This window comes from Panicum virgatum, chromosome 9K (genome assembly GCF_016808335.1).
Source record: "Panicum virgatum strain AP13 chromosome 9K, P.virgatum_v5, whole genome shotgun sequence".
Classification (NCBI taxonomy): domain Eukaryota; kingdom Viridiplantae; phylum Streptophyta; class Magnoliopsida; order Poales; family Poaceae; genus Panicum; species Panicum virgatum.
The window spans coordinates 9,164,739-9,222,064 of record NC_053144.1 but is presented as its reverse complement, the minus strand read 5'-3'; the positions used below and the strand labels follow the sequence as shown (position 1 = coordinate 9,222,064).

At 50.3% G+C, this 57,326-nt stretch overlaps 5 protein-coding genes across 9 annotated transcripts; 3 read left to right on the top strand and 2 right to left on the bottom strand.

Annotated features, from left to right (window-relative positions):
* Nucleotides 1–1,426: 1,426 nt before the first annotated feature.
* Nucleotides 1,427–7,683, top strand: LOC120649937 (SWI/SNF complex subunit SWI3D-like). Of its 3 annotated transcripts, none has more exons than XM_039926873.1 (8): nucleotides 1,427–2,030; nucleotides 3,191–3,732; nucleotides 4,239–4,937; nucleotides 5,017–5,183; nucleotides 5,258–5,532; nucleotides 5,617–5,802; nucleotides 6,836–7,032; nucleotides 7,133–7,680. In XM_039926873.1, the coding sequence occupies exons 1-8, from the start codon at nucleotides 1,616–1,618 to the stop codon at nucleotides 7,376–7,378; spliced, it is 2,727 nt and encodes a 908-aa protein (XP_039782807.1). In that variant the 5' UTR covers nucleotides 1,427–1,615; the 3' UTR covers nucleotides 7,379–7,680. The 3 variants fall into 3 exon arrangements, with proteins under 3 accessions (XP_039782807.1, XP_039782806.1, XP_039782805.1); XM_039926872.1 differs by having other exon boundaries at nucleotides 5,605–5,802; nucleotides 7,133–7,601; XM_039926871.1 differs by having other exon boundaries at nucleotides 1,461–2,030; nucleotides 5,258–5,802; nucleotides 7,133–7,683.
* A 3,538-nt stretch (nucleotides 7,684–11,221) lies between these two features.
* On the bottom strand, nucleotides 11,222–12,942 carry LOC120647688. The gene is made up of 2 exons (XM_039924553.1): nucleotides 12,844–12,942; nucleotides 11,222–11,893 (listed from the first exon to the last, which is right to left on the bottom strand). Exons 1-2 carry the CDS (start codon nucleotides 12,940–12,942, stop codon nucleotides 11,222–11,224), a joined length of 771 nt encoding a protein of 256 aa, XP_039780487.1.
* Nucleotides 12,943–12,979: 37 nt separating this feature from the next.
* On the top strand, nucleotides 12,980–19,696 carry LOC120649936 (ATP-dependent DNA helicase DDM1-like). 3 transcript variants are annotated; one of them, XM_039926870.1, is made up of 15 exons: nucleotides 12,980–13,140; nucleotides 13,425–13,548; nucleotides 13,661–14,122; nucleotides 14,223–14,321; nucleotides 14,834–15,180; nucleotides 15,249–15,444; nucleotides 15,537–15,712; nucleotides 16,474–16,724; nucleotides 16,826–16,930; nucleotides 17,010–17,104; nucleotides 17,250–17,369; nucleotides 18,079–18,198; nucleotides 18,354–18,452; nucleotides 18,531–18,632; nucleotides 19,487–19,696. In XM_039926870.1, exons 2-15 carry the CDS (start codon nucleotides 13,447–13,449, stop codon nucleotides 19,679–19,681), a joined length of 2,469 nt encoding a protein of 822 aa, XP_039782804.1. In that variant the 5' UTR covers nucleotides 12,980–13,140; nucleotides 13,425–13,446; the 3' UTR covers nucleotides 19,682–19,696. The 3 variants fall into 3 exon arrangements, with proteins under 3 accessions (XP_039782804.1, XP_039782803.1, XP_039782802.1); XM_039926869.1 differs by lacking the exon at nucleotides 19,487–19,696 and adding an exon at nucleotides 18,793–19,367; XM_039926868.1 differs by lacking the exon at nucleotides 19,487–19,696 and adding an exon at nucleotides 18,793–19,367 and having other exon boundaries at nucleotides 18,354–18,632.
* Nucleotides 19,697–44,877: 25,181 nt separating this feature from the next.
* Nucleotides 44,878–47,807, top strand: LOC120649935 (glucan endo-1,3-beta-glucosidase 7-like). Its single transcript, XM_039926867.1, has 3 exons — nucleotides 44,878–45,406; nucleotides 46,330–47,393; nucleotides 47,498–47,807. Exons 1-3 carry the CDS (start codon nucleotides 45,337–45,339, stop codon nucleotides 47,684–47,686), a joined length of 1,323 nt encoding a protein of 440 aa, XP_039782801.1. The 5' UTR covers nucleotides 44,878–45,336; the 3' UTR covers nucleotides 47,687–47,807.
* Nucleotides 47,808–47,847: 40 nt separating this feature from the next.
* LOC120649934 (cyclase-associated protein 1-like) lies at nucleotides 47,848–53,293 on the bottom strand. The gene is made up of 10 exons (XM_039926865.1): nucleotides 52,860–53,293; nucleotides 52,359–52,530; nucleotides 52,207–52,271; nucleotides 50,888–51,209; nucleotides 50,631–50,796; nucleotides 49,660–49,769; nucleotides 49,530–49,585; nucleotides 49,383–49,439; nucleotides 48,762–48,905; nucleotides 47,848–48,236 (listed from the first exon to the last, which is right to left on the bottom strand). The coding sequence occupies exons 1-10, from the start codon at nucleotides 53,139–53,141 to the stop codon at nucleotides 48,150–48,152; spliced, it is 1,461 nt and encodes a 486-aa protein (XP_039782799.1). The 5' UTR covers nucleotides 53,142–53,293; the 3' UTR covers nucleotides 47,848–48,149.
* Nucleotides 53,294–57,326: the final 4,033 nt, after the last annotated feature.

The window sequence follows — 57,326 nt, the reverse complement described above, 5'->3', positions numbered from 1 at the left end:
GCCTCTCCGATGGCTACTGTTCATGAAGGCATCCCGCCAAACAGATCACGCAAACGCGGAAGGCAAATTGCATTCGAGGAGAGAGGCGATGCAAAATTCATTCCCTCTCTCCTCGAATGCATCTGCTCCGCCCCGCCGCATCGCCACCTCCCCCCGTCCTCGTCCTCCTCGCACTCTCGCTCCTCACGGCGGAGTACCAGAGGAGGACCAAAGGAGGCGGCGGCGGAGGACCAGAGGAGGAGGAGGCGGCGGAGGAACAAAGGAGGAGGCGGCGGCGTTGAGGGAGCTCCACCCTCGGACGGCGCCGGCTCCACCTTGGCCTCCTGCTGCAGGCCTCCATGAGGAGAGGGAGAGGGAGGGGCCAGGGAGCTCCGGCCGGGGGAGGAGGGAGGCGAGCGTGGCGGAGGAGCGCCGGCAGGAGTCGAGCGCCGCGCGGCGGATCTCGAGGAAGATGCAGAGCACCGGGAGGACGCCAAAGCAGCTCGATTCGGCTCAACGGCGGTGGAAGTCGATTCGGCTCCTGCGAAGGTCGAATCGACGACGGTGAAGCTTGAATCCGCATCTTGTCCAGACAGAGGGGAGATCGCTGGGTTTTCCTTCCCTCAGAGATCGCATCTCTGGCCTGCGGGATCCGATGAGATGCGGGAACGGCCTCGCGCTCCGAGCTCCTAGCAGGCATGGCTGAAGCAGCGGCGGCGTCCTTGTCCTCGCCCGGATCCTCCGCCCAGCGCCGCCTCCATGGCGTCGGCCTCGTCAGGGACGTGCTCCTGTACGGTGGCCTCGCCGCCCCGCCCCCCGCTGCCACTGCCGTTGCAGCAGCCGCCGCCGCCGCCGGTGGCACAGCAGGCGCAGGGCGCGGGTGGCGGAGGCGGAGGCGGGGGCGGGGGCGGAGGGAAGATTAGCCCCGCGGTGCTCTTCATCATCGTGATTCTCACCGTGGTGTTCTTCATCTCCGGCCTGCTCCACCTCCTCGTCCGTGTCCTCATGAAGAAGCAGCACCGCCTCGGCAGTGGCCGAGGGGGCCCCGCGTCGGCGGCGGCGGCGGTGCGGGGGGACGTCGGCGGGGCGGACGCGGCGCTGCAGCAGCAGCTGCAGCAGCTGTTCCACCTCCACGACTTCGGGCTGGACCAGGCCTTCATCGACGCGCTGCCCGTCTTCGCCTACCGGCAGCTGCAGGGGAGGGATGAGGTGGCGACGGGAGGAGGGTGGGAGTTGCATCTGCACTGTTGGAGACGAGATTTTTTACGTGCATGATGCAAACACTGTGAGTGAGGCAAACTTCCGAATGAGTGTCTGGTTTTGCTTTAAGTTGTTGGAGTCGGTCTGAGACGCAGCAAAATGCAAACCAGACGCGATTAAAAAAAGAAATTCACACCGGACGGGCAGCCCGGAAAAGGATTTAGCTGCCGGTACCCAGGATCCCACCAGTCAGCGAGACATATGTTGTTGCTACGGGCACCCGACGCCACGTCCCCGCAACTCCACACTGAAGGGCAGAGAGGTAGAGCACAAGAGAGAAGAAGAAAGGGGGGGAGTCGGCAGACGCGGCGCGCTCCCCCTCCCCATCTCCGGCTGGTCTCGCCGGGAGTAAGGGAAGCGAAGCCGCTGAAGCGGCATGGAGCCCAAGCCGTCTTCGGCGGCGCACGGTGACGCGCCCGCGGCCGAGGCCCCCCGCCGCCGCGGCGGCGGCGGCAAGCGCAAGTCGTCTGGGTCCTCGTTCACGCCGTCGAAGCGGCAGGCCAAGGAGAGGAACGCTGCCTTCCACGTGCCCCCGCACCTGCTGCACAGCGGGCCGCTCACGCGCGCCGCGCGCCAGTCGCCGCACAAGCTCGCGGGCGCGCCGCCAGAGCCGGGACCAGCGTCATCGGCGGCCCCAGCTGGGGATGGGGTCGGCGGCGGGCAGGGAGAGGTCGGTGCGATCCGCCCCGAAAGGGAGGAGACGCCGGCAGCGGAGCAGCCGCTGGTGGATGAGGTGTTCGAGGCCGTCCGATCCCGCGGCGCCGGCGTCCATGTGGTCCCTACCTTTGCTGGTGAGTCCTCTGAGCCACGAAGACTGCTGTGATCTCTCGGTTGGGGTTGCGAATTGTGGATGTTCGCGACCAGTTGTCCAGTTCGCGTCTTGGTAGAGGATGTTGGGCGGAGTTGTTCGGTAGATTAGTCCACTGGAAACCATCCCCCCTTTAGCTTATTGCTGTGCAATTTGAATGGTCTTGTCGAAGACCAGCTCATTTTTATGCGTAGGTTGCTTCATGATGTGTTAATTACATGTGTTTTTGGTATATGCGTAGCTTTATTTGGTGGCATACTGCTAATTAAGTAGTTAACTGATCGAACTTAGAATTTTATAACATGCTGTAATTGAAGTATTTAACTAGTTTATTTTTTAATTTGTTATACAGCTTCATGCTGCTAATTTTAGTAGCAGTAATTTGCTTTTGAGTTTTCTGCTTCTGTGGGGACTGATCCATTTTGTGTGCTTCTCAGTGTGCATGTAACCAAGGTGAATAGCTGTGATAACTGCTTCCTTGTGTCCAGTCTATGACCCTGTATGCAGTTTCTAACTCTATAGATGAATGCATATTATCTAACTTGGACATAATCAAGGATTTTTAACGTGTACTGCAATAACTAATGCAATCTTGCAGCCAATTTTCATTCCATTTTAAGACTTTTGTTCAAAGTTCCATGCAGTTGCCAGTTTGGCTGTATCCTCTATGTACTATTTTAATACATTCTCTGATGGAAACAATAAAATGACCTGATAGAGAGTAAAAGAATCTGATAGTTCAATAATTTTCCTCTCTCTTGTGTGATTGCAGTAGGCCAGTAACTACTTCAGACCATGTTAATCAATGTATAACTCCTTATTTCTTCTACTGCACAGTTTCTAAATATTCATGGCATATTAGCAATCCTTTCTATTTATATAAGATTGTATTCCAATAACACCTTCATGTAATTCGTGGTTATTGTCTACTCAAGGCATATTAGGATCTTTTTTGGGTGGAATTAAAGTATTTCACATATAACTTACCTGAGAAAGCATTCCACTGTTTCATGCTGAGCTTTAAGGTCCCACCTTCAACTGTATCAATCATGGTTCTTGCTGTCTTCTCTAGGACTCTACCCATTGTTTAAAGCAATTTTTGCTTGGAAACAAAAATACAAAAAATAATCCTTTCTTCCACAGGATGGTTTTCATGGAAAGAGGTCCACCCGGTTGAGAAGCAGACCTTGCCTTCCTTTTTTAATGGAAAATCTGAGAAGCGGACACCTGAGATATATTTGGCGATTAGAAATTCCATCATGATGAAATTTCATGCCAATCCTCAGTTGCAGCTGGAGTCCAAAGATTTGGCCGAGTTGTCAATCGGGGAGATCGATGCTCGGCAGGAAGTCTTGGAGTTCTTGGATCACTGGGGCTTGATAAATTTTCACCCTTTTCCACCAGCTGGACAAGAGGAGAGTAAGCCTGAGGCGAGCCAAGACAATTCTCATGATGAGGACAAAGCTTCTTTGATCGACAAGTTGTTTAAATTTGAACCGGTTCAATCATATATGATGCCTTTGCCCAAGAAAGAAGATGTGGGAGCTCCACCCCCTCTGCCTAGCTTGTTTCCTGATCCTGTACTTCTTGAAGATGTAGTTGCAGCAGCTGAGCCTTCTGTTGAGTACCACTGCAACTCATGTTCAGTTGATTGCTCGCGGAAGCGCTACCACTGTCGGACCCAGGTTTGGATTTTTTAATTCAGTGCTGCAGACCTGCAGTCCCTTCTGAAACTTTGCTGTATGTCTCATCACCTTTGTGTATAGTAGCACCTATATATCTGCACTTTGGGTACACGTATTAGCACTCGCTCGGTATAGTATATGGAGATGCGTGCTGTATTATTTGTAGGCCGATTGGAGTTCTTGTATACGTCTTATTTTCTATCAGTGTTGTTTTCTACTCATTTTCCCAAATTGATTGGCAACAGCTATACGGCATAAACAACAACCATTAGATCATTGGATATGGAATTTGGATGCCAGTAACCTGCCAAAATGCTGATATATCTTATGCATTGCAGAGATATATCAACATTAACTTGATGCGACTTTAATACTTCTCTGTAGCCAATACTGCTTACCTTAATTCTGAAGTCAACCTTTTCTTGTTACTGTTGTTGTTTAAGAGAGAAAGAGTTATGTTATAAATCTGTCAATCGGTAGTATTGATCTTTCATTCATTTCTACAGGCAGATTTTGACCTGTGTTGTGATTGCTATAACGAAGGAAAGTTCGATCCAGGCATGGCCAAAACTGATTTCATCCTCATGGATTCTTCAGAAGTTTCAGGTGCTAGTGGTACTAGCTGGACTGATGAGGAGACCTTGCTTCTTTTAGAAGGTTTAGAAATTTTTGGTGGAAAATGGGCCGAGATTGCTGAACATGTAGCTACTAAAACAAAAACGCAATGCATGTTGCACTTTCTTCAAATGCAAATCGAGGACCGCTTCCATGATGCCGAAGATATTAATCAAAATATCCCAGGAAGTACTGAGCAAGTCACAACTGAGAAAGGCATTGCTGAAACATCTGAGAAAATGGACGTTGAAGATAAAGCGGAAGGAAAAGATACTGCAGATGAGAGGGCCTCAGAGAAAATAGAGGGCAACTGTGAAGGAACGAAAACTGAAGATGCAAGTGTTGTTGAAAATAAAGATACTCAGAACTCAGTTAGCAAAGATTCAGCTGCATCCCCGAACACTGAAGAGCCAAAACAATCATCTGATGAGCAACCTACTGCAAAGGAGAATTCTGCTGATGTCGACACTTCTGGTGAAAAACTGTCGAATTTTGCTATTGATATCCTAAAATCTGTGTTCGAGGCTGCTGGTCACAGCCCAGAATACGAAGGTTCTTTTGCTGATGCAGGAAACCCAGTTATGGCACTAGTAAGTTCTTTATACTATTTGTTGTTTTTACTTATTTGTACAGTATGTACTACTCAAGGCCTAAGATATGTCTCTGCAGGCAGCATTTTTAGCTGGCCTTGTGGAAGATGATAGTGCTACCACTTCCTGCCGTAGTTCCCTAAAAGCTATCTCTGAGGTGTCTCCTGCGCTCCAATTAGCTAGTAGGCACTGTTTTATTCTTGAGGAACCACCAAATGATCTGAAAGACATTTGTGTTAGTGTAAGGTAAGCAATGCTTGCAACTATCTTACGCAGAAGTGCTCACAAGAGTTTTCTGACGATATAAATGAATTTTGCAGTAATAAAAATACAGATGGTGATCAAACGAAAGATGAGGAGATCACTAAAAATTCAGTTGATACTGAGAAAAAGGAAATCAATGAGAACAAAGATAATTCTTTATCTGTGAAAAAGCATAATAATTCATCTATCTCACAAAACGACAACCAAGGATCAGACGGTAAGAATGTCTCATGTGATGATTGCCCCATAAAGGAGGCCAAAACCAATAATGCCATGGAGTCAGGTGATTCAACTGCTACTGTGGATAAGAGTGCAACTGACAATACAAAAGGTTTGATGAGTTCCATGAAAGATTCAGTTACTCCAGATAATATGACTGAATGTGGTTTATTAGCTTCACCAGTGGTTGTTGCAGGAAGTAATATAGGTGCAAGTAATCCTAAGCAAGTAAATGACAAATCAAATGTCGAGATGGAGGCTCCTGACGATTCATCTTTAAAAGGGAAGGACCGGCTCAATAAGACTAAAGATGCAGTTGCTACACCAGCCACCCAACAGGAAGATAGGCAAAGTGAAACATTGGAAAATGGCAATATGGGAGGTACTTCATCTGTTTTTTCTCATCAAAACTATTTGTATGAACTGTAAAGGATAACCGCGCATTTTCATTCTGTTTGAACTAAAACTTCTTTATTTTTTGCTGCTTTTTCTATAAAAGAGGTAGTTCATGACTTTTATTTACTAGTGCATGACCCACTGGTGTGACTATTTGCCTATACAATTCACCAGTGACTGATTCACATGTTAAGCTTATTGCTGACTTTAATGACTAAGATTCTATATTTGGTAGCCTGCCAGGCTGCCATTGGATTGAGCTTTATCTGAGCTGCTGTAGATAAATTCAGAATTATGTGCCTTGCTAATTGCTTTGCTGGTACTGCATGAATATGTTCCTGATTAGTATAGTCAGTCAGCCCTCCATTAAAAAGCAAGTGCCTTTGCGTTTGTGTGTGTGGGGTCAAAAATTTTGAACTTTCAGAAATATTTCGTCCATTTATTTTAAAAAGGAAATATTTTCTTTTTTCTCTCCATGAGTTTGGTGATTACTACTGATGGACTATGGATAAAAGCCCCCACCCCTCCCACTATAACACCTGGGTTTTATGGTCGGGTTGGCTAGGTGGGGCGCGCTAACATGGTACCAGAGCCGAGGTCCCGGGTTTGAACCCACCCGGCCACGCATTTCCGCTGCGCGATTTCCCCTGCGCCTCTCGTGTGCTGAGACCTGCTGCGGGCTACGCCGGGCACTAGAACCTGCTGCGGGCTACGCCGGGCTCGCACGCCGTAGGGGGAATGATGGACTATGGATAAAAGCCCCCCCCCCCCACCCCTCCCACTATAACACCTGGGTTTTATGGTCGGGTTGGCTAGGTGGGGCGCGCTAACAACTACAATTACATCAGTTATTGCCTCTGCTATTTGTCCACAGTTTTCCAAACATCGATGACATCTGTTCTATACGTATCCTCCCAACCATTTGGAAAACATATAGCAAGTTTTTACCACAAAAGCCCAGGCTCAGCCTCCATCCTTTACCAGCTGACTTCCCTTGCTCTATGCTGTCTATCTTGCAGAACCTAACAACATTGAGAGTGTAGCTGCCAACGAAGAGAAGGGCTCTATAGTTACTGCAAATCAGAATGATTCCATAACTAGGCTCAAACGAGCAGCAGCCACTGCTATATCAGCAGCTGCTGTGAAAGCTAAATTTCTTGGTGATCAGGAGGAATATCACATTCGAAGGTTGACAGCACTGATGATTGAAAGACTGGTAGTGTGAAAATTCTGATCATGGAAGCATACCTTCTTCGTGTTGTGTGTTCTACTACTTATAACTGTGATTCTTAAATATGATTCTTGATTTCATGCAGTTCCAAAAAATAGAAGTGAAGATGTCGTTATTTGCTGAGATTGAGCAGGTGGTCCTTCGAACAAGAGAGTACACGGAGAAGACCAGAAAGAAGCTCCTATTGGAGCGAAATGCGATAATTGCAGCTCGCATGGGGGCATTGCCATCTAGGCCAAATCAGCCTGGTGTAGCTGGAAACAGATTACCGCCTGGATATGGCAACCCTGCTGTACGGCCACCAAATGCAATGCCACGACCCAGCAGCTGAGGAAATTCAGATTCCAGACTCCTAGTGACCTATACTTCATTCTTTTAGAAGCATACCTGTAAGACTCAAACCGACCAGCTTGTTGTAGCATTTTTTAGAAAGTACATTGTACAATTGTCTGTATAACTGCCGCCATGAAAATTCAACATTTTTTGCTTGAATTTTCGATTGTACTCGCTTCTCGGGACGCCATAGCTCCACAAAGATTTTAAACCTTAAGTCAGATATGGTCTATGTTGTAAAATAGAGAATAATTCTTATCATATTCTGTGATAGTGTGATTGGAGTATGCTTCCATACCATCAGATTTGATCGATGCTACACATTGTCAGATATGCTGCTGGTAGCTAGGGTTCACCTGCGTAAGCTGCATTTGCGTTGTTTGTACCGTGGAAAATCCATAGGATACATGTAAATTTCTCTGTAATTCGGACAAATCTTTCAGTGCAAACTATGAACACATTCTAATTCTACAATGCTCGGGTTTTTTACATTTTTACTATCATACCGAATGACGCTCATCAGATAACAACTCTTGCATGACATCTATAACTATACTAGCAGAGAGAACCACATTTGCTTATGTGGCACGTCACGCCAGCCCCACACGTTGGCGCCCAATTAGTAGGCTCAGGTGACATGCCTCCCTGCCCCTGATCTCTCCCCCCCCCCCTCTGATGGCTGGGTCTCGAAGCTCATCTCACTTCCATGTGAACTCCACATGTCAGCTCCGTCTTCTACCTCTAGCACCAAAGCCACTGCCCGCAGTCGCACAGATGGAGCTAGCCTTTTGTCATGGCATTTTGCTCGCGACCCCTCATGCCTCGCCGGCAACCCACAACCACATCCACCCACGCCGCCGGGGCCGAGCTCGCCCACAGCCAGGGTGTAAGGATCACCGGGGTGTCCGACCCTAGAGGGGGAGGGGGTGAATAGGGTCGCTAATCGCTTTTTAACCTAGGGCTCAAACTACTTGCATAAGATAAACCTAACACGTCCTACGCATGCTAGTTATGACTAAGGTTTACCTATGCTACTCTCTACTTACCCCTAAAAAGACTTGCAACCTAGCTAATCCTAATCAAACTAACTAGGAAAGTAAAAGAATGCAAGGTAGAGTAAGTGCGGAAACGTAATGCGGTAAGTAAAGAGGTAAGTGCAAGAGAGATGCAAACTCCCGAGTAGACACGGTCATGTAACGTGGTTCGGCATAAACGCCTACGTCCACGGGACACCGAGGCTCTTCCGATCACCGTCTTGCACTACGCCACCAATGGCGATGCCGGCAAGCAAAGGCAAGTGCCCACAAGACACCGAGTCTCGTGCACCGCCACCGTCTCTCTCGGTCACCCGGCCGAAATCCACTACGGAGCTTCTCCACCAAGGAGGGGGCCTCCTCTTCCCCCGCACAAAGTGTCGTTGCCACTCCACACCAAGACAGAGGGTCACACGACGGATCACAAGTTGCTTGCCGCAGCAAGACTTCTCTCAAGGGAGCTCTCGCAAGAACTAATCCCTATAACAAGCACTAAGCACTCTCACAAGTGTGCTTAAGCCTATATGATGTACAATGAAGCTCTATGGTGGTTGGAGATGTTCTTGGGTGTGTTTGGGATGTTCAGCAACTCCAGCACACTTCAAATGGACGGGGTGAGGCATATATATAGGCTACCAAGTCTTGTAGCCGTTGCTCCAACGGTTAGTTGAAAATCTGCGTATCACCGGAAGAACCGATGCCTCTTGGTGGGGTAGCGTCGGTTCATCCGGTCACTCATAACATGAAGTAGCCGTTGAAGTCCTGACAGCTGACGCAGAGACCACCGGTTGAACCGATGCAATGCACCGATGCCTCACCGGTTCAACCGGTGCTGAAAGAATCTTCTCCTGGATGCTGATGTCATTACACCGGTGGTATGCACCGATGCACCGTCGGTTGAACCGGTGCTGAAGAAACTTCTTCTGGGCACTTGACATCGTCTCTGGTACAAAGGACGGCCATTGCACCGATGCCCTATTTTGGACCGTCGGTTCAACCGGTGCCTATAGGCTGACTTGGCTTCGATTCCCTTCTGCACCAAAGTATCAAGGCGTCGGTTCTTCCGACTACCATCGGATGCTCCGATGCCCTGGCGTCGGTTCTTCCGGTGCTCCTGAATCGAAGAGTTTTCAGGGCTCTGCCCTGAGACCCGCGAGGGGCGGCTCCCCCTCGACCCCCGTCCGCTAACCGGGTAGCGGAACCCCCGTAGGGGCAGTCCATCGGGCCTTGCTACGCCTATCTTCTCTTTCTCTTTGTCATCACTTGAACCTAAAAGCCTGAGAATGATTATCTTAACAATCATATTAGTCCAAGTGTTGTGTTGTCATTCGATCACCAAAATCACTCGAAATGGCATCAATGGTGCCATGTTCGTTACACAGGGCCATCCGCGCCGGCCGCCAGGGCTGAGTTTGCCCGCGGCCCGTCCCCCCTGGTGCATCCCGCTCGTCGCCTCCGCACAGTCTCGCAGGCACGGCGCAACAAGGCCGCAGCTGCACGTCGCTCGCGCGCTCGCCCCATGACCCGGATGTCGCTCCTAGATCTGCGACCATGAGGCCGCGCAACCTCACAGGCGTAGCCACGTGAGCGCCACAACGTCGGCGCACCGCTGTGCCACGGCCCTCCCGCTGCCTTCTCTCCGTCTACTCGCCCCAGATTCGCCGGCGTCGGCGTGCCGCCATGCCCCCGGCCCTCCCACTGCCTTCTCTTCATCTGCTTGCATCCAGACCATCCGCCCACAGACTCGCCCCCCCGCGCGCCCTCGCTACACTACATAATCAAATTGGCTGCTCCCACCGCCCGTCCTCTCGGTCTCCTCGTTCCTCTGGGTGACGAGGCTCAGGTTGCCACGGCTGGAGGTAGGAGACAGAGCTGATGTGTGCGGTCCACATGGAAGTGAGATGAGTTGCGGGACCAGCGGTCGGAGAGGGAGATAGAGGATCAGGGATAGGGAGGACATTTCACCAGAGCCTGTTGATTAGGCGCCAGCGTGTGGGGCTGGCGTGACATGCCACATCAACAAATGTGGTAAAAATATAAGTCAAACTTTTCTCTACTGGTATAATTGTAAGTTTTATTCTAAGAATGATAATCTGACGAGCGTCATTCGATATAATAGTAAAAATGTAAAATGCCACGATGCTCTTACGATAGTAGCCGACGAGCTGAACCAAATACTGAACTCGGGCGTGTTTGGTTACACATCACATCAACTTTACACAAAAAGATGAATTTCAGCATGGAGCTCGGACTCCCAACGCCGTATTTATGATCGTTTCTATCTGCGTTAACTGCGATGAACAGTTCCACTTTTTGCTAACGTGGCACAACAATTGAGGGCCTGTTTAGTTCCCAAAAATTTTCACCTCCCCTTTGAACACATGTATGAAGTATTAAATGTAATTAAATAACAAAACTAATTACACAGTTTGGATGTACACGACGAGACGTATCTTTTGAGCCAAATTAGTGCATGATTAGCCATAAGTGCTACAGTAACCCACATGTGCTAATGGTGCGGCCAAAGGCCTCAAAATATTCGTCTCGCGGTTTCCAAGCGGGTTCTGAAATTAGTTTTTAAATTAGTGTTCGAAAAACCCTCCCGACATCTGGTCAAACATTGACGTGACACCCAAAAAATTTTCCCTCGAAGAAACTAAACGCCCCCTGAAGAAGAGAGAGAGAGCGTAAAACCAAGAAACGATTTCTCCTGCAAGAAACGGCGTCGGCGCTAGCACCGAGGCCTGAAGAAACGAGCGGCATCGCGTTGGGGAGAAACAGCTGGTTTCTTGCCCCATCCGGCCGGATCAGCTGTGCTGCCGCTGGGCCGGAGCAGCCTCCTCGGCCGTCTCCGCCTCCTCCGCGCCATCCTTTGCCTCGCCCGTCTCCGCGCCGGCCGGCGCGGCCACCGCGTCGACGGCCACCTCGCCTCCGCAGGCCGTCCCGGAGGGCCGCTGCTCCTCGCCCCTCTCCGCCTCCTCCGCGCCGTCCTTTGCCTCGCCCGTATCCGCGCCGGCCGACGCGGCCACCGCGTCGACGGCCACCACCTCACCCCCGCCGGACGCGGCGACGTCCTCGCCGGCCACGGCGAAGTTGAACTCCACCCGCTCCTCCTCCGCGTCGGACGCGGCGCTCTCGTCGCCGAGCACCGTGAACTCCAGGTCGAAGAAGGACGCGTCGTCCTCGACGTCCCCGGCGCCGCAAGCGCCACCTCCTCCTCCGCCGCCGGCTTCGCACGCCGACGCGGCTATGGTCGTGGCGGCCACGGGCGCGCGCAGGGCGCCGGCGACCACGGCGCCGCGCAGGTACTTGAGGAAGCTCCGCCTCCTTCCCCTGCACGCGCGCCAGGCCTCCCGCGCGAGCCACGACGGCTGCTCCCTCCGCCGCCGCCCCTCCGCAGGCCGTCCCGAAGGGCCGCTGCTCCTTCCCGGCGGCGGCACGGGCGCATCTCGCGAGCTACGGCGGCGCCCCTCCACAGCCTGGAAAAATTTGCCACAGCTGATCTTATCTAGTTTGTGTACTGCATTTAAGTTATTCACTGTATAATGATTAGTATAGAAACCAATGCGTTGGGAGGATGATTTCTATTGACATTAACTTCTCTTTTTTTCTCTTGGAAACTGATCCAAGAAACCGGGCGTTGGGACTGCTCTAATGAAGTTTATTTGCAAAATTTTTTTAGGATGTGTGTAATTTTTCGAGACGAATCTAATGACAGTAATTAATTGATGATTTGCTACAGTGATGATACAGTAACCATCTTATAATCGCGCGGTCAAACGTCTCATTAGATTTGTCTCGTGATTTACACGAGGGATTGTGAAGATGATTTTGTAATTAGATTTTATTTAATACTCTAAATTAGCGGTTAAAGATGAAATAAAATTTTCATGTAATCCTAACCAAACAAGGCCCTGGTTTCTCGCCGGCCGGCCCCAGGCTTCCAACGGTCAGAATGCCCATTTACTGCGAAGCCATTGAAACGACCAAAAGGAGGCCACAATTTGAACGCGACCTCGTCCAATCGCGTGCACGGTAACAGCACAACACGCCACGCACTATCCACCCGTGCAAGCCACGTAGACCCGTTCCGCGCGCAGTTTCACCCGTCACCTCCAGCATGACCCACATGTCAGCGAGAGACGGTCCACTGGACCAGATCTAATTGACAGGGAGACTGTATCCCCTTCTGCAGACATCGAGGCAGGCAAGGCGCCAATGCTGAGCCACGATCCGCACAAAGCAAGCGGGGGCTGTTGGGGCGTCTCACCGACGTGTGGGGTCACGCGGGTGGACCCAGAATGGCAGTGGGGAGACAGCTCACGCGGGTGGAAACGCAAGTGACAGCACAGGTCGCCCAGTAGAAACGCAGTTTGAATTATTCAAAAAAAACGCAGTTTGAAACATTGACAGGCTCACGCTAAATTACGGAAATACCCCCAAGCACGTCCAGCTGCGGAGGCGGGCCTACCTGAGCAAATATGCCCTCAGTGGCAGAAGAGGAAATAGAAGGGGAATCGAGGGCCATTCCGCCTGCCGCTCCTCGAACTTTCCCGCCTGAAACCCTCTCGCCTCCCAAGAGCCCTCGCCGCCTACTAAAAATAATATTAAGGCCACTGCTCGTGCTCTCGACCCCTGTTCCTCTCCCCACTCGCACCATTTCTCGGCTTCCTCTGATTTCTTTTATTCTGATAAGTTGTCTGTGCTTGGGGAAGCATCAATCAAGGTATTTTGTTTTCCTCTTCAAGTTTCTCTTGTTCGGATGTTCATCCGGGAAACGTCATTTTGTTTTGTCTGAATCCCCACTCTGAGAGTGCAGATTCTGCATGCTTCGTCGGGCTCTCCCTATTTGAGTTTCTAATTTGGTACTCCTGATTTAGGGTTTCTAGCTCTTGGTTTGAGGTGGTACTAATCTGATGAAATGGGTTTTAGGGTTTTAGATCGATCCATGATTTGGGTTTTTTTAGACCGATCGATGAGTTGGGATTCTTTTCTGAAACATTTCGGCAGGGCTTGATCTGGTGGGAGAACCATGATGGAAGGGGTGGTAGTCGCCATGCCGAACGGGGTGAAAGCGGAAGTCGCCCCCGCCGCTGCCACGGCAGATTCTCCTAAATCCGTTCTGGAGGACGAGGTGATTTTCTGGGCTGCAGATTTGTGCATTTTGCGTGCCGAAGCTTTCCAAACATTTCTACCTTTTGGCCTGAATGCAGTTGCTGACACCATGTTTTTTTGTGTAAAATCAGAAAATTTCTGACCCCAACAACGGGAACGCCTCCATTGCCACTGAGCCAACTAAGCAAGTGGAGGAGAGCTCGGATGATTTTGTGGATGCAAGCTCGTCCCTGCCTGTTGACCTTGAAATTGATAGTGCTAGTGTGCACCCTGTTAAGAAGGAAGAGCAGCTTCTGGAGCCCGTCAGGGAGGAGGAAGTTGATGGTTTCGTTGATGAAAGTATATCTATGCCTATTGACCTTGAGGCCAAGAATGGCGATGCATCCCTGATCACAGAAGCAATGAAGAAGGAAGAGGAGCAGCTTGAGGAGGCGCGGGTTAAGGCAGAGGAAGAAGAGGAAACCAGGAAGAGGGAAGAAGCTGCAAGACTTGCTTTTGATCCTGAGACACGGTATAGCAAGTTAGATGAGTTGCTGACGAAGACACAGCTCTTTTCGGAGTTTTTACTTCAGAAAATGGATCAAATCGCTGATGTATGTGTCTCTCATGATGCTGGCAGTTTTTATGCTTATTTGCAATAGTTATTTTTGTTCCTTTGCTGACGATTAATGCCATTACCTGGTTGCTAAGCAGGAAGTTGTTGAACCTCAAGCTGAAGAGCCACCAGCAGCAGAAAAGAAGAAAGGACGTGGCCGGAAGAGGAAAGCTAAAGCTGTGCCCCAATACAATGATGTGAGTGCAGGATTCATTAAATTATCCCCGTCTCTTGTAATTTTTGAGTTTAATGTTTTCTATAGATGGATTGTACGGATGTTATGTTGGACATATAATTACTAACTACAATAAAATGTCTCGTCTGCTCACTTGGACCTCCACCAATAGCATGTTAATTTTCTTTTGGTATGGGAATTATGGTAGGGATGGTGATGTGCTGCCATGTTTCTGTTGTAGCATCTTTCTGTTATACTTAATAAACTCTGAAAATATATTTGAAAAATGTTCAAGGATGGGTTCAGCACAGGTACATTGCATGGTTTGTTTGATTTAAACTTCTTGATTTCTTCTGATCTAGTAGGCTATAGAACTATGGAACTTTTACACATATGTTCTGGTCTTCTGGGATCTGCAAGCTCGTAAACAAGTAAAGAAGGATCAACAGAAAACTAATGTTCGCAGAATAAAGCATTACATTTTTTGTTATTTCTGTTCTGACATCCATAAATATTAAATAAAATATTTTTCAGAAAAAGGCTAAGACGGCAGTGGCAGCCATGCTTACAAGATCTCGTGAAGAACGCCTTGCTAACGATTGTACTCTCCCAGAAGAAGAAAGGTGGAAAAATGAGCAAGCCAATCTTGTGCCTTTAATGACTGGTGGGAAGTTGAAGTCATACCAGATAAAGGGTGTGAAGTGGCTAATTTCATTGTGGCAGAATGGGCTCAATGGGATACTGGCTGACCAGATGGGCCTTGGGAAAACAATCCAAACAATTGGATTTCTTGCTCATCTGAAAGGGAAAGGAATGCACGGTCCATACATGGTAATCGCTCCTTTGTCCACTCTCTCAAACTGGGTCAATGAGATCTCAAGGTAATTATCTTAAGGCATTATTTTAGAGTCCTTATCATTGATGTTCTAATGATGAGACTTGTTTCCAGGTTTGTTCCATCTGTTACTAGTATCATTTATCATGGAGATAAAGTGGCCAGGGCTGAGATAAGAAGAAAATTCATGCCTAAAACGAAAGATGCTGTTAGCCCTGATTTTCCGATAGTAGTGACTTCATATGAGATGGCCATGTCAGATGCGATATTTCTTGCTCACTATAAGTGGAAGTATGTTGTTGTGGATGAGGTGATGGGAAAAGCAAATTCTATAAATTATTACCTTTGTATGGCAGTTTCCCCCTTTTTTGTATTTACATGTCAGTTATATGATTTCTACAGGGGCATCGTTTGAAAAATTCTAAGTGTAAATTGTTAAGGGAGATAAAGCGCATTCCGATGGATAATAAGCTCCTTTTGACTGGGACACCCCTTCAGAACAATCTTGCAGAGCTGTGGTCCCTCCTGAACTTCATTTTGCCTGATATATTCTCATCACACCAGGAATTTGAATCATGGTATGGTTTGCTAAATCACTTCATTTGGCAACCAATGCCATTTGATCTTCTTATACATGTCCCATTTCTTGTCTCAGCTTCAGCATTTTTGCAGTCATCTTACCAATGGCAATCTTGAGGCCTTCTTGCCTTGTATTAATACTGATAATTATTTAGTCAAACCTTCCTATTTACCATTTTGGCTTCACTTTCATTTAGCTTGTTCTGCTATTGATAACTTATATAATTTTGCTTGGTCATTTTTCAGATTCATATAGACTGTTTTGTGATTCAGAAAACTATCATTGTGTGGTAAAAAATTGCAATGCAATCTGCTAAAGTACACAAGTAAATTATCAGTTTCATATCCATGCTTCAATGTACATGGAAAGATTGTGAATTAATAGAGCCTAGTAAATGCTGTTTGTTCCAATTTTATGCTTGGGATGTTTTGTGCATAAGACTTTTACATCAGTTGAAATTCAATGTTTCAATTTCATGGTCAGCAGACTTATGTATGCTGATTTATATTGTGCATCTACGCGTCATATCTTTTGCAGCCTCTGTTAAATGTCGACAGAGATTCACAATGCATTTTCTGCCCTATTTGTTCTGACATGCTACTTACTCAAATCCACTTATGGTTCCAAGTAATATTCCCATCTTTCAGAGATATAATAACAACTAAATAGCTGAATTACAATATCACAATTGTTGCTAAGTATTCCATGCATTATATTTGACTCGCTGCCTCTGTTGTGGTGTCACCTGTCTTATTGAAGGTTTGATTTTTCTGGAAAAGCAAGTGAAGAAAAAGAACCTGAGGAGAATAGGAGGGTTCATGTTGTTTCAAAGCTTCATGCCATTTTGCGTCCATTCCTTCTTAGGCGGATGAAAGAGGATGTAGAGCAGATGCTTCCACGAAAGAAAGAGATAATCATTTATGCTAACATGACCGAACTTCAGAAGCGAATCCAGGATCACTTAGTTGAGAAAACATTTGATGTCTACTTGAACAAAGAAACAGATATTGGTATTACATTTACATATGTTCATCTGCAGACATACAGTCCATCATGAGTATAAATTAATAACCCTTTATTCTGACAGTTTTTTTTTGTCTGTGTACTGTAGTGTTGAGGAGACCTGGCATTAAGGCAAAGCTAAATAGTCTCTTTATTCAACTAAGGAAGAATTGCAGTCATCCTGATCTTTTGGAAGCTGCATTTGGAACAACAAGTTTGTCTACTTCTCAATTATAACCTTGTGCTTGTTTGCTAATCTCTCTTTACATTATCATGTATTTTTGTTTTTGCAGGCCTGTATCCACCTGTTGATAAGCTTCTAGAGCAATGTGGCAAATTTCAGCTTCTGGACAGATTACTAACTAAGCTACTCGCACGAAAGCACAAGGTATATGGTTTCTCCTCTTCTTGTGTTGTGTTTTAGCTGTATTTATATCCAAGCACACATTAATTTTAGTTCAACCAAAAGTTTGTCTTTTTATTCCCTTCTAGTTTTGGATGTTAACTTTAGTTCGACCTGTATATATTTGTAGGTTCTAATATTTTCACAATGGACAAAAGTTTTGGACATTATTGAGTATTACCTAGATTCAAAAGGCCTCGACGTTTGCAGAATTGATGGTGGTGTTAAGTTAGAAGAGAGAAGGAGGCAGGTAATGTGCTAGCCTGTGCAAATGTATTACTATTTTTCTTTGAGCATCTAAACTCTGAGGAATTGCATGATGCTTGGTTGTATTTTACTGGGATTTTTGCTAATGTACAAAATTTGTAATGTGCCATGGCACCACCATGCACCATTAATGACTTCTTACTTGCACTATTCTGAAAGCACTTGTTGAATTGCACATTCTTGAAGTACAACTGAGAGTAAGGATGCAAGTGGGTACCCAATAGTGTTTTTTGGGTCAGCTAATTAATTATGATGGCGTGCCACTCTAGTTCATTTTTCCTCCCAAATTATTTACGCAGAATGCTATTCTAGTTCATTTTATTAACTTTTTGGGTCGACCCAATGACCCAAAATTTATATAACTTGCATCCTTGAGAGCCCTTGGTAATCATATTTTTGGTGATTGACACATAGTGTAATGTTGTTTTCGTGATACTGCCTGTGTTTCAGCATGATTGTGATCAAGGGATCTCAATTTACCATTTAACAATCAGCATGTCTAAAAGACGCCCATGTTTAGCTATTGTTTAGTTAATAAAATCTGATGATGTAAAACAGTTTGTCATTTGGTGAACACTAAAAAAGTAGCAAGCTGTATTTTAGTGCATTTGTGTTGCTCCTTATTTACTTCTCGGTTATTGTTTGTCATTCATCACTTCACAAAACTCATTTGCTACTTTTTTCCATTACAGATAGCAGAATTTAATGACTTGAATAGCAATCTGAACGTCTTTATTCTGAGCACACGGGCTGGTGGGCTTGGTATCAACCTTACTTCTGCTGATACTTGTATCTTATATGACAGCGACTGGGTAATTTTCTATCATTAGTGTTGTACTCCATGAATCAAAATGTTCGTATGTTGGCATGTTCTTGCTGACTACATTCCTGGGCTCTTGGCTATTCATGTATCCATGTCTCATTTACCTGCTAGTTCTAATTTTCTGTACTTTTCTTCATACATCAGAATCCTCAGATGGATCTTCAGGCCATGGATAGATGCCACCGGATTGGTCAGACACGCCCAGTGCATGTTTATAGGCTGGCAACATCACATTCTGTTGAGGTACTTTTCAATGATCTGTATCTTCAGATTAGTTGCTTGGGCCTACTCTTAGGTTTACTCAGCTTTTCATCATTGCAGGGGCGGATCATCAAGAAAGCTTTTGGGAAGTTGAAACTGGAGCACGTGGTGATAGGGAGGGGACAGTTTGAACAAGAGAGAGCAAAGCCTAACGTCTTAGAGGTCATAGCTTCATCCTATCTCCTAAGTATATATTAAAGCTAGGGGTGGTTTTTTATTCAGATCTTCGACACCGAAATATTGGACAGCAAACGAAGTAAATGCCAATGAGAAAATTGTCACTGATACCTCTGTCTGATACAACTTTTCCATGTTAATGCAGGAAGGGGAGCTGCTGGCGCTGCTCAGGGACGAGCAGGCCGAGGAAGACAAGATGATCCAGACTGACATCAGCAACGAAGATCTCTTGAAGCTGATGGACCGGAGCGACCTGTCTGGGCCGCCTGGTGCTGCCGACGCCGCACCACTGATCCCTCTGAAAGGCCCTGGCTGGGAGGTCGTGGTGCCCACGAAGAGTGGAGGCATGCTCGCGGCGCTCACCAGCTGAGCGCCGGCGCTGTGTTTTGGCTGCATGTCAGGCGATATTTTGCACAGATGCCCTGGAAAACACTGTTGAACGGGGTGTTGCGCCTGCAGCAAGTAGAGTAGGCGATGTTGTGATACTATAAGCCCCTGGAAAGCCGCGTTGTGACGTGAGCTGTGTGCGGTTCTGTTGCTGCATTTGCTGGTGGAGCCTGTAGCCCTCGAAAACAGGTTTGGACGCCTGAACAAGGTTGTGGGTTGGGGCGTGTAAACTGTAGTAATGCCTAAGAGCACTGAAATTCGGTGGCTCTTTTGAATTCACTTGCTAATGCCACGAATTTGAAAGCCAGGGCGCATTGCTACAAGGCTGGGAAATGTAAACCGTGTGCTAGTGTTCGTTCCAGCAAAGTGTAAGCATGGCACCCTGGCATGCGGGACGCTTCCTGGAACACCACCTGCGTCGCCACCAAGCCTTCCTTGTCATATGCTTCCAGCTTTTCGACGAACTCGCTGGCCGTCGCAGGTCTCAACCCTGGGCACCAGCTCCGTCGACCAGTACTCCTGAAGAAAAGATACCTGCGACTGCGAGGAAGGCCCTGTCTCTTTCTCTTTTTTTCTTTCTTTCTTTCCTTTTTTTTTGCGATGAAGGCCCTGTCGGTGAACCAAATCTTAGCCTTCCATGTGGTTGAGCAGAGAAACTTATAGATTGTCTATTGGAGAGCAGCTTCATGAATGAGCAAGTAAACAGATGCGCGCGAGCCCATAGGACACAGAATCTACTTGGTAGTCATTGGCTTGCTGCTTCCAATATATGCGGCATGCAGCCATGTTCACGCAATAAACATGTATGGATGCAAATGATCCAAGAGTAAATTTTCTCAATGCCACCGGAAATTATACACTACTAGAACATTGGGCATTGGTAGGTAGACATTAATACCAGTCACATTTAAAACCGGTACTAAATAAGGTCGGGAGCCATATTTGTACCGAGTCCAAATTTGAACGCCCCCGGAGCCATTTATTAGTATCGGGTCAAAATATTGATCGGTACTAAATGTCACCCCGTAAGCATAACAATATGATCATTTTGAAAGTCTCTTAAAGGCATGCGGAATACATGACGACCGTAAGTAGAGCAATATTGTCATTTTCTCCCCACTTAACCCGCTTCAAACGGTCAGGTAACGGCAATAGCTTGGAAGGAAACACAAATTTGGCAGTCCAGGAAAACAAAGAATTTTGATAGCATTGAGAGAATTCATATAAATTTTAATGGTATTGAGGGAGTCCAATAGCAACAATTGGCTCTCTTGGCTCACTAGCGGTCGACCCTAACAGTGGCAAATGTAGGGGCCTTATTTTTCTCCTCTTCTTCCTCCCTTCTCTCTTTTTCTTCTTCCTTCTCCTCCTTTTTCTTATTATTCTCCATTCATGGTTGAAAAATATGGGAGGCGCTTTGTGTGTGTCGGGGGGGGGGGGGGGGGCTCCATGAGGGCAGGGGGCTGGAGACCCCTTGCACCCAATGGAACTCTAATCTTTTGTTAGTCTGCTATTGCATTTCATTTTTATGCAGAATTTGATGGTCAAAATTGGTATTTAGCGACCATCAACAACTAGCTAGTTAGCTACTTCTCTCCTCTCCATGTCATCTCGGAGGCTACTCTATTTATTGCTTGTCGGTGCCCCGACCCGGCGGTCCGGACCCAACCAGTGATGATGCTGCGTGTTTCTCGTCCCAGATGTTGATGCAAGAGGCAATACAGTAACGCACGAGTTTATCCTGGTTCCGGCCGTGTGGCCGTACGTCCAGCAAAGGGGTGTGCGAGAGCACTGTACTATCTTGCACCGGGGGTGCTTGTAGTAGGGGGGTACAAGCGAGGCGAGAGAGGGAGGGAAGCTCCCAAGTCTCCGCTAGAGGAGGAGTTGATTGAGGCGAGTGCCAATATCGGGGTTCAGAGGAGCGTATGTGCTCTGCTAGTAGTGCGAAGCGTTGTGTTCTACCGAAAGGTGGGCCGACCCCCCTTTTATAGACACAAGGAGGGATGGTGTACATGCGCTGGGGATCATGGAAGTCATCGTCTTCTCCCCGAATCGCGGGGGTGCAGTGATCGAGTATTGTGGGAAGTACACTGTGGGGTATGGCGCCGGTCGTGGTAGTCGTCCTGGGCATCATCCTTGACTCCATCTCATCGGACCAACGGTCCTGGACCCGCTTCCCGCTCGGGGACGGGTCCGGTGTCACCACGTGTCCCAGAGGTGGAAAATGCTCAGCACCTGTGGCCGCGGACCAGGACCCCCGCGAGTGGGTCCGGGACCTCCACGTGCCATCCGGACTCCCGCAGATGGGTCCGGGACCTCCACGTGCCATCTGGACTCCCGCGAGCTCTCGGCTCAGCTAGCTGCTCGGGAGGGGTCCGGAGCCGCCACATGTCACGCAGACGCGGGCGCGGGCGGAGATCGTGCCGGCGTCCTGGCTCCAGCGGGCGGCATGGTCGTTGCTGTGGGGGGTACCATCCTCCAGGCATGGCGTGGCAGCGTTCCGAGGGTCCTGCCCATGCCGTTCGAGGGCTCCGCGGAAGGGAAAGTACGAAGGAGGTATGGGGAGTTGGCAGTATAGTAGCTGGAGCAGTGCCGAGCACGTCTTGTACTACGTCGCAAGTTCCCACAGTGTCGCCACAGCGTCCGGAATGGCGGAGCAGTGACCGGAGTTGGCGGACGAGACTCCGGTCGCAGCCACCGTTTGTCCCTTCCGCCGAAGGGTGGCCTCGAGCGAGGCGGAGACGATCCGCTCTCTCGAGGGCAGGCTCGCTACCCTCGAGCGAGGCTGAGATGCGGGTGTAGCGAAAATGGCCTCTCATGCCATATTTCAATATAATGTTTTGGTGATTGATATACACAACACAACACTTAGACTAATATAATTGTTAAGATGACCATTCTTAGGCTTTTAGGTTCAAGTGATGACAAAGAGAAGATAGGCATAGCTAGGCCCGAAGGGCCGCCTCTTCGGTCCAAGGGACAAGAATTGAAGAGACCGTGAAGAAATCCAAGTCGAAAAGATCAAGACGAAGACAATTTGCTATCACCGGTTAAACCGATGATGAACAAATTGTACTCATCGGTGCATTGAACTTGGCACCAGATTAACCAACGTTGGGTGTTTTACACTCACCGGTGTAATGGACTTGGAGGCCGAAGAGACAGCAGGAGTTTTACAGGCACCGGTTAAACCGACGATCAAGGCAAAGTGAGCGTCGGTGCAGTTGTCCAGAGACTCCATTTTTCAGGGGGTTTCTGAGCTTGCACTCACCGGTTAAACCAACGTTGATTTCAAGAGCATCGGTGCAATTGATCAAGTAGTCATTGTTGCAGTAACGACTAAGTTGCTGGGAAAATACACTCACCGGTTAAACCGGTGATGACATAAACTGAGCGTCGGATCAACCGGCGTTAAAGGATTTCGTCAGCCTTTTACCAACGGCTCTTTTGGGGTGTGTGGCCTATATATACCCCAAAGGCCGGGTCATTTGGATGTGCTGGAGTGGCTGAAAGCTAACTACACTTGAAGAACATCTCCAACCACCATTGAGCATCATTGTACATCATATAGGCTTAAGCACACTTATGAGAGTGCTTAGTGCTTGTAATAGGGATTAGTTCTTACGAGAGCTCCCTTGAGAGAAGCCTTGCTGCGGCAAGCAATCATTGTACTTGTCGTGTGACCCTCCGACTTGGTGTGGAGTGGAAACGACACTTTGTGCGGGGAAGGAGACCCCTCTTGGTGAGAAGCTCCGATAGTGAAGACGGTGCCATGGGTGACGCTTCGAGAGAGACGGTGGCGGTGGCCTTGTTTTGGTGACTTGGAGTCACTTAGCCTTTACTTGCCGGGAGCCTTGGTGGCAAACGCAAGACGGTGATCAAGCGGAGAGACTCTGCATCACACTTGTTCGTGTTGGACAAGTGGCCGTGGACGTAGGGAGGGACTTGGTGTCCTAACCGAACCACGTTAAATCGTGTGTCTTGGTGTCTTCACGGGAGTTTGCATATTCTCTCCCTTACCTCTTTACTTACTGTATTACGTTTCCGCATTTACTCTATCTTGCGTGCATTTACTCTATCTTGCGTGCATTTACTCTATTTTGCATATTCGCAAGCCCGACTACGACATCATCAACACACTCTTGCAAAAAGAAGACTTGGTCAAGCTTACACCCAACCAAGTCATCAATCAAATCATTGCCCATGAGTATAGTATGGGAATGACAAAGAAGAAAGAGCAAGAGTCCATCTCTTCTTCAAGCAAAAAGAGTCTCGCCGCCAAGCACTCATACAAGCACCAACCAAGGCGACAAGACTCATCAAGCTCAAGTGAATAAGAAGAAGAGGATGATGAAGATAGTGATGATGAATCAAGTTCAAGTGATGAAGAATATCCAAGGGCCGTGCTATACCACCACCGCAAGATTGCCGAGCATGTACATGAGCTCTATGAGCTTGGGTACAAAACACTCATTAGAGGGAGTGCGGTTGGGATGGAGAAGATGGTGAAGAAAAAGAACAAGTCAAGATCCCAAGCTCTCTCCGCCATCTACAAGCACAAGAAAAGTGGTGAAAGCTCAAGTCACAAGAAAAATTCCAAGAGCTCCACCACCCATCGCCCTCGGAGATTATCACCACCACCCATGTGTCTTATGGCACTAGGTAATAACGATGTAAGTGATGATTCCTCCTCAAATGATGAATCCGATGTTGAAACCAATGAAATTAGTGATATGATAACACTCCTCCATAATCAACAAGAATATCTCACTAAACGAAATGAAGAAATCAAAACTCTCAAGGCTAAAGAAAAACTTCATGCTTCATTTGTCTCAAGATATGAGAACTTGCTAAATAAATACAATTTGTTAGACAATGAGCATGAAGAGCTTAAAATGAAATATTAGAGTCTTGAATCTAAAAGTGAATCATCATCGGATAAATATTTTCCTTGCAATATTCCTTGTGGTATTCCTATCATCAAGGTAGATGCGTCTACCTCTTGTGATCTAACCCCTTGCAATAAGGATGTGATTGTAGAAACATGTGATGATCTCATTGCTAAGGAAAATAATGAGCTCAAACAAGAGGTAGAAAGGCTAATGGCGGACTCCACGGTCATGGGGCCCAGCCGTCAGCGACAGCAAAATCTACCGCATTGAATGCGGCGGATTCGGGCCACGGCAGAGAATCCGCCCGTTTTGATGGATAAAAACGGGGAAAGGGGATTGTTTGGGCTTACCTGGCCATTTTGCCTTCGTCTCCCCTGCCTTTTCCGCCTCCCCTGCATCCTGAGCCCAGAGCCGAGAGCGGGAGGAGGAAGAAGGAGAGAGCGAGAGCGCACCTTAGCCACTGTAAAGCTTGCCTTCCCGCACCCCCTGCGGTTCGAAGCGATGTCGGATGTCCAGGAGCCGTTATCGTGGGGGAAGTCCACCGCCACCGAGGCGGTTTTGGAGCAGCTGGTCGACGACAGGCTGCTGTTGTAAGGATCACCGGGGTGTCCGACCCTAGAGGGGGAGGGGGTGAATAGGGTCGCTAATCGCTTTTTAACCTAGGGCTCAAACTACTTGCATAAGATAAACCTAACACGTCCTACGCATGCTAGTTATGACTAAGGTTTATCTATGCTACTCTCTACTAACCCCTAAAAAGACTTGCAACCTAGCTAATCCTAATCAAACTAACTAGGAAAGTAAAGGTATGCAAGGTAGAGTAAGTGCGGAAACGTAATGCGGTAAGTAAAGAGGTAAGTGCAAGAGGGATGCAAACTCCCGAGTAGACACGGTCATGTAACGTGGTTCGGCATAAACGCCTACGTCCACGGGACACTGAGGCTCTTCCGATCACCGTCTTGCACTACGCCACCAATGGCGATGCCGGCAAGCAAAGGCAAGTGCCCACAAGACACCGAGTCTCGTGCACCGCCACCGTCTCTCTCGGTCACCCGGCCGAAATCCACTACGGAGCTTCTCCACCAAGGAGGGGGCCTCCTCTTCCCCCGCACAAAGTGTCGTTGCCACTCCACACCAAGACGGAGGGTCACACGACGGATCACAAGTTGCTTGCCGCAGCAAGACTTCTCTCAAGGGAGCTCTCGCAAGAACTAATCCCTATTACAAGCACTAAGCACTCTCACAAGTGTGCTTAAGCCTATATGATGTACAATGAAGCTCTATGGTGGTTGGAGATGATCTTTAGCTCTTGTATACTTCTTTGAACTCCAGCACACTCAAATGATGCGGCCTTGGGGGTATATATAGGCAGCACAAGCAAATATAGCCGTTGGAGAAAAGCTGCCAGAAATGTGCTTAACACCGGTTAATCCGATGCTCCCCAAATTGCCATCGTCGGTTTAACCGGTGATACTAAACTGCCCACTGAAAACTAGCCGTTACGTGTACAGGCAATCAACCGACGCAATCGACCGGTGTATGTAATATTAGCGTCGGTTTAACCGGTGAGTGCAACTGTCCTCTGATCCTTGAAAAACAAACTCTCTGGACAACTGCACCGACGCCATTAACCGGTGCATCATCGGTTCATCCGATGTATGCATTTTTCTTGGTCTGCTTCTGCCATTGCACCGACGTATTCAAACTTCCTATCGTCGGTTCATCCGGTGCCAAACCCTAGCCCGCAGGCCATCTCTGTCATTGCACCGATGAGTACATTTTGCCTTACGTCGGTTTAACCGGTGATACTAAAACTCCCAGAAATGCTCAAGTCAATGCACCGACGTGTGTAATTTGCTTGGCGTCGGTTCAAACGTAGGGGCGGCCCTTCGGGCCTAGCTTCGCCTCTCTTCTCTTTGTCATCACTTGAACCTAAAAGCCTGAGTATATCATCTAAGCAACACACATTAGTTCAAGTGTTGCGTGTGTCATCAATCGCCAAAACATTATATTGAAATATGGCATGAGAGGCCATTTTCGCTACAGCTGTCGGTGAACATCAACTCGAAGCGGCCGGCGTGGACACCCCCGCGGCCGGAGGAGACCGAACCGAATCCCCCCGAGGTCTACGTCGTGAGCCTCGTGCGACTCCACGAGCGGGGATTCGGCGTCCCCGTTGGCAGATTCATGCGGTCGTTGTGCGAGTACTACGGGGTGGAGCTGCACAACTTCGGCCCCAACTCCATCTCGCAGGCGGCGGTCTTCGTTGCTGTCTGCGAGGGGTATCTGGGGATCGAGGCGCACTGGGATCTGTCGATCCATTTGTTCCAAGGAGAGCTCTTTATCGAGAACGTGCGGGGCCAGCCGAAGAGGTTCGCCCGCGCCGGCGGTCTGATGCTCCACTTGCGCCCAACCCGGAGGAGTTTGTACATCCCCAACAGGATGACGACGAACAACGCCGGGTGGACCCGAGGGTGGTTTTACCTGCGCAACTTCGGCAACCGGCTCCCGGCGTTCACCAATAAGGTGCTCCGGGAGAGGCCAGAGAAGTGGGACTGGGGGGTATCGCCCTCAGTGCAACAGGCCAGGCTCGAAGTGCTCACCGAGGCGTTGCGGCACCTGGCGAGGAAGGGGTTGACGGCGGCAGCCGTCATCGCGAACTTTCACCGGCAGAGGGTGATTCCTCTCACGGAGAGGAGCCTGCCGATTTTCGACCTCACCCCCGAGGCCCGTGCCTCGGGCTCGAGGACATCGCTCGTGCTGCTCCCCCGTGACATCGCTGCCCGGAGGGCGAGGAACGCGGTGGCAGAGTTCCCTGACAACCCCGAGGATCTTTGGAAGATCAAGATGCGCCCCGAGGTGGGGTACCTTTCTGTGGTGAGTTCCAGTTTCAATTCATTGCCGATTTGTGCTTCTCCTTTCCCCACTCCCTGATTCTGAGTGAGTTGCGTTTCGCAGGGGTTGAGCCGCAGGGGCTACACCTAGAGGCCACCGGTCCCGGAGGAACGCGAAGTCAACCACCTGCACGCAGAGGCGGTGAAGAAGCAGAAGGACGCAGCGGAGGCGGCCGCCGCCAGGAAGAGGAAGCGGAAGGAAAAGCACGATAAGACGTGCAAAATTGCACATGCGGAGGGGAATCCGCGGCCCGCCACGCCCGAGTCCACCGAGGAGGAGGAGGGCTCCTCGGATGTCGAGATCAACTTCTCGGACGACGACGAGGCGGCGACGGGCGCGGGTTCCCCGCCGGTCTATCGAGGGGCTGGCGACGAGGGTGTGCCCGTGACGCTGGGTGAGGCAAGGCTCACACCGGGGTCATTGGTGGCTCCGCCCCTCGTAGGGGCGGAGCGGAGATCGCCCACGCCAGCGGCGGGACGAAGGTCGCCCACGCCGGCAGCGGGCGAGAGGTCGACTACGCCCGCGACAGGGCAGAGGTCATCTCCACCGGCGACGGGTAGGAGGACATCCACACCCGCGGTGTCGACGGGGGGCGATGGGTCCGCGGCGAGCTCAGAGACATCCGCACAGATGGCCTCGAGGCTCCGGGCCAATCCGAGGACGACACCCTCGGGTCAGCCGTCGAGAGGTGTTAGTTTGCCGCGGGCCCGAAGGAGCGGCTCAGGCAAGCGCAGCATGAGCGCCCGGTCAGGGTAAGTGATTTTGATTTTATTCTTCACGTTCGTTCAATCGACCCCCTAATCCTGCTGGCTTCATCGTTTCCTCCCCGATTACTAGCTCCGGGGCCATCGCCAGGGATGCAGCCCTGCTTGCGCCGACCAAGGCCCTCAAGACCGGGGCGCGTGCCACACCACACACGGCACTGCAGCCCCTGCCCGTCGTGGACATTGTGGCGGAGGCCGCGAAGCTCCAGGAGGAGATGGCTCGAGGGGCCCAGAAGGCCCAACAGGCTCGAGCGCCGGAGAGCAGGGGCGACGCCGGCCCAGGCGGCGCTATAACGGCCGCTCAGGCTGACGCCGAGGGGGAGGCCGGCCGGGGCGGTGCAAACGATGCCTTCCGGCCGGACGTCGAGGTCGAGGCTGGTCGGGGCGACGCGGATAGCGCCGCCCGGCCGGTCGCAGAAGGGGAAACTGGTGGGGGCGCGCAGGAACGCCCTGCCAACCAAATAGGGGTGGAGACCCTCGTCCTCGAACCCCCGAGGGCTATGGTCGAGGGTGTCGCGGAGGAGGAGTCGGTGCCAGGGGCACCGGCAGAGGAGGAAACCTGCGTCCCAGAGCCTGCGGGGGCCCGGGACGACGGGGTTGTTGCGGTGGTGACGGCGCAAGCGGCGCCGGAGAACGTGGTGCCGGTGTTGCAACTGCCGGTGAGCAGTGAGGAGTACGGGGACTCGAGGGACATTGACCCTGCTGCTGCTGCTGCCAGCGCCGCCGACCGGATTGTCGACTTCACGTCGGCCTCCGAGGAGGTACTCAATGTGGGGGCGTCCGAGGGGCCCCGTCACGGGGCGATCGTCCAGTCTGGGGTTCCTCTGGAGTTTCTCTGCAACGAGCAGGAGGAGGAAGCTGTCTGGAAGGTGCAGTTCGAGGCCGGCTCTCAGATTCTGGGCCACCTCGACTGCGCCTTGGAGATCCATAGAATGACGGATTTCCATATCAGCCAGGTAGGTGGCGCTCTCCCCGGAATCGTGTGTATTTGGCCTTGATTTTGTTCGTTTCATTCACGCTCTTCCACTTGCAGCGGCTGAGGGACATCTCAAGCAAAAAGAGCGACGAGCTGAACCGGCTGGACTCCCAAATGCGCTGGCTTGGGCAGCACAATGCCGACTTGGTGCTGAAGAACATCGACGCCAACATCAAGATGATAGATCTGGGGGCGCGTCAGCAGGCGCTACAGGAAGAGTTGGCACGCACTGCCGGCGAGCGTGACATCCAGAGGGCCGCAGCGGAGCAGAAGGCTCAGGAGGCCGAGGCGCGGACTGCGGAGCTGCAGCGTGTCAGGATGGCGCTCGAGCAGAAGGAGGCCGAGCTCCAGCACAAGGAGGCTGAACTCCAAGGCAAGGAGGCCGAGCTCCAACGCAAGAAGGCGACCATCGCCACGCTCTTCGGGGCCCTCGAGGAAAAGGACAAAGTCCTCAAGGAAAAGGAGGTGGCCATCTGGAACGCGGAGGCCGCCCTCAAGGAGAATGAGAACTCCTTGTCCTCGCTCGAAGGGGCCGTCTGAGTCCAGCAGGCGGAAGCGCAGAAGAATATCACGGGTGAGTGCTCGAGATTTTGCTGTTATTGTATTCTTGTTCATCGCAACTTATCTTGGTTCCTTTGACCAGAGCTGAGGCAGAGAGTGGCGGACGAGACTGTGGCGAAGGAGGCAGTCAGCACCGCGCTCATGGCGGCGCAGGCTGAATATGCTGACCTGGAGCGAACCGCTGTGAGCGTGTGCCAGGAGCTCAAGGGGGAGGGCGCCGTGTCTGGTAGCTCGGTGATCAGCCGCCTGCGAGCGCTAGGTGGCCGGATCGCTGAGCACGCCAAGAGCACCTTCCGCCTTGGTGTCCTGCGAGCCCTCGCCGTGGCCTCAACGCACTACATCATGGACCTCCAGAGAGTGTCGTCGGGGTACGTGGTCCCCAGCGACGCCAGCCCGGATACTGCGTCGGCCATCATGGATGATGCCGACGCCACCGTCGAGGAGTTCGCCACCATCCTGGCCGCGAAGCTAGAAGCCGACATCCCCCCATAGCCGAATTCGATGCTGTAGAAGACCCGCAAGGGGGGAATGATAACCTATAGGTCGTCTGGGCCTCGGAGCCCATGTAATAGGTTAGTACTTTGTCGAAATAGTACTTGTGGATGTAAGGAATTGGTAATTATGAATCGACAGTGTGGCCCATCGAGGCCTTGTGCGTTTGAGCCCTCATTTTTTTTACTCTGTTTCCGTGTTCTCGTATGCGACTTTGGTAAACTTCTGCGAGGAATTTCGCGTTCATAAGCGACTTGGGCGTGGGGTGGTGAGGGGGGTGCTGTATCCCAGAGATTTTGGCAGCCCCACGGCTCGGCCGGCCCCGTACCGTAGTTGCTCATGCCTCGCGTCCGTTTTTCCCAAGAATACGAGAAACTTAGATACGGAAATTTTTCGAAAAATATTGGTGATTTTTTGGGGACGTTCGGGGGTTCCCCCCGTAGTAGCCCCCGAGGGAGGTACGGCTTTGCCGAGGGCAAAGCCAGGCGTACCTCAGTGTTCGTGTGCCTCCGAGCCCCCGAGGGTCCGGAAGGTTCCCAAAAAATAAGCAAGTAAAGCATACTCCTTTATTGTTTCGGGAAATCATAAATTCGAGTACAAACGATGCACAAATAGCTTGGAACTCTAAGGATAGAATCGACGTAACTACTGTATGTTCCAAGCATTGGTGAGGACTTCGACGGCTTGTAGCCCCCGAGGGTGGTCTTCGACGGTGTAGCCCCCGAGGGCGACCCTCGAGGGTACACGCGACGGAGAGAGGGACCTGTAGAAAGTAGGTGGCTCGTAGAGCCCATGCAGTTCGATTAGCAATTTACCTTGAACATGTTTCTATGCGAGAAGACAGATTAATGTAAACCGACAGTGTTGGCCGCTCGAGGCCTTGTGCGTTCGTGCGCGCCGTTTTTGTTACTAAGTTTTCGTATTCTCGTATGTGACTTAGATAAATTTCTACGAGGAATTTCGCATCCATAAGCAACTTAGGCGTAGGGTGGTGAGTGGAGATGTCGTATCCCGGAGGCGTAGGCGGTCCCGCGGCTCGGCCGGCCCCGTACCGTAGTCGCTTACGACTCGCATCCATTTTTCTAAGTATACGAGAATCTTAAATACGAAATTTTTTCGAAAAATGGTGGCGAAGCTTTGGGGACGTTCGGGGGTTCCCCCCGTAGTAGCCCCCGAGGGAGGCTTGGCTTTGCCGAGGGTACCTCAGTGTTCGTGCGCATCCGAGCCCCTTAGGGTTCGGAAGGTTCCCAGAAAATAAATAAGTAAATTGTACTCCTTTATTATTCCGGGAAATACGAGTATAAATGGTGTACAAAAGGGTTTGGAATTTCAAGGATAGAAGCGACGTAGCTTAGTCTGAATGTTCCAAATGTTAGTTTTGGGCGTGGTTCGTCGGAGTAGCTGCTCTGGGCGCAGCGGAGTTCGTCGGAGGCTCAACTGGTCGGTTCGTCGGTGAGTCCGCCGTGTCGTTTTACGAGTCGTTGCCCCGCTCCGCCAGCTCGACCATGGAGAACTTCCGGGTGAGATCGTAGTCCTCCTCGCTGGAGTCGTCGGAGCAAGCGAAGTAGTAGTCTGCCGCAGCCTGGAACACTAGGAGTGCTTCGCGATCGCGAACTCCGGAGAAGTCCGGGGCGACGCGCTCTCGCACGAAGACGTACCCCTCATCCGAGGAGTCGGGGTATGAGCTGCCAAGTGGCGGTGCCGCGAGGTCGTCGATCGAGATGAGGTGATAACCCGACAGATCCTCGTGCGCACTCACGTTGGTGCTGACGGATGAAGTGTGGGTCGCAACGGGGGTGTGCGTCCCGGAGGGAAGAGGCGACATCGCGGTCGCGCCCTCCTCGGAAGGCACCGTCGCTGCAGTTGGTGGCGGTGAAGCGGTGACGTCCTCCGCCTCGGCGCCGGGCTACGACCCAACAGCCTCGACCCATGTGGGAGAGGCAGAGCGAGCCATTCCCGCAGTCGGTGATGGTGAGGTGACGGCGTCCTCAGTCACGGCGCCGGACTGCGACCCGCTTGCCTCGACCCATGTGGGGGTGGCAAGGCGAGCCGCTCCGCGCCGCGCCATGCTGTTGACGCTTCTTAAAGCGCCAATTTACGTACCGCAAGCGCACGGATCGTGGTAGCTTTTCCTTTAGAGTACTCCCCCAAGGTTTATCATCCATGGATCGGAAGCGAACCGACTAGGGTTTACCATCTAATCTATCAAACCTATCCTAAACATGAAGCGAAGATTGCATATAAATTAAACACTTGATAGATATGAATGAAGCATAAGTGTTCATCACACCCACAACCGTAGATGAGATAACACAACCAAGGAGCTAGGGCCTATCGTCTCTAGGTACGGTTCTAGTGAAAAATGTGATCAAAGCATAGATTGCATCTCAACTAAAGGTACACGAAATCATCTCTCAGAAAGGCAGCTCGCAAGCGGCCTACTTTCCCAAGGTCGCCGGTGCGAGGTGCGTGTCGACGCCTAAGGTTTCCCAAAGCTTTACCCTAGACTCCCATGGTACTCGCCATCGGGCCTATTCCACATCATGTCGTCGCTAGAACTTTTCCCTTCGCCATGCTGTCACCACACCAGGGTAATCAACCACTAGCTAAAACATGCTACCTCAACGTATCCGCAAGATGTAGACTAATTACCACGAAGAGATCTAATCTTACTATGAACATATAGATGCATTACATATGAGAAAGAAAGCATGCATTGAAGTAGACCAAAGTCGAGACAACTAGAATAAAGAGTAGATTGATGTCACCATCGTGTGTGTACATACCCCGACGAATATTGGGGATGACTCTCGAACCCCACCATGGCACAACCTCGCAGGGAGGCCATGGCGGCTAGGGGTGGCCTAAGCCATCTCCTAGGTACCCTCGAAGACTTGCGGCGGCCGTCGTCTCTCTCCGTCTTAGCCCTAGGTTTTCGTCGAGTTCTGGGTGAATTGGATCCCCTCCCTTGGGCGCCTAGGGGGTTGTATTTATGCCCTTGGGGAGCCTTGGGGCGTGTTCCATCTTGCCTTGCACGAGATCTTCCTTGGGAGAGAAGCAAACTTGGTTTCCATAAAATCAGTCTCGTCCAAATTTTCCTGTTTCGCAGCCCTTCCTTGCCGACGCCATATCTCCTATGTCCGGACTCTAAATAATGCAAATTCGGTGTCCAGATTGTGTGCCACAAAATAATCTCCAACTTTGGTATTCATTGCTTTCCTTGGAAGCGAAGATAAGATCCCCAAAACAGCCTCGGAAGAAAATCTGTCTGATTTCGGACTTGTCTACGCAGCAGGTATTTCGGGGGCCATATCTCCTAGCTCCTTGACCCGAATTGGGCCTTCCATATGTCCAAATCAAAGCTCTCATCGAGGCCCACAACTTTGGTACTCAATCTGTTTCCATTAGAGGCCGTTTAAGTCTCTGAATCCGAACCGAAAGATCATGCTGTTTGCGCGATTATCTCTCGGGCTGAGTTGATCTCATGGGTAAACCTCCAAATCTCAAGCCCATCTTCCTCCATGTGGCTTTTCTCGATATTTTGACTTTATTCACCTTTACATGTGGGCTTTAGACGTCATTATCTCCGTGATTTAGATAGGGGCGCTTGTCGTCCAAGCTCTAGCATCTTCTGTTTAAGTCTCCAGAGTTTTACGGCTTCGTGCTTTGGTCCTTGGGCTCTCTTGGAAGGTGGATGTGCATGAATGGGCTTCGAATCAATATGGGCTTTGGTCCTTCCTTTGGGTTTTGGCCTTCGTATTTCTCCGTGTTAGCGCTCGATCACGGGCCTCATTATTTCATGCTCCAAAATAGGCCAAAAACCTGCAAAAACGAAGTTTCTCCAAAATATATGTGCAAATGTGAAAATGACCAATAATTAGGCCGGGGTTAGGACGGTTAGTGATTTTGATATTGAATTCATGCCATTATCAAGGATAAACAAGGGATAAAACGGGTACTTGAGGAGCGCCAACATTCCCCCATGCTTAAACCTTGCTCGTCCTCGAGTAAGTCCAGGGGCTTTGCTATAAAGAAATCAACGTTGCCCCTCAATGTCCTCTCTGCACTTAGTCATACATAACAAGACATATTGCTCTCTCAAGTATTTAGCATTTTAGTTCATGTTGTGACCGGCTACTGTTTCATTATGGAAGATAGACTAGCAATTAAAGAACAAGCCACAATAATAGATAAATGCAATGCTCTCAAACTTAAGCGAACTTCAAACATTTACCTTGTTTCATCGTGAAGAGTTTTCAAAAGAATGCATATCAAACATAAGTGAGGTTCTCTTGCAAAAGATCATGGAAATACTCATCTCATAAAGTCTCTCAAGTCTACATTAGATTGTCTTCAACCTATTCTACTAATATATAAAAGTGGAAGACTTATGCGGAGCTTGGTAGGTAAAAACAATCCTAGCAAAACATTATATCTGAAATATTGTCAAACTAAGAGAGAGATCTAATGGAATTACCGAGACTAGTCAAAAAGGCCATTGGAAAATAATGTTGGAGAGGGAGAAAGATGAAACACACACATTTAGATAGGTGGACATGTGCAAGTGGCAAATGGATGATCCCGAGATACAAATGAAGTTCTCGTTATCGGATTGCACATGGTTGGAAGATTTGAGTATGGAATAGTTCTTCAAAGTAACTTGGAAAATTAATGAAGCCAAAAAGAAATAAGGAGCATTTTATTCTTCTCTTTTTTTTCTTTTTTTCTCCTTTTTTTCATTTTTCTCTTTCTTTTTTTCTTTTTTTTACTCCTTAGAACTTTTGATAACATAGAATACTTACCCAGTCATCCCCCATGCTTGAACGAATGCTCGTCCTCAAGTATGAATAGTGGGAGAACCAACTAGCTATGGTAAGTATCTCAAATTCACCTTCTTCTTCGTAGAACCTCTTGAATCTCCGGGGAGCCATGTCTCCCAAAACTTTTCTTTATATGGTGCCCTTGATTCTTTTGATTCCGTCGAAATAATAATACATACTCAAATTGGGTTGTGGTCAAGGAGGTAATTACAAAAAGATATTTTTGGTTTAGGGTGGATATCCAGCGAGGTTTATAAAATTTCCGAAGTAGAAACTCACAATGCATGGATAAATAGGCTAGCAAAAAGAAGGTTACACAAAAAAAACGGAATGACCAGCTTCTTAGTCTCGTACCAAAGAAATCGATCTTAATCCAACTCATCAAAATATAAGTTTGCAATCTAAAGGTTTCATCATGAAAAAATATATATGTATAGGTTTTGGTAGGTAGAACTTTGCAAGAGATTCACAAATGTAGATAGCATAGAAATTAAGTTTTCAAATTAAACAACACAAGATGTAAGGTAATCGGTAGACTTAAATCAAAAAGCAACATAGAATATGTGGGTTTAGAATTTAGTCATTTAACCTAAACAAATAAAAGAGCCGGTATTTAATCATTTTAATTCCATTTAATTCAGAGCAAATGGTCAAGTCATATACAACATAGCGTAGGTAAAACAAAGTAGCAACTTTCATCACTTTTCCATAAGCAAGAGCATATAAGAATATCATCGTGGTGAAAATCTGTCTGATTTCGGACTTGTCTACGCAGCAGGTATTTCGGGGGCCATATCTCCTAGCTCCTTGACCCGAATTGGGCCTTCCATATGTCTAAATCAAAGCTCTCATCGAGGCCCACAACTTTGGTATTCAACCTTTTTCCATTAGAGGCCGTTTAAGTCTCTGAATCCGCACCGAAAGATCATGCTGTTTGCGCGAATATCTCTCGGGCTGAGTTGATCGCATGGGTAAACCTCCAAATCTCAAGCACATCTTCCTCCGTGTGGCTTTTCTCGATATTTTGACTTTCTTCACCTTTACATGTGGGCTTTAGACATCATTATCTCCGCGATTTAGATAGGGGTGCTTGTCGTCCAAGCTCCAGCATCTTCTGTTTAAGTCCCCAGAGTTTTATGGCTTCGTGCTTTGGTCCTTGGGCTCTCTTGGAAGGTGGATGTGCATGAATGGGCTTCGAATCAACATGGGCTTTGGTCCTTCCTTTGGGCTTTGGCCTTCGTCTTTCTCCGTGTTAGCGCTCGATCACGGGCCTCATCATTTCATGCTCCAAAATAGGCCAAAAACCTGCAAAAATGAAGTTCCTCCAAAATATATGTGCAAATGTGAAAATGACTCATAATTACGCCGGGGTTAGGACGGTTAGTGATTTTGATATTGAATTCATGCCATTATCAAGGATAAACAAGGGATAAAACGGGTACTTAAGCAGCGCCAACACATGCGCACTCGCCACGCGTGTTGGCGCGGGCGCCTCCCGCGCAGGGACGGTGGTGTCGGCGTATCAGGGTTGGCTCCGGACGGGAGGATGTCTGTGCCGTGGCCGTCGCCGGTCGCGATGAAGTCGAGACTCCCGAACCAAATCACATATCCCGCTGGGAGCAGATCCGAGGCGCCCATGGGGAATGGGTTGGATCTGCTCGCCATCCCTGGAGATCAAATGGGAACAAAAAGAGAAATGTCACGCTGCAGCCCCTACCTGGCGCGCCAACTGTCGGTGCCCTGACCCAGCGGTCCGGACCCAAACAGTGATGATGCTGCATGTTCCTCGTCCCAGATGTTGATGCAAGAGGCAATACAGTAACGCACGGGTTTATTCTGGTTCCGGCCGTGGGGCCGTACGTCCAGCAAAGGGGTGTGCGAGAGCACTGTACTATCTTGCACCGGGGGTGTTTGTAGTTGGGGGTACAAGCGAGGCGAGAGGGGGAGGGAAGCTCCCAAGTCTCCGCTAGAGGAGGAGTTGATCGAGGCGAGTGCCAATATCGGGGTTCAGAGGAGCGTATGTGCTCTGCTAGTAGTGCGAAGCGTTGTGTTCTACCGAAAGGTGGGCCGACCACCCTTTTATAGACACAAGGAGGGACGGTGTACATGCGCTGGGGATCATGGAAGTCTTCGTCTTCTCCCCGAATCGCGGGGGTGTAGTGATCGAGTACTGTGGGAAGTACACTGTGGGGTATGGCGCCGGTCGTGGCAGTCGTCCTGGGCATCGTCTTTGACTCCATCTCACCGGACCAACGGTCCCGGACCCGCTTCCCGCTCGGGGACGGGTCCGGTGTCACCACGTGTCCCAGAGGTGGAAAATGCTCAGCACCTATGGCCGCGGACCCGGACCCCCGCGAGTGGGTTCGGGACCTCCACGTGCCATCCGGACTCCCGCGGATGGGCCCGGGACCTCCACGTGCCATCCGGACTCCCGCGAGCTCTCAACTCAGCTAGCTACTCGGGAGGGGTCCGGAGCCGCCATGTGTCACGCAGACGCGGGTGCAGGCGGAGATCGCGCCGGCGTCCTGGCTCCAGTGAGCGGCATGGTCGTTGCTGTGGGGGGTACCATCCTCCAGGTGTGGCGTGGCGGCGTTCTAAGGGTCTTGCACATGCCGTTCGAGGGCTCCGCAGAAGGGAAACTATGAAGGAGGTATGGGGAGTTGGCAGTATAGTAGCTGGAGCAGTGCCGAGCACGTCTTGTACTGCGTCGCAGGTTCCCACAGTGTCGCCACAGCGTCCGGAATGGCGGAGCAGTGACCGGAGTTGGCGAACGAGACTCCGGTCACAGCCACTGTGGGGAATGGCGGCCTGACGCCATCTGACCCGGGCGCTGTGGAGGAGTGGTTGGCATTAATGCCTCCGTACGGCGGGCGGGTGAGCGGAAGGGTCGTTTGTCCCTTCCGCCGAAGGGTGGCCTCGAGCGAGGCGGAGACGATCCGCTCTCTCGAGGGCAGGCTCGCTACCCTCGAGCGAGGCGGAGACGCGGGGCGCAGTCGAGGGCTTCGGCGGGGAGCCCTCGAGCGTGGCGGAGCTCACCCCGCGGGGCCGAGAGGGGGTGCGGATGGGCCGCACTGCGTACGTGGGCCGTGTGTCGGGCTTCTTTGAGTCTTTTCCTTTCTTCCAGGTTGGAAGGAGGCTGTAGGCCTTTGTGGGCTCATTTGCTCAGCATGCGTTTGCGTCTTTAGGGCGGTTTTAGTCCTCTGATTAGGGTGTCCCTAATCATGGTACCCGACATTACTCTAGCTGAGTTCGCACGCTATGCTCTAGCTGAAGCACTCTCTGATGGAAGTTGGATTACTGATATAAAAGGGGCACTAACTCTACAGGTCTTGACTGAATACTTACAGCTGTGGGAACTCCTTTCAAATTTTCAACTACAGCCGGATGTAGAGGACGTACACATTTGGCAATTTTCAGCTTCAGGCCAATACTCGACAAAATCAGCATATGAAGCAATTTTCATTGGGGCCATTGGGTTTAGACCTTAGGAAAGAATTTGGAGGAGTTGGCCCCCTGGAAAATATAAATTTTTCATGTGGACAGTGGCTCATAATAGGTGCTGGATTGCAGACCGCCTTGCAAGAAGAGGCCTCCCTCACCCTGCAACTTGTCCTCTTTGTGATCAGGCTGAGGAAACAATTGACCACCTGATGATCTCTTGTGTTTTCTCAAGACAATTCTGGTTCAACATTCTGCAACTCTTTGGCTTAGACGTCCTTGCTCCACAGCCGAATGATTCATGTTTTGATGATTGGTGGGCCAACTCAAGCGACAAGGTAACAGGCCAAGTTAAAAAAAAGGCTCAATTCCATCATTATTCTAGGAGCTTGGACACTATGGATCCATCGCAACCACTGTATTTTTTATGGTGGCAATTCCAACTCGGCTACCATCGTCTCAGCCTTCAAAGAAGAAGTGCGGCAGTGGGCCTTGGCAGGGGCTCGAGAAGTGTCCCATCTTCTCGCTCTTGCCCCTCATGTTTCTTAGTTGGATGTGTTGCTGGTCAGGTTCTGGTCAAGCTGGTCAAGCTTTTATCTTAGAGTGAGTTTCAGCTAGCTTTGTTAAGGGTGGCTACAGACCCTTTAATCTGTACCTTGGTGTACTGGAGGCTCTTTTTCCTCCATTCTTCTTCTTAATATATTGATGCGCAGCTCTACTGTGTTTTCGAGAAAAAAAGAAATGGAGTAATTGGGTGGATGGATGTACGGCTCATGCTCTACTCTCCTCGAGGATTGGCATTCAGTTGAATTTGGTCGCCATTGATCATCAATCTGGATGTCAGCCCAGCACCTCTCGGGTTCATGCATGCATTGTGTAAGTAAATGTGGGTAAGAGGATGCAAAGGCCGTGGACAATGCTAATCTTGTACAAAATTTTAGTGAAGACCTATTATGCTATCGTAACTTCACAAAATATCTAGGCTAAGTTCCACGAAAACTAGAGTGAAGTCTACTAGAAACTAGAGTGTGAGTGGGGGCATGTGCCGTCATTTGGCACTAGCATGTGCCTTTGACAGTAGCAATATCATCTTTACTAGTTACTAGCAAATAAAATATCAAGGAGAAGATGACTCTGGTAGTGAGGAATGACAACCTCTACATTGGTGAGTTCAGCAACGGCGCCTGGTTCACGTTCTTGCGATATTAGCATCAAATTGATGGCTCCATAGTAATGCCAAGGAAAGAAGATTACGGCTCCCTCATTAGCATTAAGAACAAGTTGGTGGATCTTGACGTCAACAAGGATGCCGCCCTCAAGGCCGTCCGCTTTCTGCCCATGTAAATGCGAAGAAGCCAAAATTCTAATGGAGTCAATAAATAAATAAATAAGATTTATTGTTCTACAATGGACACAAATTAATGTAGGGTAGAGTGAGAAATTTCAAAAAGAAATTCTTTGCTGAGAGAGAGGTTAGCTTGAATTTTAAATTTTATCTGCCTTGAGCCAGAGGCCCCTCACTCCCTCCACAACAAACATGAAGGCAACAGAGACTCCAACTCAACTACTCAAGTATGCCATAAAATCCAAAGGTACAATTGTTTGAAACAAATAAGCTACCTCTTAAACATGGGCTTCCAATTTATTTTCTGGGAACTCTGCCTTCAAACATGGTGGGTACACGAAAGATGATGTCATGCTTGTCGCAGGACCATAGAAATCACGTGGGCGTACCTTACCCTAATCTTGAACCGTGGAGGTATCCAGATGATAGGCCACTGCTCTGTCCAGGGAAAGATTCAAGAAGATGATGTCATTGTAAGGATGAAATCCAAGGACACTAACATATCCTACCAAGCTCTGTACGGCGCCATTATCAACAATATTGTCATTATCACAGTCCCATCCAACTTTACTCTTCACGTATATCTTCCAGGGTCCCTTACTTTCTTCCCAATGCATGACTCCTTACACGGGATAAGCTATGGCAAATGCCAATGCGATGCTTCAACACCCATTCTATTGTACCGCACGAATCATAGGATCCAAACCCGAAGCTTGTACAAATCATGAAATGATGCACAACATACCCCTTCCTTTTGACCGTCCTAGATAAACACCATAATATTCTAAGAACTCTTCAATATCAGTTGGCATCTTAGTTACTCGGTACTTACTGTTTGACAAGGATTTTCTGCAAAATATGAATCATCAATCAATAATAAAAATTTAACAACCGGTGGAATTGCTGAATCTTTTTACAGGAAAAAGGAAGGAGGAAACAACATGTGAATATATAATTATTCGTGGAAATGCATACATGAGCTCAGAAATCAGTGCCATTGCATCGTGGTTAACACTTACCTCATAACAGTGAGGCCACCATTGCACTGCACATAGAACACATACCATAGCTTGACGGATGCAATGCAAACCGAGCATGAGGTTGCGGAGCACGTCCGGCTCCATGGAGGGGTGAGAGAAAGGAAGGACGGGCAAGCGAACTGATCGGACGTGAGGAAGATGCCGCGCACCGGCTGCGGGAAGAGCTCCGAGAGCAGCAGGCGGCGGCCGTCGACCATGTCGCGCCACGCCTTGCACACGCACCGCGAGGCGGCGAGGCTGCGCGGCGGAGGATTTCCGCGAGGGAGTCCTCGGCCTTCGGCCAGCGCCACGCCCATCGGATCTCCTTCCATCCAGTTCGCTCGCAGCCTCTCGATCGGGCTGGCGAGGATCGATGAGCAGGCCGACGATGGTGCTCGCGCGCGGCGACGCGCCAGTTGGGATCGCCGTTCGCCGATGGTTACGATTCAGTCGCTGCTCCAGCCGCAGCGAGTCCACGCCTGAGTTGCCGCACCTTGGGATCTCGGATCAGATGCGAGGCGGAGTGGCATGCAGCCACGGCGGCGTCCCGGCGACGACCGGGGAGGGGAGGACGGCATTCAAAATACCTATCGGGGGTGGACGGCATTTGAAACACCGTCCACCCCTGGTACCTTTTTACCCATTGGATCTGACTCGTACGGCTCAGATGGAGCGACGACTCGGTCGTCCTTGTGCCGCCACGCTCGTGGACTGGGAGACCGGAGCTGGATGCCGCCAGCGGCGCCATGGCGGAGGCCGGAGGCGAAGGTCCGGCGCACCTCTGGACTGCATGCTGAATACGCCAGCGGGCTCGTCGGACGAGAACGCCGGGGGCGTCGCCGCCGCTTCCTTTGCGGACAGCCCTTGCGCGCTGTGGTCTGGGGCAATCGTCTGGGGGGCCGCCGGGCGCGAGCTAACTAGCGCTCCGACTCCGAGTTCCATCGCAGCGCAGGATCGAAGTGGACGGTGGGACAGGGAGCGTGCTCGCAGCGGCGGCGTTCTGCTTTGCAGCTAGCTTTGGACATGAGGCTAGCCAGGGAGCACTGGGCAGCTTCTGAAGAACCTATGCTCGTCGCGCATGTTCCAGGAGACGACGTCCCGGCCCGGCCAAGCGCGGCGCGGCGTAGCGCACGTAGCCTCTGCGGGAGGGAGTACATACGCCCTGCCCCTCCCTCGCTCGCCGTTGGCTGGCGCCGACTGGCGACAGAGTGCGGCGACCGCGCGCCCACCGCCTAATCGAACCGGCGGCGCTTGTCTGCTTGATCTCGACCTCGGCGTCGCCGTCGTCGTTCCCGGCCGCGTGGAGCCCGGAGAGCGCGCGTAGCTTGAATTTCCTCGCCGAATCGGGCGCACCTCCGCTCCGCTCCTTGAAAACTGATGCGAGAATCAGGGCCCTCAAGGCGGCGTTCATGGGGGCGCCTGCTTGCGTAGCGCACAAGACGTGCGCGGCATAGCGAGTTAGCAAGTGCGACGCAGCACTGTCTGAATGAGCTTGCGCTCCGGCGAGGGTGTTCGCGCGCCGGAGCTCAGCTCTTCGTGGCCCTCGGGCCTTGGTCATGGTCGTGCAAACGAGGAATGCCACAGACGCTGACCTCTTCCAAGAGAGAGGAGACAGGAGAGGGAAGCAACAAAGTGCCGGGGCGCGCGCGGCGGCTCTCCGGCGAGGCATTGCATGCAGCCACGGCGGCGTTCCGGCGACAACCAGGGAGGACGGTATTCGAAACACGACCTGGGGGGTGGACGGTATTTGAAATACCGTCCACCCTTGATACCCTTTTACCCGTTGGATCTGACTCGTGCGGCCCAGATGGAGCGACGACTTGGTCGTCCTTGTCAGCCAGGAGCGCCGGTGGACGGGAGCTGGATGCCGCTGCCCGCAAGCGCCATGGCGGAGGTCGGAGGCTCAGGTCCAGCGAGCCTCTGGAGCGTGCTGAACATGCCAGCGGGCTCGCCGGACGAGGACGCGTAGGACGTCGCCGCCGCTTGCCCGCTTCCTCTGAGGATAGCCCTCCGCCGGCTCGTACCTCCTCGTCGCCGCCGGCGCGAGCTTCCTACTGCTCCGAGTTCGATCGCAACACATGGCGCGGCCCGCTTGAATCTTGGTGCGGCCTTGACAATCCCAGTGCCCAAGGTGCCGAGCAGGCTGCGCCATGCTCTAGCTCTTGGTGCGGATTCCGCGACGGTACCTAAGAACAGTTTCCATGCCGCGCGCGCGGCGCGCGTGTTCCAGGGAGACGGCGTCCCGGCCCGGCGCGGCGTGCCTCGTGTCGCCGCTGCGGGGGTACGCGGCAACCAGGTTCTCGCGCGAGAATATGCCCGGCCGGCTGTAGTTGCCCGCTCGGATAATGTGGGAGTGCCAGCGACCGGCTCCGCGACGCGAACCGGAGGGCGGAGGATGCAGCCGTAGCCCGTAGTCTGACCTGTGGCGGCTCCAAGGGGAAAGGAGGCGGTGGCGGCAGCGGCGACCGTTCGGAATGCTGGGCAGGATGTCGGCGTCCATGTCGCATGCCGGGACGCGCGCGCTAACCGCGGCGTCGCGAGCTGTCAGGGTCCGAACAGCCGACGCCCCGCGGAGCCACCGTGTGCGGTGGAGATGGAGCACATGTGACGCAGTTGTGTTCACACGGCAGGAAACCATGGAAGCAATACCTCTTCCAGGAAGAAGGAGAAGGAGTTCAGCAATGCCGGCCTGTGGCATGGCGCGCATCGAGTGCGGCAGGAGCTCCGGGAGCAGGCGGCCATCGACGATGGCGCGCCACGCCTTGCACACGCACCGCGAGGAGGCGGAGGATTTCCGCGAGGGCGTCCTCGGGCAGCGCCACGCCCGCCGGATCTCCTTCCATCCAGTTCCCACCCTCTCTCTATGGGCGGGCGACGGAGAGCAAGCTGCCGTTGGGGGCCCGCGGCGGCGCGATTGTTGGATCGGAATATCCGGTGATGAGGTTGTTGATGCTGAGATCGCTTGAGCATCAGAGGTGCGGCTGCCAGGATCGAGACTTGGAGAGGATTGTTCGGTTTGGGATTTGGCTTCGCCGGAATGAGGAGCGGATGAAAGACGAAGCAGAGAAACGTTCGTCTGCGTCTGCGTGAGAAGCCTCGAAGGAAGCTTAACGCTTACTATTAAGCACTGACAGTGTGGCCGATGGAGACGGTCGCCGCCGCCGCTCGGTCTCTTTCTTCAGTTCTAGCGCACGAGTACTCTACAAATGGGCCGAGCTTACAGTTAGTTACAACGGAGGTCTCCGGCCCGTATGCATGTGCTGCTTTCTGGGTTTCGATATGCGCTTTGGTTTGTCATTGGGCCACATGGGAAAAATGAACTGGACGTCCGACAGTTCAATGACCGCAATTTGACTATTTTTCTTATTTTCCCATCTCTTTTTTTGAGGGTATTATTTTTTTTTTAGCACAGCTTTGGTGCCTCCTCTCTGAATGGTGTACAGGCATTGCCTCCACCATCTGTTGCAAGCGCTATATTTACTGGTTTAAATTCGTCACCTGTTCTAGCGCAACTAGAAACACAAAGGGCTGGCACTGGACAGACTGTGACTTATTAACCACAAATAGATATTGGCCAGTTGGCCAAGGGCGGAGCTTCATGCGGGCCAAAGGGGCGCATGGCCCCCCTGGCTGTGCAAATTTCACACGTAATGAACAGTGATTTTGACACTGTTCATTACTGTAGCAAAAGGATGGCCCCCCTCATTTTTCTAAAATTGAAGATCAAGCTCCGCCACTGCAGTTGGCCCTATGTATCATGTAGTGCATAGAGCAGCCGTCAACAAAGGCAAATTTTCCACTTCTGCATACCCGATCTTTGCCTGGTGTCTCCTGACGTCACGCAGCAGCAAGCTCGACATGAGACATCTCTGAAGTGTCAACACCCAAATGGCTCATCTTACCCAGGACAGAAGGAAAAGCAGAATTTTTTTTAAAAAAAACTCCAAGTTCCTGCACCTTCAGCACCCACTTGCAAATGGCAATGCACAGCGAGCCTCTCGCCTGTCACCACGTCCATGCGCTTTGCGCAAATGATAGGCGTGTGCGCGTCGTGCCACTTGCTGCTACGCTGGTAGTGGTAGGCAGGAGTTCATCCCGTCCGGCACTGCATAGTCCAAGCGCAGCACGGCAAGCAAGACCACGGCGGCCATGCCGACCCTTTCCTAGCGGCCTCCCTAACTCCTAGGCAAAGGAAGGTTGACCATCTTCCCTTGAAAAAAAAAAATCTTGCGCCGCGAGAATTACGCTCCATAAACAATGAAGCTTCTTTCTTCTATAAATAACAAAAAAAAAGGCTGTCAAAAGAAAAACCTTTTTTTCGCGTCGAGTTGAAAGCTTATGCGCCCCCCCCCCCCCCCCCCCCCCCAACATCCTGACACCGGTTTCTCTGTTCAAAACTTCATAGTGCGGCCGGCGTGCCTGGGGTCGCAAAAAAAAAAGGCTTGCCATCCTATAGCTGTGACAAAGCATGTGGAAACTTTGAAAAGATCCAATCAGTAGATACGTCAATTAAATCAAAATACAGATCGATTGATTGGGGGTCATCTGACTGGCATCAGCTTTTCTCTCTACGATTAGATTACTCACCATGTTCTTTGTATAAACACCCAACAAGATCACCTGTGGTCCATCGCCATCCTTCCACAGGCTTCCTTCCTTCTACCCTCGCTGCACTGCACGGTTCAAACCGGGCGGCTTCGCTCGCTCGCCGGCCGTTCTAAAGACGGGACGCGACGCGAGGGCGGCTTCGTTTTCAGCGGGAGCGGAGGGGCTTTAGCGCTTTGGCCCTCTGCTTTTCCACCCGTTTTAGCGAAAGCTTGGGCCTGCTTGTTGTTATTGCTCCGGAAAAGGCAGCCGCGAGAGCGCCCGCCCGCCGCCCGCTGTTCCTCGCCTCGTTCTCTTCCTCGCTAAGCAACCGGGCGGGTGGAGGCCCGACAGGCGACCAGGGCTTGGTCGCCGCGGCCTGCCGGGAAAAGCGAGGGCCCGCAGGCCGCAGGATAAGAAGCGGCGGAGAGCCGGAGGGACCCGCGGAGTCCGTCCGATCAGATCGTGCCTCTCCGTTTGGTTGTGCGAGGGAAGGAAGGGAGAGTGGTCGGTGAGATGGCGGAGAGGGCGTGGGTTGTGCTAGCGCTCTTGGGAGCCGTCCAGCTCCTTCGTCTTCCTCTCGCAGGTGAGTGTCTTCTTGTATTCGACTGATCGAGTCTGTCGGTTCATCGGAGCTCTGCTCTTGCTGGAACACTCGAGGGCATCTTTCTTTTTCCTTTTTCTTTTTCTTCTTTTGGGGATTTGGGTTGAACGTCAGTTCATCAGGGTTCTGTTCTTTGCTAAAACAAATGTTGGTTGCCAGTTTCAAAGCTGATTCCCGATTCCCAAAGAGAAATTCAGCGTAGCTGAATCTGCTGATTGCCAGCTACAAACTACTCCAGCTTCCAGCTTGGATAGCCGAATCTCGTCTTGTGCCCTACGCTCTTCTTTCCCCTCGTCAAGCTACTGCTCCTCAGGACTCCTCCATCAGGCTTTCCCTGTTCGTTGTCGGACAGCGAAAGGAACAAATGCCCGTGTAGGATAGAGCCGTGTTGGCAGTCTCTGGGGCTTTCGTCTGGGCCATATTATTCATGCCACCGCCAATGTGTCAACATGGCCGCGTCGCGGAGTCATCGGTCGTCAGGACATCATGCGACGGCGACTTGTAGCGATGGGCAGTGACGCGGTGACACCTGCCGCTACTGACATACGGATACAGTTCGCCGGTTTGTTCGGCGTGATTAACCGGTGTGAATTTTTCGCATGGGATTTCGCTTTTGACATGTGATTTTTGAAAGTTTAAACCTTGCCTCTTCAGTCTTCAGCTCGTTGCGAGACCAAACTCTGTTAAATCTCTGTGTACTGAATTTCTACATTTGCTCAACGGCTTGTGTTAGATTTGACTTCATTTGGAGCGCGGGAGTTTTAGAAATGAAGGGAGTTTTAGAAATGAAAACTTATGGAGATGTCTAATTTTTTATGAAATTTGCCTAGGAGTACATTCTTGTCGTTAATGGTTGATGTGCAGTTGTGCACAATACGCTGAGTAGCTGACAAACGTGCCTGCAGCGCCGCAATCCTTCATCGGCATCAACTACGGCGACGTGGCGGACAACCTCCCGCCGCCGTCGTCCACCGCGCGCCTCATCCAGTCCACGACCATCTCCAAGGTCCGCCTCTACGGCACCGACCCGGCCGTCGTCTCCGCCTTCGCCGGCACGGGGATCTCCCTCCTCCTCGGCGCCGCCAACGGCGACATCGCCAACCTCGCGTCCTCCCCCGCCGCGGCAGCCGCTTGGGTCGCCGCGCACATCCCGGCCTCGTCGCCGGCGGTCTCCACCGTCTCCATCGGCAACGAGGTCCTCTTCGCCGACGCATCGCTCGCCTCGCAGCTCGTCCCGGCCATGCAGAACCTGTACAGCGCGCTGCCGCCCAACTCCAGCATCAAGGTCTCCACCGTGCACGCCATGGACGTGCTCGCGAGCTCCGACCCGCCGTCCTCCGGCGCTTTTAAGCCGGAGCTCGACGCGGCGCTCGACCCGGTCCTTGCGTTCCTGAGCAAGACCGGCTCGCCGTTCCTCATCAACCCGTACCCCTACTTCGCCTACCTCAGCGACCCGCGGCCGGAGACGCTGGCCTTCTGCCTGTTCCAGCCCAACGCCGGGCGGCCGGACGCCGGGTCCGGGCTCACGTACACCAACATGCTCGACGCGATGCTGGACGCCGTGCGCGCGGCGCTGGACGCCAAGGGCTACAAGGACGTGGAGATCGTCGTCGCCGAGACCGGGTGGCCGCACAAGGGCGACCCCGACGAGGCCGGCGCCACGCCGGAGAACGCGCGCGCGTTCGTGTCGGGCCTCGTGTCCCACCTGCGGTCGCTGGCCGGCACGCCGCGCGTGCCCGGCAAGTCGGTGGACACGTACATCTTCGCCGTGTACGACGAGGACCTCAAGCCCGGCAAGGGGTCGGAGCGCTACTTCGGGCTGTTCCAGACCAGCCTCACCGAGACGTACCCGACAGGGCTGGTCCGGAACGGCACGGCCGGGCTGGGGCCGGCCGTGGCGCCGGCGCAAGCACCAACGTCGTCGGTGCAGCCGGCGCCGGCGCTGCCAAAGCCAGGGCAGCAGCCACAGGTGGGGGTTACGTTATGTTACAAACTTACAATACAAGCTGCTGCTGTTTCGAGCGCTTGCGAATTTCTGAGTTCTGTTCTGATAGGACACTTCCGTTGCTGCAGGTGACTCCAGCGCAGCAAGGCTCGGCAGCGGTGGCGGGGGCTTCCAGCCCCTGCGCGCCGGGGACTGCGACGGCGAGGGGAGCTGCCGTCGCTTGCCCCCGTCATAGTTCTGCCCAATCGTCTCGCACTTTCTCAGTGCTAACTATCATTGCTGGCCTTTTGTGCCCAGCTTTGCAGATGTTAATATGACCTTTCTCTTTAGAAGCTTTTCCCAGCCAATGTATTATGTAATATGGAGGCAACTTTTGTATTTCAGTGTGTGGCTCCTTCACGATCCAAGCAACGCGTCAAGATTTCAATTTTCCAAGTGTACGATAAATGCATTGCCATCTGTCACGTTGCAAAAGTGATTCCACGGAGCAGCCGTCCACATCAATTGAAATATAGTAAGATCCGGTGTCAAAGAATGATCAGCTAAAGACATACACCAAGGGGTGTGCTGGCATACAAAAAACCAATCAAACGGAACCACCCAACCAGTGTGTAAACAATACACACACACCGAGCACTGAGCCGACAACAAGAACAACACTCGCAGCCCCGGTACAGTGCTGCAACAGACCCAAAAACTGCATCTCAGCATACCATCATCTTCAAACAAGGCAAGGCCAGTCAAACAAAATACACACAATAGCAGTAATAATCATTGTATTTACGCTCCAGAATGTGAAACTGGTGACGTGACAAACTGCCCATCCTTGAAACTATGGATGTACTGCTGAGGCAAAGCATGCTCCACCTGTAACATGAGAGCTAAAGTTAGGTATACAAGTTTTTTGATAGTTGGTACACTTACAGAAACAGGAATATCGGAATATGCCAATCAGTCCCAAATTACAGACTCCAGGAGTGTCAACTCTAGGATGCAATCAAAACTGCTAATTAAATCACCAAGTTAATGCATTTGTAGCAAGTACTAGCACTTCAAAATAATACAGGGAAAAAGAAATACAGCTACCAAAGTGACGAGGAATGTCAGCAAATGTTTGGGGGGGGGGGGGGGAGATATTCTAGCATCTTAAATCTGGCATATCTAAAACCAACTTTCAAAATCAAATCAGGATGAAGCGATTAACATGTCCATCCACTGTATTTCTGCCTAATAGGAAGTATTTCTACAATAATATACAGTAAGTGTCTGCAAATCTATGGGCCTAAATGCTCTACAAAATGACATGTTGCCACATATTTCAACACTTGACAATTGATACTAAGTTTTGGAACTACAGCATCCAAAGGTACAAATGTATGGAGCAGATCTTACCCAATCACCATCAGTGGCACCACTTGGAACCATCACATTGATTTCACTAGATTTAGCAGAAGTAATTGAAGCTCCCAGCGAATCTTTGCTCAAGTATAACTGACATCCAGATGTGTTGTCGATTGATATTGTCGGTGCTGTACCCTGAGAGTGAAAGGCAAGGAGTTCAGTTTTTTGAAAGAAAAAAAAAGTAGAATATGTAACAAATTATATTTTAAAATAGCGAGTTTGTGTATTAGAGGAAAAAATAATTAGCTTGTGCTCTAAATTTTAATCAAGATTCTGAAATGCTGCAGCACTGTACTGGGGCTGCAGTGTTGTTTCTGTCCTCATAATTGAATAATTCATTACAAATAAGAAAGCAATTGCATCATAATTCATTACAAATAAGAAGCTACATGAGTGATAAAAGAGGGCAAAGAAATTAGAGATCATAAATAAGAGAACAATCATCAAACACTTTCCATACAATAGAGAATAGACTGCCTAGACACCTGCTCAAAAGGATAACAGAGCAGCTGCAGGGGAAACAATGTGAAAAAAAAAGATCCCAGAAAATGAAAAACAAACAAGATAAATACATGCACACATAAAATTTAGGTATTATAAAACATTGAATACCTGACATTGCACCTCAACGCCACTGCAGTTGACAACCTCAAAAGCTGCTACAACATCCTGAAAAACACAGTAGTAGCCAAATTTATTGTTGCCAGGACCATAAGATAAATTAGCTGAGAACCTCTTGGCCTCGAACAAGTTACTAACCTTGAAAACAATTCCAAATTTAGTGCATTTGTCAACAGTGATATTGTTAACCTTGCCTGCAAAAAGCTTATAGAATTGTAGTTACCAAAACATAGAGAAAGGTGTACATCCGAACTAAAATACACATTACCATTTACTTGAAGGACGGAATCCTTGCATCCGTACACATAGATGGATTGTCTGGAATCACAATCATCAATAGCAAGGGTCTTCTTACCAACCTGATTCTCAACCACCCATCTGCCATTATTAGTTACAAAGGATGGAACACATATTAACACATGGGCATCATATGGTAAACAATTAAACGTGTTAGTAAACACAAGGGAAGTTGGAATGGAGTGGTGTATTGTTTGTGTCCAGGTATAGCTGAGTGAGGGATGCTTGAGATGACGGATGCAACCAAGACATGCAAGTGAGGGATGCTTAAGATGCAACCAGGAAATGCAAATAAAGGGTGCTTGAGATGACAGAAAGATGGTGTTTGGAGGGTGTATTGAGGTTAAAAGAACACTAAGAGAGCTAACTGACTACTCTACCTAAATAACCCTTAATAGTAATTAAGTTCATCCATCTCATTCCAAATATTCCATCTTAAAAGTTTTGATACAATCGAATAGATAATCTAATCAAACTATCATATCATTACACCTGACCAAAAAACAAACTGCTTAATTTAAGCTCCGCATCCTGTTTCCTACTATGCACAAAATACAAAGTCCCATTTAGTGCCCATTTGTGCCAGCTCGCTGCATCATCCCAGACCAATTTGTTATGGATTGACTAGATCAGGAAGACTAGAATGCCTAGCCGGGCAGGAAACCCGGCCAGATCGCCGACCTAGCTAAACCCTAATCACCCACGGGGGTACTGTTCACGCGTACTGTAACCGCGTGAACAGTACCGCAGGCCTCCCTTTTGGGCTCTACTCAGCCCATACAGGGCCAGGCTGCTGCCATAACAAAAAACAATACGTTATCCAAACATCAACACGGTTGGGCTTGGACCTGGTAGCTGTTGTTACAGGTAACCAATCATTGAGCCCAATTTCTTAGATAGCATACTAGACGGTGTGCCATTTTAGGAACTAGCCAAACTCACTTGCGTCCCATCTGAAGTTCCAGCTTTGGGGGTCCAGACTTGAAGGAGAAAGACCCTGCACGAGATGTCTTCTCAGGAGCTGCAGGAGCAGCAGCCAAGCTGCTGACAACACCGCTTCTATCAGCACGGTTTTTAGTTTTCATGTCATCAGTAACCTTTCGCAGCCCTGCACAACAATAATGTGGTTTAATATGTCTGTTAATAAGATCTGAGAGTAACAAGGAAATCCTCATATTCTAACAAGTGTCTCCATATACCTGCAGTCACAGGTTTCGAACTAATCTCTTGAAAGACAGCTGACATCCCTTCTTTAGGCTGTGAAGATTTCGGAGACTTCTCTGTGGTAAAAAGAGGTGCTGAAGGAGGAGCCGGTGGAGGGGGAGCCTTAGCTGCTGGTGCTTTAGGTGTAGGAGCAACAACCTTTGGTTGGGAAGCAGCGGCACCTCCAGCAGGACCCCAAACAGGCCCAAGAGGGTAATGCTTCTTAACATAATCCCGCAAACCAGGCATGTATAGATCCTTCAGTGCTTTAGCCCACTCAACATGATCAGGATCTTTGTTTCTGTACTCCACAAGAACCTAAGAGGGAAAACGATAATGTAAATGCTACATCAGCCAGAACATTGCGAAGATGCAATTGCTTGACAGTAGAATAAACCTTTGAATTGCTAAGAACATAGAGCATTGCGCTAAATTAATCAGCAAAGAAAGCTACAACAGCAATTAAGTGTACATAAGTTGTTCTAGGGTTGCGCTTTAAGAAGGATGCAGTTATCTTTTAGTGCTAGTGCTACTGAATTTTTCCTTAGAAACATAACTTTGACAGCTACTTTCTAAATTTATATCCATAACCCATGCATTCAATATACTAAAAAAAATCTTACTTTATGAAAGCACTTCTAACGAGAAAATCTAGTAAGATAATTTTTCACATAGTCAACATTGCAAATTTAAACATATTAATGGAGGAGTAAAGGTGCTTTCAGAGTTTATATTTATATTAATATTTTATGAAAGGCAAGAAAAACTTAGTAAGATAAATTTTCATATAGCCAACATTGATAAAATTTAAGAAAATATTGGTAGATTAATGTGTTCTCCTGGGTTTTGTGTGTGGCATATTTATGTTAGTGTTATTTGAAGTGGCAAATAACCAAATACATATTTTCTATAAAATGGATATACTAGATAAACAAAGACTTTCCATCTCTGCTGTTGCTAGACTAGATATACTTGGTTATCTTTGAATAATAGTTACATAAATATGGCCAAGAATGCTGCCATTTGAGAAGTATGTAATAGAAGCTGCATCAAATACCATTTCTCAGAAAAAAAAATTAATTAGCTGGTGCCATAATGGTATAACCCCTAGTAACAGAAATGCTTTGCCTAAAGAAAATTAATATAGTCACAACATGTTCTCATTACATCCCCCTAGTCCAATATGCAATGAACCTGTCTTGAAGAAGTGTGATAATCTTTTCAATAAAGTGCTGGTCTAATTTTAGCTACATGAATATATATGTCCAAGGTATAGTATGGAAGAAATTACAAAATGGTCACAGAAAAAGCATACCTTATTATTATAGAACTCAGCCATCTGCCAGCTTTCCTCTACATGTGCTGTTGGGAAACTCATGCCTTACAGATAAGAAGGGGGGAACCGAAATGAGTTGCATATTTTGTGTAAGTTTGACTAGATTAAACCCAGGGGAACAAATTACTAACCACAATCCTTCCCTAAGAATGCAACCCAAGCCAAAGCAGGGAGACTGTCAGCAACACTCTTTAAATGGTTGAAATAGTCGGGCCTCCTTCCTTCAGTCATTGCAGTTGCTTTGGCGATAACATCGCTTAGGGGCTTAAAGAAGTCATGTGCATCAGCCATTGATGCTGGTTTCTGCACAAAAATAAAGCTTAAAATGATCACTGATTGTAGTAATAAGCATCGCATTGTTCAGATCCACCGATGCCTGCATAACATGTACGAAATCAATCATAGAATAGTTCCCTGCTAGAGAAACCACTCCAGCAGAATGATCTTAGCAAGTCACTACTCGTGATCAACAAAATCTGGATTATACTAAACATAGCCCCCAAACATGAGCTCAATGGTCGCTTCCCCCAAAAATCCCACGCATCTGATGGTCAGAACACCCGAAGATCTACACGCGGAGCACATTCGGCGCAACCAGATCAAGTGAGGAGGGAAGCGCGCTTGTCCCGTACCTGGAGCTGCTTGGCCTGGACGAGCAGGTCCTTGGCGACGGCGAAGGCCTCGGCGAGCAGCTTGGTGGCGTCGAGCACCTTCCCGCCGATCTTCTCCGCCGCGGCCGTGAGCCGCCCGACTGCCTCCGCGACGAACTCCTCGTAGGCCACGATGGCCGGATCCGCGGCCGCCGGGACGTCGAGGTCGCGCGGCGCCGCCGACGCGAGCGAGGCGCCGGAGGCCACGGCGGCCTCCAGCCGCGCCACCGCCGCCTCCAGCCGCTCCACTAGCGCCGCCTCCATCCCTGCTCAGATCAAGCCACGCGGGGGTGTCCCTCGATTCCCCTCTCTGGCTCTCTCCCAAGTAACCTCCTCCCTTTTCTCACCGTGCGCGCAGCGTGCGTCTCCCTGACGCCGCTTCCTCCAGCTGAGGCGGCTTTTATGGCTTTGCGTCTTCTCGGCTCGCGGTGCCGCTCTTTTCTTTTGGCTTCCGCGTTTTTTTTCTTTTTGCGGCGACAGCATACATGAGATGACGTAGTTATTTTATTATCGGATAATTTTTTTTGAAAAGTATTATCGGATAACTTCAGAAAATACCTGTACCTCCCGTTACACGCCGTAGCTGTGCGCCTGTACCGTGCGAATCAGCTGTATGGCGTAATTGGTTTGTACGGTACGGTACGGTACGTGCACGAACACGGTTTCGATCGATCGATTTGCACGGCTGGTTGGAGCAGGAACTTGCCTGAGATCACTTGGGTGCTTGCCTCCGAGAGCAAGAAATCAAGAGTGTTTACGTGCCCAGAAGCCCAACGAAGGTCACCGGTCATCACTCATCGCCACGACGTTTAGACTTCCAGCATCCAGCACCGGCACACGATCTTTCTTTCTTGTGCCCTTTTGGAATCGATGAGCTGGTCGATCTACCGAAAGTCGAAAGGTACCGTGGACTGACCAAGAAGGCGGGAGATGCAACAGCGCAGCTTTCCGATTCATCGTTGCAAGTTGCAACCAAAGTCTTGTACTCTTGTGCTGGCCACCGGCAGAAAACGTCGGTTGTGTTGCTTGTTTTTCTTTTTCTTTTTTGTTTATTTATTACTGATGAATAATCTCTTCTGCTCCTTGCTTCACATAATCACATGTATCTTCTTCTATCTTAGTTACAATGCCTTCGGGAGGTATTTCCTGGACGGATCTAGTTTTTAACTGCTTCGCATGAGTACATTGGACTTCCTCGCCAGTTTCTAGTCCCCCATTTTTTTCTTTAGGGAATATACTCCCTAATAACTTTAGATTGACTCACACTCGCCTGATAACGCTCCGCAGCGAAATCCTTCTGTTCAGTTGGTGCCTTTGTTTTTAGAGAGAGAAAGCTTCTGTTGGAGGCTCCAACTTGGAGCTTGGGCCGGCCAGACACACGCTGCATGAGAGGATGGACTGCCAAGGGCCCAAATGGATATCTGTTTGAATATCGATTTGGGTCGAGCCCAACTGAACTGCGCGGCATTTTTTTCGCAATGCTGCACGGCCTTCTGGTTCGTCTCGGCCTCTGTACTGCACGCGTAAATCTGACGAGCCGAGCAATTCCGCAAATATTGGGAGTTGCTCGGGCAACTGGCAGTCAAACCATCACAAAAGGTTTAATAATTTTTTAGTCTGAAATAAAATTTTTTATTTCCAAACAAATTTTTTGTATTGCTTGAACAATTCAAAAATTGTTCTGAAACAAAAAAATTGTTTTCAAACAAATTTAACTGGATTATATATGTGGGCCAATTTGTTGGGCCAGTTTAAGTCCAAAACATAAAATCTGGGCTAGTATAATGGGTTGGCTGGGGTCACCCGCGTGACCCCCCAGGCTGCTACCATGCAGCGTGTGTCTGGGGGCGAAAGTTATTCATCACGTGCGGGTGGCAATCAAGCCGACGCAGAAAGTGCGGCGGTGTCATGTACATCTTCTTCGGCAAGCTCCTGCCAAAATTCGGGCCTTTTTTGTTGGGGCTGCCGAGTCCCGTGGCCTCCGGCGGCCTTAGAAGAGGGGGGAGAGGGTAGGGAAGCCCACGGCGAAGGCAGGCTATGGGTGGCGCAGTTGACGGGGAGATATACCGTGAGCCAGGGCACCGAGCGGGGGAGCGCGCATCCGAGCTGATGAGTGGACTACCGCTTGGAAGGTGCCAGAGCCGAGGAGATAGGAAGGCAGGAGCGTGGCGCCAGTAAGACTCAGTTTGATTTTTCAGTTTAATTCATAAGTCCCGTCGCATCATATGTTTACAGACCAATTAAGAGTACTAAATATAAACTTATTACAAAACTAATTTCATAAGTCGTGACTTCATCGCGAGGAAAATTTATTAAGTCTAATTAGTCCATAATTCAACCACTAATTGCTACAGTACCATTCGCTAATCGTGCATTAATTATACTTAATAGATTCTTCTAGAGCCCTAATCGTAACTTATGCAATTGATTTTATATTAAATTAACATCTGAATATTCGAATTGACATTTGAATATTCGATGCGACATTAACTTAAAACCAAACGAGCTCTAAGCTTCTGGACAGATCACAGTCAACACGCACAGAAAGATAAATAGACCCCCGTGTCTGGCCGGCCCACAGGTTTAGCGGCTGGTGAGTGGCCATGTGGGCTGGTGTTCTCCTTCTCTTTCATTTTTGTACCGTGTAGCAAAGGCTCCCACACAATCTCTATTTGGGTGATTAAACTCACATTTTAATAATTTTTCTCACATTTTTATCTCCAGCAGAGCCTCTATTTGAGTGACTAAAATGAGAGAGTGATTAAATTTCCTCTTCCACCTCCTCAATTTGGTCACCCTCTACCTAGGCTACCAAAAGTAAAGCCCATTATTTTTTAGTCTATTTAGTCGGTGCTGTTGGAATAGAGACTATATTTTTTTTAAGTGACTAAACTTGAAAAATAGATGACTAAAACGAGCCGGTTCCCACCGGTAAGGGAACCCTGACGTCAATACGAGTAAACAGATCTTGTCGGAATCACCACGTGATGGTCCACCGCAGCATACACTGCCACATACAGTACATTTATACACGTACCGTGCGTCACAGTACTAGTATACTACGCTCTACCGGACCCTTGCCATCGCCCGATCAAATCATACGCGCCCGTTGCGTACAAGACGACAAATCGACAGCCGAGACCGGCGAACGAGACAAGACGGATCACTAGAACCACCACCTATCACCAGGGAAAAAGAAGAGCCACTAGGCCCGCACGATTTCTGTATCGTCTTGGTAAACAGCTGGTAGCAGTAACCTGCGTGCACGCACGCAACGCAAGGTGTGTGGATCGATCGATCGACGGGTCGCTAGCGCTGCGTGCCCGTGCACTGCAGGTGACGCCGGAGACACGCTTCCTGCTACGTCCAAGCGGAGACAAGCGCGGTTGGAGCAGTAACCTGCTCGAGGTCGGGGCGGGCGGATGATTCATTGATCACCAGGTCGGGGCTCTACTGGCAGGTCTCCCAAACAAACAAAGCAAGCGATGGTCAAGTGCCCCAAGCAACGTGCCAACGCCTGACGGGCCGCTGAAAAGTGTCCCGTTCGCGCTGGCTCGTCAACCGGGCTGCCTGCTCGTCCGCGGCGGCAGCGTCTCAACGCCAACGTTGCACTTGCAGACAGCACACGCCTGCTCGCCGCCGGTAACCCCCCCCCCCCCCCCCCCCCCCCCCCCCCCCGCGCAGCTTTTGGCCCCCACTATCCGCGCGTCGGGCGGCCAACTTCCCCATCTCGTCGCCCGTCTTCGCCGATGGTGGAGCCAGGCAGCTGCATGACGGCGTCGCGGCGAGGTCTGAACGCGACGGCCGACTTTGTCGCGCACCCGGTAGTTGGGAGTCCTGGAGACCAAGAGACTAGTTAGAGCCACGCCACTGAGTGGCGCCATCCGCATCCCGGACAGGGACGCGCGCACGCGAGCCAGAGCACCTGACCGACCGGGAGACTTGCGCTAGCGAGCGCGGGCGTCGACGTCGCGCCAGCCGGGTTGGCGACGGCGCCGCGCCGAGACCTGGCGAGGCGGCGGCCGGCGACGGCGACGGCGACGGCGACGTCCGCGCCCTCGCTGCCCCGCACTGGCGGGGCGCCCCCCTGGTGTGAAGGCGCCGCTCGACCTCGGCTGCGTTTTTGGGGGCTTCCGGGCGGTGGATTTGCCTCTGCCTTTAGGACTTGCCGGTTGCCGCGCTCGTTGGTGCGGTCGCCTTTTGTCTTTTCTCGGGCAACCTTTTTTATCGCAGGTGGTAACGAACGGAAACCACGAGTCGTCGCGAGTCACGATTTCACGAATGTACAAAGTGCCGTGCTTTGCCGATTCAGGAGGGAAAGGACGTAAGAAAACCGGCGAAAAAAAAGAAAGCGTGCATAATTCACCAAAATGAGCTGTATTTCACCCAAGCGAGTAAGATTGCGACCGAATGCATCGAGTGGTAAGTAAACTTGGGAACTGGGTGAAG

What these genes read in the sequence shown, in the direction of transcription:
- LOC120649937 (XM_039926871.1), top strand. Translation starts at nt 1,616, where the DNA reads ATGGAGCCCAAGCCGTCTTCGGCGGCGCACGGTGACGCGCCCGCGGCC. An exon ending in TGTGGTCCCTACCTTTGCTG is followed by an intron (nt 2,031 to 3,190) that starts GTGAGTCCTCTG and finishes TTTCTTCCACAG; the next exon opens with GATGGTTTTCATGGAAAGAG. An exon ending in GAAACCCAGTTATGGCACTA is followed by an intron (nt 4,938 to 5,016) that starts GTAAGTTCTTTA and finishes ATGTCTCTGCAG; the next exon opens with GCAGCATTTTTAGCTGGCCT.
- LOC120647688 (XM_039924553.1), bottom strand. Translation starts at nt 12,942, where the DNA reads ATGGCCCTCGATTCCCCTTCTATTTCCTCTTCTGCCACTGAGGGCATA. An exon ending in ACGTGCTTGGGGGTATTTCC is followed by an intron (nt 11,894 to 12,843) that starts GTAATTTAGCGT and finishes AAATTTTTCCAG; the next exon opens with GCTGTGGAGGGGCGCCGCCG.
- LOC120649936 (XM_039926868.1), top strand. Translation starts at nt 13,447, where the DNA reads ATGATGGAAGGGGTGGTAGTCGCCATGCCGAACGGGGTGAAAGCGGAA. An exon ending in AGCTGCATTTGGAACAACAA is followed by an intron (nt 16,931 to 17,009) that starts GTTTGTCTACTT and finishes TTGTTTTTGCAG; the next exon opens with GCCTGTATCCACCTGTTGAT. An exon ending in CAAAGCCTAACGTCTTAGAG is followed by an intron (nt 18,633 to 18,792) that starts GTCATAGCTTCA and finishes ATGTTAATGCAG; the next exon opens with GAAGGGGAGCTGCTGGCGCT.
- LOC120649935 (XM_039926867.1), top strand. Translation starts at nt 45,337, where the DNA reads ATGGCGGAGAGGGCGTGGGTTGTGCTAGCGCTCTTGGGAGCCGTCCAG. An exon ending in CCTTCGTCTTCCTCTCGCAG is followed by an intron (nt 45,407 to 46,329) that starts GTGAGTGTCTTC and finishes ACGTGCCTGCAG; the next exon opens with CGCCGCAATCCTTCATCGGC. An exon ending in AGCCAGGGCAGCAGCCACAG is followed by an intron (nt 47,394 to 47,497) that starts GTGGGGGTTACG and finishes CCGTTGCTGCAG; the next exon opens with GTGACTCCAGCGCAGCAAGG.
- LOC120649934 (XM_039926865.1), bottom strand. Translation starts at nt 53,141, where the DNA reads ATGGAGGCGGCGCTAGTGGAGCGGCTGGAGGCGGCGGTGGCGCGGCTG. An exon ending in ATTCTTAGGGAAGGATTGTG is followed by an intron (nt 52,272 to 52,358) that starts GTTAGTAATTTG and finishes CTTATCTGTAAG; the next exon opens with GCATGAGTTTCCCAACAGCA. An exon ending in CTGAGTTCTATAATAATAAG is followed by an intron (nt 51,210 to 52,206) that starts GTATGCTTTTTC and finishes TTTCCCTCTTAG; the next exon opens with GTTCTTGTGGAGTACAGAAA.